Below are 72089 nucleotides of genomic sequence, written 5' to 3'. Positions count from 1 at the left end.
GCCTGCCAATAGTTGTCGATGTGGGAACAGCGGGAAGGACAATACTGAACCTGTGAAAGATGACTTCTTTTCCTCGAACTGTTACATTCGCTACTTTCGCCTGGGAGCTAAATGAAACTTACTAATTTGCGCCTTCCTATGCCAAGTCATCATGAAGAACCAGTTTGCCCTGGGAAACTTTGAAAACCTTTAAAGATAACCCCGAACTGACCAATCAGAACATTTGCTCTACCCCTAAAATGTTGCATGTTAATATGAACTAAGAGGGAAAAAGGGTATATAAATACCTCATCCGCCATTGGGGGGTGGTCATCGGGCTTGATCTTTCATTGTGTTGGGTCAGCATTGAGCTGGTGGCGATTTAATGGTTTGCCTTGGGTTTATTTGGCTCCTGGGAGAGGTTTGCGGTGCATCCAATATTTTATCTAACGGTTTGATCCTTGGTCGTGAATCAGACAGTCTGTCCTGGGAGTTGTACCTGAGAATGCGGATGACTCTCTCTTTGATCAGAACACATCATCGTTGACAAATTGGCAATTAATTGACTGGGTTTTCTAAATTCATGTTTATTTCCTAAATGTCTTATTTCTCTTTAAAATAAAACTACATTTATATTATGAGCTGTAGTGAGTAAATGCTAATGCAGAGAATTTATTATTAGATAAACAATTATTGGAATAATAAGAAATGAGTTTGTCGTTCTTTAATTAATTACAGAAAAATACCAAATGTTTCCTAGGCTGTAATTGTGTTTTAGTTGGTTCTAATTCACCATCAACCAGTCCAACTAATTGGTCCATCGACCAAGTGGTTGAGTGCCTTGATGTTAAGGTCAGGATTCTAAAGATGTATATGTATAAAATGTATATAATATAAAGCAAATTAATCCTGATAGGTAATAAGGTACCCACATGTCCAGCGCTTTTCTCCTGTGTGCAGATTCGAGTGAGATTTATCGAATGGCAAGTGCATGTTGGTGTTATGGGCCCCACCAATGAATGAGTGTATGAATGAGTTGTTGTGATTACGAATCTGAGACATAAGGAGAATATAAAAATGTTGCCCTTGCCCTGCATCAAAGCCAATGGTTAGAAAGCTGGTGAGAGGAAAACACCCTGACTGGGCCTATACAGATGTCGCTGTACCTAAGGGCCTTAAATGTACTTAAAGTCAATTCACTTGAGTGGCTCCTGTCATATTCCTGAAGAACTTTCCTTGGACTTTTTTTTCTAATTAGATTTTCCTGGTATACATAACAAATGCAACTTCAGTGTCATCATGTTACCAATACAATTTCCATATCATAAGCATCACGCAGTGCCACACCCAGTAAAATTAAACATACTGCTGATGTGTTACTTTGTTTTGAAGGGGTAATGTCCATAATATTTAAGAGCTCAGCTGATGTTGTATTGCATTGTATTGTAATTGCATTTATATAGCGCTTGCTACCACTTATGTGGTGTTGAAGCGCTTTTTCGGGGAGTAGCATGCTACTCCGGAACCCATAAAGGATTAGTGGTGAATTGGTAGAGTGAAATTATGAAAGTAATTTGAGCGGTTGATATGTTAGTCAGTTATTTGGATTGAGAAGGATAGTGGAGGGAAAGAAGAGGGAAAAAGGTTTACATTTATATAGCGTTTGCCAGTGCTTAATTTGAGCCGGTGCTTTCCGGTGCTCGGCACTTGCACTTAATTGCCTGCACCGGCACTTGGAACAGCTGCTCATTTAAAGATGACCAGGAAAACAGTTATTTGATAATTCAATACAAATCTAAAACAACTAATACCAGCCACCCAAACCATTTTTAAAGCTTGGGGTCCTTGAACAGTCTGAATTCTCACACTTGTAGCAGTGTGATGGTTAGTAGTTGTATAAGTTCTGTTATTGGCAGCTCTGGTACTGGCAATGTTTGGTGCAAACTGCGGTGGCCTCATCACGAAGGCCCCAGCACTTATTTGTTTACAAATTAAGCACTGGCATGCTACTCCGAAACCCATAAAGGATTAGTGGTGAATTAGTATAGTGAAATATAAAAGTAATTTGAGTGGTGGATATGTTAGTCAGTTATTTGGATTGAGAAGGCTAGCGAAGGGGTAGAGGAGGTAAAATGGTTTGCATTTATATAGCTCTTGCTACCCCTGATGAGGTGTTGAAGTGCTTTTTCGGTAAGTGGCACACTACTCCGGAACCCATAAAGGATTAGTGGTGAATTAGTATAGTGAAATATGAAAGTAATTTGAGTGGTGGATATGTTAGTCTGTTATTTGAATTGAGAAGGATAGCGAAGGGGTAGAGGAGGTAAAATGGTTTGCATTTATATAGCTCTTGCTACCCCTGATGAGGTGTTGAAGTGCTTTTTCGGTGAGTAGCACGCTACTCCGGAACCCATAAAGGATTAGTGATGAATTAGTATAGTGAAATATGAAAGTAATTTGAGTGGTGGATATGTTAGTCAGTTATTTGGATTGAGAAGGATAGCGAAGGGGTAGAGGAGGTAAAATGGTTTGCATTTATATAGCTCTTGCTACCCCTGATGAGGTGTTGAAATGCTTTTTCGGTGAGTAGCACACTACTCCGGAACCCATAAAGGATTAGTGGTGAATTAGTATAGTGAAATATGAAATTAATTTGAGTGGCGGACATGTCAGTCTGTTATTTGGATTGAAAAGGATAGTGAAGAGATAATAGGGAAGGATTTCGATTTTTTGTGTTTTTTTGTTTGTTTGTTTGATTGATTGTTTTAGAGCACATAGCTGTTGACAAAAGGTATGCTGTATATGGACTCTATATAAGCTTTGGTCTTGAGGGCTGTAGGAGTTCCTCAACGTAAAAGTCCAGCTGATCTCTACAGTAAGCCATGTCCATAATCCACGGATAAAAATCAGGAACTGCTCTCATCTCCCAGTGAATAGCCACCATCCTTTTTGCTAGTAATAAAGCTACTGCCACCAGCTTCCAATTTGCCGACTGCAGAGGCTTAACAAGGCCAAGGAGACACATGTGGGGGAAACATTCTAATTTCTCCATCACCATATTCGACAGTGCCTGGGTCACCTGTACCCAGAAATAATGAATCAGGCCACACGCCCAAGGGCAAGTAAATGAAGTCCACCTCCATTGCTCGGCAGTGAACGCATTGTGCATAGTGCATACTTGTGCAACTGTAGAGGAGTATAATACATTTTTTGCTGGTACTTAAAATGTATAATCTTTAAATTGCAATTAGACGTTAGTCTGCTTGCTATTGCATAGCAAAAGCCTCAGTTCTCTAAAGTGAGTGGGGTCTCCAGGAGGTTTTTCCAGTTTTCTAGTGTGGTGTTCGGGCCTATAGTTCTGTCTTTCTGGGAGGCATTGTATAATCTGGTAAAAATACTTTTTCATGTGCTACATGTAAGTAGTGTCTGCAGTGCCCACAATGTTGGCGGTTCATCTGGAAATTGTGGGTAAAGTGCCTTCATGGCCTAACAAAGTCGATGATACATAAAAATCCGCAGTGGGGCCCGACTCTGCATTTGCAATATGTCATTGAGTTCTATAAAACTCACTACCGCGTAGATATCTTCCATTGTCCTCAATGCTGCCTCCGCTAGTGTGGACAGCGCATTGGGTTCCTGAGTAAGTGAGACAGCCGGGTGGTGGAGCAACGGAAATGCAAATGCGTATAGAGGGAACTTGTTCGCCCGAATACTAAGTGCACGCTGTGAGAAAGTGCCCTCTTTCTGCACGGTTGCCCCCACTTTTTGCTAACCTGCTGATGTTCTTTGACTGAGTGTGCCCTGGGCTCCTGCTAAGCAGGTTCCCAGGGCCTATGTTCCTTCCCCCAAAACTGTACCCAAACCCAATTGGCATCTCTGGCCACAGGTCAGCCCCTGGTAAATGGTGCCGCAGGTACTCAGGGCCCTGTGACCACGGAAGGCCTCTAAGGGCTGCAGCAATTATTGTGCCACCCTTAGAGGCCCTGTACCTTTACACTCACACACTGCCTTTGCAGGCTGCGTGTTTTGGTGCAGAACAAAGTGAAGAGCCGCCATGGCACACATCTCTGTTTGCCATGCCTACAACACAATGCCGTGGCCTAGATCAGCCACCCCTCTTGCTGGGTGCCCTATACCAGTGGTGAGGGTATAGGTGCATGAGCCCTGTAACTCTACAGTGTCTAAGTCCATTCTTAGACATTGTAAGTGCAGTGCTGCCATTAAGAGTACATGGTGCTGGGAGTTTGTCATTACGAACTCCCTAGCACCTTAATGGCTACACTGAAAACTGAGAAGTTTGGTATAAAAATTCTCAGCACATTAAACCCACACTAATGCCAGTCTGGGATTTAATGAAAAGTGCACACAGAGGGCATCTTAAAGATGTCCCCTGAAAATGACCAACACTAGTGTGTGGGCTGAGTGGCTGCTCCCAGCTGCCACCACCAGACATGTTTCTGGACCCCTGGGTCGAGAGCCTGCCTCTCTCGGGGGCCTAAAATAATGCACATCCTAGGACGAGGTGCCAAGCCTCCTCCCCCAGTTTAGGCAGGGTCCACGAAGGGGAAGCTTCAAAGGCTTGCTGCCTTTGTGAGCTTCCCCAGGCCACTTACTGCTTTCATCAACTGATCCCCACTGGTTCTGACCCCCACTTTGGGCAGGAGAACCAGCGGGAAAAACAAGTTAGGAAGAGAGGTGTGCCCACCTTTGCTAACACCACCCCTCAGGTGGGGAGGCGAAGTGAAGCACAACTCTCAGTCCCCGCCATCTTGCAGATGGAGGACCCAGCCAACCAGAGTGAAGCAAATGCAACCCTCCCACTGGAGGTTGGCATAATAGGGGGTGTACCCATCCCAACCTTTTACTTACCTGTAACGCCCCTAGATCTAGTATTTAGAGGCACCCCCGAACCTTGCTTCCTCAGACAAGAAACTACAACAAGAAAAGAAGAAGGACCAAACAGCCGTGCCAAAGCTAACAAGAGGAGGACGCCCACTGACTTGGCCCCAGCCCTACTGGCCTGTCCCCACCTCGAACTTTGCAGAGGCGAAACCCTGGTGTGTCCTGCAGCCAGCAGCCTCAAGAACTCTGAGGACCTGCCCTGCCTTCCAAAGTCAAGACCAGCTCCGGCAGGATCCACGAGTCTGCACCACTCTGCACCAGATGCCCATGGCCCGTGTTCAAGTGGCCCAACACCAAGAGGAGGTCTGCCCGGCGATCGTGATCCAAGATCCAGTGATCCCTGACCTGCCTCAAACCTCCAGCCGACGCCTTCAGCCTCAAACCGGAAGGTCCCCCCATCTGCGACCAGGAGCTGGTAAGAAGATCTGACCCTAAAAAACACCCCTGCAACCGACACCGCATGGCCTTGGGTGGCCCAACCAATGGTGCCTAGCCAAGCCCCAGCATCTCAACTTTCCTCTCTAAGTGGTGGACGCACCCAGAAGACCTTCGTCCCCAAGCCTGCAGTGTGTTTGCAAACCAGAGAATCCCCATTCAAAGCTACAAGGCACCCGACGCCAAAACAGAACTCTGCACCCGGCCACCCCATGACCGCTGAGGGTGCACGTTTTGTGCTGGCTTGAACACCCATTTGCCCTGAGCTTAAGGCCAGGAGCTTTGCTCCCACAACTCAGTGGCCTGCTCGTCAGCAGCCACCAACCGGAGGCCCCTTTCCCCCATTGGATAACATTGAGCCTCAGCACTCTGCACCCGGCTGCCCTAGTGCAGCTGAGGGTGTAACAAGAGTGCATCCTTGTCCCTGGGGGACCCCTGAGACTAACGCCGGAATACCGACTCCCACAACCGAATACTTACCTGTGAACCAATAACCCTATATTTCTCTGTAGGCTAACATTGACTGTTCTTCCATGAAAAGTTTCTTAGTGTGGAGTTGGAAAATCTAAGAAATCCTTTACAATTGTAAGTAATTAAGCAAAACGCTTTTACTTACTTGTTTACAGGAAATGTCCCAGTGCAGTATCCAGGTATACTACACTGTGTAAGAAAAGTAATCTGCAAAGAAATGTATTCAACATTCTAGTCAAAAGCCACCACAAAGTATATGTACAGTATATCAAAAGCATTGCATTACTAGTAGCTCTACTGTAATCAAAACAAAGTGCATATACAATTGGAATTCAGACTGTTTTCAAACTGCATTACTACTGTAAAGTATGTATTGCTTACCTGTGCTAGGCTTGCTTGGTTCTAGAAAATAAAATAACTAAAAGAATATTTTTCTACAAGACCAATTGCTCTGAAGTTCAGTCTTTGAGTGGGTGAATTCATTTGCTGATTGAGTGTGTACAACAAATGCTTAACAATGCCCTCTGATAATTCCTTACTGCTCGACCACAGTACCACAAATAGAGAGAAAGGTGCTATCTAACTTTACCTCTGCCTACCGTTGGGATTCCACTAGACTCTGTGCACACTATACCTCACTTTGGTATAGTATATACAGAGCCAGCTTCCTACGCATGCCAAGCCCTCATGGTGCTATGTATGGTGTTGATTTCCACCTGTGTAATGTCTGTGCACGCATGTGGAAGAATGGCCATGAGAGGTATGGGGTGTGCATCATCACTTTCTAGAGCTAGACCAGTAGTGGGCAAATTGCACCTCAGTGCATAAGTAATTGAGGTGCAATTCTGAGGCTACAAAGCCATCTTGTTTATATGGATGAGTGAGTGTGCTCCAGCTAATTCTTGGCTGTTTACCTGCCAGGCTAAGGTTATCATGTAGGATCTGAGGTTCTTAAAGCAGGACTGTGTCAAAGTGAGGGTGATATTGATGAAAATTTGTAAAAATGTAGGCAACACTAATTTTCACGACCGCCACTCTGTCAGCAAGTGATAAGGGCAGTTGTGACCACTGGGTCACCTGATCTTCTAATTTCAAGACCGCACTGCCATAGATCTGTCTAATGACTAATTCCATGTCTCTATGTACCCATATACCTAAATATTTGATAGGCTCCGTACCCAGTCTAGAGAGAAGTCCAATGTATGGGGCTCAGTTCTCAGAGTCAATCTAGAATATAGCTCATATCTAACATACTCATGGATATCCGGTGCAAGATGCTTAGCTGGGTTGCGTACACATAGCACCATGTCATCGGCATGTAAGTATATGGCCAGAGGTCGTTGGTGGAATCGTAGGGCTGCTTCCACATGTCTATGTTGTATGAAAAACGTTAAGAGCTCCAGCGTCAAAGCAAATCAGATTGATGACAGTGGGCACCCTTGTCGTGTTCCCCCGGATAATTCTATTGTGTCTGATGTGTTGCCATTGACACAAACTCTCACTGTCTGTGCACAGCAAGCGGATCCATTGCACGAAAGCCTGTGGCACTCCTACATGGTGGAAAGCCGTGAACATGTAGGACCATTGTGTAGAGTGAACGTTGTGGAGGCATCCAGTAGAACCACCGCCGCCCGGATCCATAGGTCTAGTTGGTGTAGGACCGCGACGAGTGTGTGTAGGTTTTGCGCAGTGGAGCGGGTGGGGATAAAACCTGACTGGTCAGGTAAGACCATCATGATGAATAGTGGCTGAAGCCCAGCGGCTAGAATTTTTGCCAAAATCTGAACATACGTTTTAATTTAAGATAGCAGCTGATAGGATTTGCGCCATTAAGGTGGTTTGTCAGAGCTTCTCTTTGGGACGGTGGCTGTATTTTTGATCATAGTCCTCTGTGTACACTCCATGTAGGTGGGGTACCAGTATGTCTGCAAATTCTGTGTAAAACTCACTTAGGAGCCCATCGCTGCCTGAGGCTTTTCCATTAGGGAGCATCAGTATAGCTTCGCTTATCTTGCCTATTTGCCCTGGTGAGAGCCATTCTAGGGCCACATCATCTACATTTGTTGCTGTCTCTACCCCTGTCTCAGAATCGTGGGCCCCATATAGCGATGCATAGAAGTCTACAAATAGCACCAGGATAGTTGGCGTTTAATGATATAAGTCTCCGTCTTGGGATTCTATTGCTACAGCATGTGTATGTGCCCATGGTTTTTATTTTTGATGCTGCAACCCTTCGACGGTACAAGTGTCATTGTAGTCAATGATCTGCTCTCTAATTTCTGCCAAGGTTCTGGGGTTTGGTTGGGTCTCATATTCATGTTCCAAGTTCCTCAGAGTATTCTGTATGGACTGTAAGTGAGATTGAATGGACTATAAAACTCCTGCCTGTAACCCAAGACATACTCCCCTGATAGTGATTTTGAATGCTTCCCACAGTGTATCTGCCCCTCCTGCAAAGCCCTTATTTTCTTCAAAATATTGAGTGATCACCGTACATATTCCTTCTCGAAATGCTAGATCTTGCAGGGCTGTGACCAGATGCCTCCACTGACACTGCATGGGTGTGTGTGGGGATTGCAATCTCCAATATCACCGAGGCATGATCTGAGAGTTTCTCAGCATGTGGCGTACTTCTCTTGTCCATGTCCTCCCTCGTCACCAACCAGTAGTTTAGTCTGAACCATGTTCTATGTATCGAAGATGTGAAAGTGCCTTCTTGTCCCCTGGGTGCCATAATCTCCATTTATCAATCAGCCCGTAAGCTTCCACACCCTCACACAATACCCGGGCGGACTGTTTGCCCTTCCAGTCTGCTGTAACAGACCTGTCCAGTGCTGGATCTAGATAGGTATTGAGGTCCCCACCCCATATGGCAGAAGTTTTCAGAGTGTGCAATCAGAACCAGATCCGAAACTCAGGCTCGTCTATATTGGGGCCATACAAGTTTATAATAGTTACTGCACTGCCACGTAGACTTCCTTGCGCAATAACATAATGTCTCTGATCATCCATCTCGGAATGTTTGATCGTGAATGGAACTCCCTTCTTAATCAATAGGAGGACCCCCTTGAATATGATGAGTAGGATAAAGCTACCCGGACTGCAGACCATCTTGCCCTTATACCCTGTTCCGTGTAATGTGTGAGATGCGTTTTGTGAAAGAGTGCGACTTGCACATGATGACGGTCCAGATAAGGGAGTGCCCTTCCAACCAACTCGGTCAGGTTATATTCCATCTGACCGATTACAATGTTCGCGGTCGGATCATAAACTGCGCAATCATTCCGAATCGGTTCCGACCGGCTCTCAGAGAATCAGTGTTGGTCGCAACAGCATCGTACACCGCTATGGACAGCATTTCCGTCCTCGGGATTATGATGTTGATTTCCAACAGCCTTTCCATGTCGGCCTGTCTGACATGGAAATTCTGTCGGTAAGTGACTTTGGAGGCCCCTGGCAGGGCCTCTAGCCCCCGCAGTCTACTGTTGTTGGCAGAGGAGGTACCTAAGGGACCCCCCTGTAAAGCCCTGCACTGTGTGGCAGGCATCACGGGGTGCCTGCGACAGGGTGCATGGTTTTCCGCACTCACCCCATTTCCCCATGGGAGCCTGTGTTAAGGCCGGTTGTCGGGCGGAACATGAGCTCTCATAGGGAACAATGGGACTTAGAACAAACAGTGTTCGGTCGCATCGTAATCAGTCGGTCCTGATTCCAAGTCGGTGTCGGGCAGAGGCTTTCCACTCTACATCTTAATAAGCCCCATAGCTGCGACTGACTGTATGTCATCTTCAGCGGCTGATATTCGCTGTTCTGCAGTTGTGATTCATGTCGCTTGTTTGTCAAGTTTCATTGTCATGTGATCCATTCTCAGATTCAATGGGTTCATTTTTCCATCGATTGACTGTAGGCTTTGCTGCATAGCAAGGGGTGTGGTCTCTAATGACGTAACACCCTGAGCTTGTAGCTCCTGTTCGGAGTCTGATGGAGCATGTTTTTGGGGTCTGAATAGGTGCCTGGTTTCAAAGGTGAGCCGGGATCGCTGCTTGCCCGCTTTCACCATGTTGGCTTACGTAGGAGAGCCCAGCCTCCTCGAGGAGTCTCCCCAGTATCTAGGAAGCTCATTCTCAGTCTCCCGCAGCACTAGGTTACTGTGCGGTGCAAAGATTGCTAGTCTCTCATTTGTCTGATGTGCAGCAGGCACTTAGCACAGTAAATAGTTAGTCCCAATCCACATGGGGAGCTTTGGGGGCCAGCAACAATCACTCATAGCGCGCCACAAACGCAACTGCTCACCTCCAAAGTTGTGGCTTATAATGAGGTACAGAATGTTTTAGTCTCTAGATTTCTGGTATTTATGATGCCAGTGTTCATTGCAGTCATCAAATTGTGGGCCCCGGCTCTTCTAGCCCATGCGGGTATAATGCAGGCCCCCGGGCCACCCGTGCACACTGCATTAGATTTTCAGTGACCAAGGTTGGACCTACATAACTGGTACAGTCCCCACAGACCCCACTTTATTGTCTAGTGCTCTACTCCCAATGCACTGATTAGGGCAGCACTTCACACAACGCTCTGGCCCCGGCAGCTTACAGAGAGAGTCACTTACTGCGTGGCAACCAAGGGCCCCCCGCTAGGCGCTTCATCAAAGTACCGCTGAACAGGGATACAGACACATTGTAGGTGCGGCTCCGTACTGCCCGCTCATTGTTCCTAGCACTCTGCCTTAAATGTGCCTATCTCTGCGGCATCGCACTCACTGCTGGCAGCCTGGGCGATGCACCTGAACAAGTCACTCGGAGGGCTCTAGCTGATCCTAACAGGCCACCGCGGCCCTCACGACCCAGTGCCGCATGAGAGGGTCCCCCAGAGCTGCACAGCTATACTATGCACTGTCGGCAGTAGAGGTCCACAGCGTCCACACCTAACTGCCCACTGCAGCCCGCTGAAGGTTCAGGCGGAGCCTCGAAGCTACAGTATGTACCTCCGGCAGCCATCAATGCGCTCAGGGATTATGCGTTGTTTCTCCGTCTCATTCGACTCCTCAGCACTGGGTACTACAACGTGTAATAGCTGGCACCTCTCAGTACCAGGGGCCGCGCGCATACGCCTCACCGCCCTGCACTCTGCTCCATAGCCAGCTGGCCAAAGCCATTTTTTAGCCGGTTAGGCCCACACAGTGGCACAGACCTCGTGCAGTATCTCGGCCTTATATCTGTCGTGGGTGCTGATTTTAGATCATTGTGCCGCCACCAAAAGCATGGTAGATAGTATGCCCCTTGTTTAGAGGACAGTTGGCAGTCAAATGGACGGATTTTTGGCGGATTAGAATTCCTGGCCGGCAGAGCTACACTCGCCATTTTGCAAAGGGCTCTCTAGTGCCCCCCACCTTTGTTGGACTTAATACCTGGACACCAGGTTCCTGCAAAAATGTAAACCGCAAAGTAAGCACCCATTCTTCATTACTAAATTAAATCACTAAATAAAATAAAAAATCCTCATCCAAATGCATGCTTGTTCTCCTGTACTGATGTGGGTGGGATCAGTTCTTAATTTTAAAAAGATTAAGCACTGTGGCCGAAGTTTTGGTCAGAAGCCCGCGGGCATTGCCATTACATGTCACCTTGCCGAATACCAGGGCTAAGTAATCTTGATTCCACCTCAATCAATAAATCAGGATTTGTATAGCGCAGCTAATCCCCCAATAGGGTATCCAGGCACTTTTAGGTACCGGAAGGCTCCAACAGCCAGGTGTTCTGGACCCTTTGGAATTCCGGAAGAGATGTGGTGGTCTGGAGCTGTGTGGGGGGCTGTTTGAGGTTTTTGCTGCAATGTAGGAGAAAGGGTGTCCTCCACTTCTGTTCCGGTAGATACGGGGAATGTGGGAAAGTGATAGAGTGGCAGAGCATAGTCTTCCAGACGGTTGGTAGAAGTTCAGGAGGTGGTTGCTGTAGGTGGGTCCTTGGTTGTGTAGAGCCTTGTGTGCGTGAGTCAGTAGCTTGAATTGGCATCTCTTCTATACGGGAAGCCAGTGGAATTGCATTAGGTTAGGGGTGACGTGGGTTCATCGGGGGAGGTCAAGAATGAGCCAGGGTGCAGAGTTTTGTATGGTTTGAGGTCTCTGGAGGAGGTGTGCGGCAATTACCACATAGAGAGTGTTGCCATAGTCCAGTCTGCTGTTGATTAGGGCCTGTGTCACGTGGATCTTGTGTGTAGGGATAGCCACTTAAAGGTCTTATGTAGTATGCACTGGGTGAGGAAGCAGGGGGAGATGACAGAGTTTATCTTTGATTTTATTGGAAGCTTGTAATTGAGGATGAATCTGAGATTCCTGGAATGGTCGGCTGGTGTGGGTGTAGATTCTGGGTTAGATGGCCACCAGGAGTCGTTTCACATGCAGTTGTTGTTGCTGAAGATCTGGACTTCCGTCTTGTCTATGGTCAGCTTGTCATGCTCCTGTGGAAGTTGGCCCTGGTGGTGGTGGGGTCATCAGTGAACCAGAAAATTATTTAGGTGTCGTCTGCATAGAATATTATATTGAGACTGTAAGCTAGCGCTGGGACACCTCAGGGTAGCCATCGCGCTTTATAAAAACTCTTTTCATTTCATTTCATTTCAGCTCTTATGATGTTGGACAGCGGGGTCATAATCATAAATATGTTGAAGAGTGTGGGGCTTAGGGATGACCTGTGGGGGACACCACAGAAGATATGCTTTGGTTTAGAGGTGAAAGTTGGTAGGCAGACCCTCTGTGGAAGGAAGGAAGGGAGGAAGAAAGTGAACCATCTGTGTGCGTCTCCTTGGATGCAGATGTGGTAGAGTCTTTTAATCAGCATTTATTGAGATATGGTGTTGAAGGCTGCCGAAAGGTCGAGGAGGATCAGGGCTGCTTCTCTGCCTTTTTTTTCACTTTGTGTGTTTTTCACTTTCTTGCTCGGAGTCAAATTCTCATGACGAAAAATAAGGGCCACTCTCCAAAAACGAGGTCAACTGAGCCTTTCACCACTTGTCCCCCCCCCCCCCCCCAGTGCCTCTGAGTCTCGACCCATTTCTCCCCCACACATACTGTTAGGGGGACCTCTTGTCCATTATATACATGGACTATCCATTATTGCAGGAGAATGTCCATTGTCCATAATTGAGTGCATTATGGACGACTTTACAACATGATTTCAGAGCAGCTCCTTGACAGCCAATAATGTGGCTATATACATCATCCAATGGCAGCCCAGTGTGAGTGAGAGCTGACCTACGATTGCGTTATAAATTGCCCAGCCAGTCACAGCAATTTCCACACAGCTAGCTCTGTGCTCATTGTTTGTGCTTGGGGTACCTCAGGGCATCGAAAGCTGCCTTTGGCCTCCCTTTAGTTTTTTTGGCAATGGACTGACAAGGCGATGACCACTGGACCCAGGCCTCGCAATCAAATAAGTAAAGCACGACGCACCCTACCTGGCCTCTGTCAGGTAGTAAATAGGTGTAATCAAGACTTATGTGATTTCCTAGGAGTACATGCAAAGCCAGACACAGGAGTATGCTTCTCCCTTACCATACCCACCCATAATCTATTCTCCTTAATTCCTCTTGTTCTCTTCCCGTCCCTCATGTTGGGATCTAATCCCAAACTGCCTTTGTGGTGCATAAGGGAGTACTACTCACATACTACAAAATGCTATTCACAAACTTATATGCAGGGACTGCTGCTTCTCCTCCTCAGATGTGTCTGTGAAATTGGTCTTTTGTCCTGAATTATTGCCTGAATTCTGACCTCATTTCCGGAACTTTTTAGTCACTGCCCAGATTTTATCTCCATGCCAGCTGGTCACTCGAACCCAAGTCTGCTATGACATCTTCCAGAAAGGTTGAACGATGGGAAGCGGTCACCGGTGCACTGGCCCAGGGTCTGACCTCTCGCCCAGTTCTTTATAAGGTTTCTGCCCAGCAGCTGGCATCTCGCGTGCCTTTCGTGAGCGAGGGGATACTGCACATTCAGTTTCCACGCAGAGGACCATTTAAGTAAACTTCACAGTGATACACCAAATTCTAGCATGAATTGCAAGCGCTAGGCGTGAAAAAATGCAACCCACCCTATTAGGGCACTAGGGCAAAGGGGCATTGTGGAAAGGGGTAGATTTTTCAGTACCTCTTGAACGTCAGAATAGAGATGTAGTGATAGAGCTCTCAGGACAGACAGCAGTGCATGGTGCAGGTCAGAATAGAGGTACATTATGAGAGCCATTAGAGGGTTTTAGGATTTTTCATCACCATCTCTCTCCCTTTTACCTGCCCCTCTCCTGCTGCATTTAACCTGCCCTTTTAATCGCCACTCCTATGGCACTTGACCTCACAAACCCACCTCCACCTCTGTGCACAGCTCCTGTTTATTTCATCCCTTTCTCTCCCTTCTCTACCTTTCTCGGGCAGTGCACGTTTCTCCTCTCCTCTCACTTACACCCGTTTTCCCCCCAGCAATTTTTCCCTCCATATTGGTGCTTTTCTTTGTCATGACCTTCCCACACCGCCCCCACCCCTGCATTTCCCCGTATTTCAACAGCCTAACACTCTCTCCGTTGTTGGCACTTTCTCTGAAACCCGCAGCATCCTCTTCCCGGTACTTTGAGTGCCCGGCCCCGCCCCCTGGCGTGCCGGCTTCCTCCTAGCTGCGGGCAGTGGCGTAACGGAAGTTGAAGGGGCCAGAGCTCTCTGGTGTGAGTACAGTGCTGAGGGGGCCCCCTGCAGCTCGTGGGCCCACCCCCGCACTGCGGGGGATGCGGGGGCCTGTGTTCGCCCCTGGCTGCGGGGTTCCCCCTATGAGACATCACAGCTTCCGAGAGGGATGGTTGCCTATAAAGCGCAGAGGCGGCGGAGGCCAGAACCCAGCCGGCACCAGGCGCTACGTGTAGACACTCGCACTAACCACCATGGAGCCTGGCCCCGAGCACGCCGTTACGGGCTCAGAGCAGGGGCGGCTCCGCGTGCAGCCCAGGGCGCAGGACCGCTGCTGGCAGCTCATCAGCCTCATGTGCATCTTGGCGCTAGGCACTGCCACCACGCTTCTGGTCCTCGCGCACCGCAACACCAAGGTAGGAGTCGAGAAGCAAACTTCATGGCACTGCACACGAAGCAATGATAGAATCACAGGTGCTGATGTAATGATTGCAGTAGGTGCAGTGGCACCGGACTCTCGACGGCCCATATGGCGCCCTTTTACTGCCCAGCCAAGGAGGGGTTTCATTTCCCTTGCTTTCATAGGATCCATTGGGCGCTTGATGCACAGCGGGAAGGGGAGAGTCACCGCTGGTTCGTTTGTGAACACTCCCAACTTCCGTACAGTGTTGAGCCACCCAGGGCACCTAGCGCCTCTATTCACACAAGATGCCCATTCTGACGGAGGGGCTTCCCCTGCTGTTCACGCCTCCTCCTAGCCCCGCGTCACTCTTCACACAATGTATTGGAACCCTCTCCTGTTTTTCTAGGGGATGTGTGGAGGATCTCAGAGTGCAGGAGGCTGGCTCCCTCATCAGCAGGATGGCAGGCATTCCTGCAGGATCTCAGTGCAGGAGGAATTCCAGCAGGATCTCAAAGTGAAGGAGGAGTTCCGGCAGGATCTCAGAATGCAGGATCGCAGAGTGCAAGAGGAGTTCCTGTAAGATCGCAGAGTGCAGGAGAATTTTGTGCAGGTTAGCGGAGTGTAGGATGAGTTCCTGCAGGATAAAAGAGTGCAGGAGGAGTTCCTGCAGGATCGCAGAGTGCAGGAGAAGTTTGTGCAGGATCCTGCAGGATCACAGAGTGCAGGAGGAGTTCCAGCAGGATCTCAGAGTGCGGGATCGCAGAGTGCAGGAGGAGTTCCTGCAGGATCTCAGAGTGCTGGAAGGCAGGCTCCCTCCCCAGCAGAATGGAATGCATTCCTGCAGGATCTCTGGTATGAAGGCAGGCTCCATCCCCAGCAGGAAGGCTGGACTTCCTGTAGGGTCTCAGAGTGCAGGAGGCGTTCCTGCAGGATCGCAGAGTGTAGGAGGTAGACTCCCTCCCCAGCAGGAAGGTGGGATTCCTGCAGGATCTCAGAGTGCAGGAGGAGTTCCTGCGGGATCTCAGAGTGCAGAAAGCAGCCTCCCTCACCAGCAGGATGGAATGCAATCCTGAAGGATCTCAGTTGAGAAGACAGGCTCCATCCCCAGCAGGAAGGCTGGGCATCCTGCAGATTCCCAGAGTGAAGGAAGAGTCCCCTCAGAGTTCAGAAGACAGGCTACCTCCCAAGCTGGAATGCTGGACTTCCTGTAGGGTCTCAGAGTGCTGATGGCAGGGCCGCTCTCCTGCTTCTGCTACAAAAAGAATGAATTCCTGCAGGATTTTAGAGTTCAGGAGGCATGCTTTCTTGCAGGATCACACAGTTGATATTTGTTATGACTTTTATTGAGGCAGATGTGCCTTTGGCAGGTGTCTCCTCCTGCCAAAAGGTGTGCGAGCTATATATACATATATTTATATATTTGCATTGACTCGGCACCTACCTTTATTTTTCAGCTAATGTTTACAACAGCTGCAGTTGAAATGCAAGAAAACACTACATGTAAACAACATTCTGCAGCTAAAGTTGGCATCACCACTAGTTTACACTACATATTTGAATGTTTTGCATGCATCTTGTTGGCTAATTTACTGGTGTAGTGTTCCTTTAATGCCCGTACTTAACATTTGCATTCTTTTAATTTCTTTCAGAAAGAATCCAGCAACAAAGATCTACGTGCCCACGCCCACTCGGAAGGTAGGTTGACTCACCAAACTACATTTCCTTGATGCTCACTTCATGATACATATCAAAACTTGTGGAACTGAGAATTTCCCTCACCCTCTGATACTCCCATTTAGGCAACATTTGAAGACTAAGACCTATTCTTGAGGTCACCATCAATGAAAAGAAGGGTATTCATGGAACTTTGAGCCAGCCCGTCAGTCCCCCACCCTGAGGTGCTGACGCCATTTCTGTTTCTGTAATGCCTTACTTTGCTTGCTCTCCTGTGTGGCAGATCCCATAGACATTAGAGGCTTCCGGCCCCATATGGCAATTCTGACCTGAGTTTCTCATTCAGGGTACACCATGTTCTGGCATTTTAATGGAGCTCTGATTATGAAAAGGATGGCCTTAGAGGTCCCCTGGCCATTCTCCCAGATGTGTATCGATGCTGTAGATCAAGCGCATCTTCAGGGCTGGACGTTGGCCAGGCTTTCAGGATAATCAGTGGCTCATTTAAGGGATTCCCATTTAAACCCTTATTGCACGTTTGCTGTTCATTTCTGATATGTGCGGTAATTCCTGTAAATTTACATATCAGAATTATTAGTATTGCAATAAAAATCGCATGCATCGGATAAATCTTGGCAGGTCAACCCCCCCCCAACATTGATCGGAAGCACAATGACTGGCAAATACCAGAACCTGCACATTCTGGTACAGTAAGCACTAAAACTAGCATGTTGTTCCTCATTATCAGGGGAAACAACTCTTAATTGGGTGGTAATTACTGTCCCAGCAAAGGCAAATTTTATCAGGTGCAATAAATATCACAGCAGTTACATAACGAGGCCTTTTTATTCATTGTTTCCTAAATATGTGGATATCATGAAAATCTGGCGTGTACTAAGTTCTTCTGGCTCAACGCTCTGGCCTTACAATGCCTTGTCTACACTTCACAAAGCACATAAATTGAAATAAAGATACATTTGGAGGTCCCTAATGAGACACCTACCTCCCCAAGCACTGACTTCCCAGGTAGACACAGACACGATCATGGATCAGGATTTGGGTCACATCTTGGGTTTCAGGGGTGGCCATGATGGAATCCCACCACTCCTAAATGCGTTTTGTTCTATGTGTTCAAAGTCGACCTTAGAGGTGCTCCAATTGTCGGTCAGTGACACTTTGTCGCTCGCTTGGGTACTAGCCACCTGAAGAGCCACAGGCAGAAGGCGCCAGATTGAGGCTAGAAGTAACTAAAATGAGTACCGTGGTCGGAGAAGACGGAGGCAAGGGTCCTTGCACACAGTGTGTCACCACATGACAATACTGATCTGCTATATCTACGCATGAGTAGGACATGGCCAGAAATCACAAGGCAGGTGGGAGGATATTCACTATGGACACACAGGTTCAGTGCCTCAGATAAGACTCACTTTGTATTCCTGGGGCAGTTACTCTGATCTCTTGGCTCCGGAGTCAACAACTTCATCCCTCCATCAACCCTCAGATTTAGCACAAGGTGATACTATATGTAGTTACAGGACACACGGGGAGAACTGGACAGCGCAGACACTACACCCCTCCTGACTGTTGCGGATGAATTTCCACAACTCATAAAAAATACGCTCTTCAGGAAGCCAACAACATCATTAGGCCAGCAACATCACAAAGCCAGAGCTATGGCAGAAGAGTGCTACAGCTGTTTGCACTGACTTGTTCTGTGCTTTACTTGTATGATGAATGCACTACCGCTGTAAGTGGGGTATTTATTAGGGATGCTTGTGCTGATGCTGCCTGTGTTGAACTTGTTTGAGGAATGCGTGCAGTGCTGCTATTTTGTGTGGTACCTAATATTTCTGTAAAGGTTTGTGCAGCTTTTGCCCCTATTTTATTATTTTGTCCCTATTGTATATTTTCAAAGTCTGAGGGTTGTTGTACTGCTGCTAATGTATGTTGTACCCCATTCTGTGTGAGGGAAGCTTACACTGCTTCTTTCTATGTTGCAGGTGTGTGCGTGTGAGCTGCTTGCAATCTACTTCCTGTTACGTGAGTGTGAGGGACACTTGCACTGTTTCTCCCTATACTGCAGGTGTGTGTTAATGTGTACTTTGCACATCTACTTCCTGTTATGTGAGTGTGAGGGACGCTTGCACTGCCTCTTCCTATGATGCAGGTGTGTGCATTTGTGTGCACCTTGCACATCTACTTCCTGTTATGTGTGTGTGAGGGAAGCTTGCACTGCTTCTTCCTATGCTGCAGGTGTGTGTGCACCTTGTTCATCTACTTCCTGTTATGTGTATGTGAGGGAAGCTTGCACTGCTTCTCCCTATGCTGCAGGTGTGTGTGTGTTTGTGGGCACCTTGTACATCTACTTCCTGTTATGTGTGTGTGAGGGAAGCTTGCACTACTTCTTCCCATGCTGCAGGTGCATGTGCACCTTGTACTCCTGCTTCCTGTTATGTGAATAACTTGCAACGCTCTGTGTGCAGGTGTGTGCTGGGTGGCGCTAGTCTAGCTAAAAGTAACTAATAAATATAGTCAAATCATGTTTTTGGCAAACCCATCATTTGTTTTTATGTTTTTTTTAATTTTATTTTTTTATTCGAATTTGGTGACTAACTTAAACTGGTGCCCTATGTGTGTGTGTGAGTGTGTGTGTGCGCGTGTATATTGCTGCTGCTTGTGCTGATTATGTGGCTTTAGCCTGTTCAGTGCTCACATTTGTCACTTGCTCCGAGCAGGTGGTACATACGAGCTAAGGGTGGGTATAGGAATGTGTTGTAACGAAACGATGATCCAACTCCAGCTTAAGTTATATTTATTAAGATTGTAGTATAAATAGAGTGAAAGTACAGAGAGCGCCACCAGAAGCAGCCTTCCTGCTGCTCAGCCAATACACTAACTGACTCTCTCACTCACCAACATTCCACAGCACACTCACACTGGCTGAGCAGCAAGTATAACAGAATGGCACTTGAGGGGACCCCCTGCAAAATACATAGAGGGGCCCCCATACATCAGACCCAGTCAGGAGCTTTCAGTTCAGGGGCCCGCTGCCCATGCACAGTGCCGGAGGGGGCCCCTTGGAGTGCACGACCCCCACCCCACAAGAGCCACAGGGGCTATTGTCACGCCACTGACCAGGGGCCCAAGGCCAGGGTCTGGCGGCTACAACATAAGCAATTTGACCAGCCAGATTTTTCAGTCTGTAAAATCGGGTCCAATGTTCCCGCTCCCAGATAATCCAGGAATGGGAATTCTATGGACTCCAGAATAATGGGCGATCAAAATATCATGAACAAAACATTCAGGACCACCTAACTGTAGCTTGAGGATACATGTTTCTTCAAGGTATGTGTATGTAAAGAATTAGTAAATCTATACTTACCTATATGCACTTACTTCCTTGATAGTTTGGTTCTCGATATCTCGGCCATGATATTCTGGCAGCAGCATGTTTCTTTGGTCTACATTTTGACATGAAACCTCTCCAGACTATTTATTAATGAACAGAGTGATATCCCTCACAGATACCACTCCATTTATTTAGTAACTGGGCCTATGTGTGTCCATGGATATCGGCAAACAAGGAACCCTAGATTAAGCTGGCATCAAATTTGAAGGGAAAAAACAATTTGAATAATTGAAGAGAATAAAATTAAATTGAATTGTAGGGGCAGTGATTAGATGGGTGCTCAGGGTGCTGGTTTGTGGCGGCCAGCGCTAGGAGCAAATGCTGCACTGTTGATAAGATGATGCCTGTGAATCTGTAAGGGACAGACACCTGCCGCGCTGCACCCCATGTTTAACATCATGTCGTTTTGTTCCGCAGCCTCCTACCTCCTGGCAAGGAGACACGAAGCCAGCAGTCCAGAGAAGCCGGCAGCTCACCTACAAGGTAGGTCTCAACATAAGTGACCTCTGCTTCCCCCTAAACAGTTTCCAGCACTGGATCAGACTGGGAAGTGGAGATGTTTTATTTGTATAGAGTTATTTATGCTGACCAAAAATTGATTCCAGTGCTGTAAGCAAGTGTGAATAATGCTCTGCTAACAGTTTGAGAAATGCACATTTTATGGTAAATCCTCAGAATGTTTTCTTCTCCACAGAGCGAGACTTCGATTTTTCATGGTGCTTACTTATGGTTTTTGGAGTGATGCATTAAAACACAGAGGGCCCGATTCAGAGAACTAACTTAAGACAAAATCCTAAACTTACTACCATTTTGGTATTCACAGAAGGCACTTACTCATTTTGGTATTCACAGAAGGCACTTACTCATTTCGGTATTCACAGAAGTTAGGACTCCTAACTTTAGGACTCCTAAATGCCTTCTGTGAATACCGAAAGTCTTAAAATTAGGATTTTTCTCAATTTAGTAGTCCTAAATTTAGGACTCCTAACTTTAGGACTCCTAAATGCCTTCTGTGAATACCGAAAGTCTTAAAATTAGGATTTTTCTCAGTTTAGTAGTAGTATAGTTAGGACTCCTAACTTTAGGACTCCTAAATGCCTTCTGTGAATACCAAAAATCTTAAAATTAGGATTTTTCTCAATTTAGTAGTCCTAAATTTAGGACTCCTAAATGCCTTCTGTGAATACCGAAAGCCTTAAAATTAGGATTTTTCTCAGTTTAGTAGTTGTAAAGTTAGGAGTCCTAACCTTAGGACTCCTAAACTGAGAAAAATCCTAATTTTAAGGCTTTCGGTATTCACAGAAGGCATTTAGGAGTCCTAAAGTTAGGAGTCCTAAATTTAGGACTACTAAATTGAGAAAAATCCTAATTTTAAGACTTTCGGTATTCACAGAAGGCATTTGGGAGTCCTAAAGTTAGGAGTGCTAACTATACTACTACTAAACTGAGAAAAATCCTGATTTTAAGACTTTCGGTATTCACAGAAGGCATTTAGGAGTCCTAAAGTTAGGACTCCTAACTTCTGTGAATACCGAAATGAGTAAGTGCCTTCTGTGAATACCAAAATGAGTAAGTGCCTTCTGTGAATACCAAAATGGTAGTAAGTTTAGGATTTAGTCTTAAGTTAGTTCTGTGAATCGGGCCCAACGTGTTCAAAGCAGGCCGGTCGCCTGAATACTTCAGCTAGGAATAATGGAATAGGACTCCGGTTCTATTTTGTTGGTTTTCGGAACTGGGGCCATGATTAAGAGGGACGGCCGGGGGCATTAGTATTGTGCCTTCTAGAGGTGAAATTCTTGGACCAGCGCTAGACGAACCAGAGCGAAAGCATTTGCCAAGAATGTTTTCATTAATCAAGAACGAAAGTCGGAGGTTCAAAGACGATCAGATACCGTCGTAGTTCCGACCATAAACTATGCCGACTAGCGATCCGGCGGCCTTATTCCCATGACCCGCTGAGCAGCTTCCGAGAAACCAGTCTTTGGGTTCCGGGGGGAGTATGATTGCAAAGCTGAAACTTAAAGGAATTGACTGAAGGGCACCACCAGAAGTGGGGCGTGCGGCTTAATTTGACTCAACATGGGAAACCTCACCCGTCCCGAACAGGGAAAGGATTGACAGATTGATAGCTCTTTCTCGATTCTGTGGGTGGTGGTGCATGGCCGTTCTTAGTTGGTAGAGCGATTTGTCTGGTTAATTCTGATAACGAACGAGACTCCTCCATGCTAACTAGTTATGCGACCCCCAGCGGTCGGCATCCAACTTCTTAGCTTCCCCCATCCTGGGGGAGGAGACCTAGTACCTCGCCCAAGATGTGCATTGTTGCAGGCCCAGGAGAGTGGGGGCTCTCCACCCAGGGGTCCAGCAGCATGTCTGCTGTGTGGCAGCCTAGGCAGCCTCCCAGACCAGATGTGGATTGTAGGTTAGGTTTCAGGGGGCATCTCTAAGATGCCCTCTGAAGTGCTTTGTACATTAAATCCCACACTGGCATCAGTGCGGGTTTAAGGTGCTGAGAAGTTTGATACCAAACTTCTCAGTCTCCAGTGTTGCCATTATGGTGCTGTGGAGTTCGTGTTTGACGAGCTCTCAGCACCATATACTCTTAAATGGCAGCACTGCACTTAAAGTGCCCAGGAATGGACCTGGGTACTGTAGGGGCACAGGGCTCATGCTCCTGTGCCCACACCACTGGCATAGGGCACCCAGCTAGAGGGGTGACTGATGTATGCCAGGGCAATGTAGGTTGTGGGCATGGCACACAGGGATGTGTGCCATGTCGACTCTTGGTTTTGCCTTGTACCCAGACACTCAGCCTGCAAGGGCAGTGTGGTTGTGTTAGGGTACAGGGCCTCTAAGGGTGGCACAATAAGTGCTGCAGCTCTTAGAGGCCTTCCCTGGTCACAAGGCCCTGGGTACCTAGGGTACCATTTACCAGGGGCGGACATGTGGCCAGTGTTTGCCAATTTGGGGTTTTAGGTTTTAGGGAAGGAACATAGGCCCTGGGCACCTGATTGGCAGGAGTCCAGGGCACACTCAGTCAAAGTACATTCAGCAATTCAGCAAAAAGTGGGGGCATACCATGCAAGAAAGATGGCACTTTCTCACACAACCCCCCCCCCCCCCAAACGAAAGATGATGAGACTAACCTTGCCCTAGGGAGTCTTCATTGTCTAAGTGGAAGAACCTGAAAAGGCCATCTGCGTTGGCATGGGCAGTTCTTGGTCTGTGTTCCACTTCAAAGTCCATTCCCTGGAGGGAGATGGACCACCTTAGTAGTTTTAGATTTTCCCCTTTCATCTGCATTAGCCATCTGAGAGGTCTGTGGTCAGTTTGAACCAGGAAGTGAGTACCAAACACGTATGGCCTCAACTTATTCAGGGACCAAACCACAGCAAAGGCCTCCCTCTCAATGGCACTCCAACGCTGCTCTCTGGGGAGTAGCCTCCTGCTTCTAAAAGCAACAGGTTGGTCTTGGCCTTCATCATTGGTCTGGGATAGGACCGCTCCTACCCCTAGCTCAGAGGCATCAGTCTGCACTATAAACTGCTTGGCATAATCTAGAGCTTTTAAAATTGGTGCTGAGCACATTGCTTCTGTCAGGGTGTCAAAAGCCTTTTGACAACTAACTGTCCAGTTTACCTTCTTGGGCATCTTCTTGGAGGTGAGTTCTGTGAGGGGAGTCACAATGGACCCATATCCCTTCACAAACCTCCTGTAGTACCAGTCAAGCCAAGGAATGCCCTGACTTGGGTCTGGGTTGTTGGAGCTACCCAGTCCAGGATGGCCTGGATCTTGGGTTGTAAGGGTTATACCTGGCCTCCACCTACAAGGTGGCCCAAGTATACCACAGTGCCCTGCCCTATCTGGCATTTTGCAGAGCCTCTAAAGCCTTCCCAAGGTGGATCAGGTGATCCTGCCAGGTGGAGCTAAAGTCAGCAATATCATCAAGATAAGCTGCACTAAAGGACTCCAGCCCAGCCAGGACATGGTTCACCAACCTCTGGAAGGTGGCAGGGGCATTCTTTAACCCAAAAGGCATCACAGTAAACTGGTAATTCCCATCAGGTGTGGAGAATGCTGTTTTTTCTTTTGCTCCTGGGGCCATGCCAATCTGCCAGTACCCTGCAGTTAAGTCAAAGGTACTGAGGAATTTGGCTGCCCCCAATTTATCTAACAGTTCATCTGCTCTTGGAATAGGATGAGCATCTGTCTTGGTGACAGAGTTGAGCCCTCTATAGTCCAACCAGAAACTCATCTCTCTCTTTCCACCCTGTTGATGAGGTTTGGGGACAGAACCACTGGGCTAGACCAGGGGCTCTCAGAGGGTTCAATGACCCCTAACTTCAGCATCTTGCTGACTTCAGCTTTGATGCTTTCTTTGACTTGGTCTGACTGGCGATAGATATTGTTTTTGACAGGTGCACTGTCACCAGTGTCCACATCATGGGTACACCAGTTTGTCAGACCAGGGGTCAGGGAAAAGAGGCTAGCATACTGTTGCAAGACTTGCTTGCAGTCAGTCTGCTGTTGGGCAGAGAGGGTGTCTGAAGAGACAACACCATCCACTGACCCATCTTGTGGGCTGTAGGAGAGGAGATCAGGGAGAGGTTCACTCTCTGCTTCCTGTTCCCCATCAGTCACCATCAGCATGGTGATGTCAGCCCTGTCATTGTAGAGCTTAAGGCGGTTCACATGGATAACCCTTTTGGGTGTCCTGCTAGTGCCCAGGTCAACTAAATAGGTGACCTCACTCCTTCTCTCTAGGATAGGGTAAGGGCCACTCCATCTATCTTGGAGGGCCCTTGGTGCCACTGGCTCCAAACCCCACACCTGTTGCCCAGGTTGAAATTCAACCAGTGCAGCTTTTTGGTCATACCAGTGCTTCTGAAGCTCCTGGCTGGCCTCAAGGTTTTTGGATGCTTTTTCCATGTCTGGACCTTAGGCCAAGCACATAGTCCACTATGTCTTGTTTGGGCTCTTGAAGAGGCCTCTCCCAGCCCTCTTTTACAAGACAAAGTGGTCCCCTCACAGGATAACCAAACAGAAGTTCAAAGGGTGAGAAACCTACTCCCGTCTGTGGTACTTCTCTGTAAACAAAAAGCAGGCATGGCAACAGGACAGCCCATCTCCTTTTGAGTTTCTCAGGGAGTCCCATGATCATGTCTTTCAATGTCTTGTTGAATCTCTCAACAAGGCCATTGGTTTGTGGATGGTAGGGTGTAGTAAACGTGTACTGCACGCCACACTCCTTCCACATGTGTGTCAGGTAAGCAAACATGAAGTTGGAACCTCTGTCTGAAACCACCTCCTTAGGAAACCCTACCCTGGTGAAGACACCCAGGAGAGCCTTGGCTACTGCAGGAGCTGTAGTAGTCCTAAGTGGAATTGCTTCAGGGTACCTAGTAGCATGATCCACTACTACTAGAATGAATTTGTTCCCTGAGTCTGTGGGAGGTTCAGGTGGACCCACAATGTCCACTTCTACCCTTTCAAGGGGTACCCCCACCACTGGTAGTGGGATCAGGGGGGCCTTTAGGTGGCCACCTGTCTCGACATGTAACACAGGAGCTGACAAACTCCTTCACCTTTTGGTGCATCTGGGGCCATTAAAAGTGACTAACTAGCCTTTCCCAAGTTTTGGATTGCCCCAGATGTCCAGCTAGGGGGATGTCATAAGCCAAAGTTAGGAGGAACTCCCTGTACTTCTGTGGCACTACCACCCTCCTGGTGGTTCCAGGAGTGGGGTCTCTTGCCTCAGCATACAATAAATCCTCTTCCCAATAAGCTCTGTGGGTACCACTGACAACTCCCTTTGCTTCTGAAGCAGCTTGCTGCCTCAGGCTTTCGAGAGTGGGACAGTCTCGCTGACCCTGGCACAGCTCTTCCCTAGAGGGTCCCCCTGGGCCCAAGAGTTCAACCTGGTAAGGGTCAAGCTCCATGGGCTCAGTTCCCTCAGGGGTTTCCAAGTCCTCTCCCTGTGGAGAGGGGTCCTGAGTGTTCTGCTGTACAGAAGCTGGTTCCCCACTCTTCTTTCCTTTTCTCTTGGTTGGCTGGGCCATTATTTCAGGCTCCAGACCTACTTTTTCACCCTTCCTCTTGCTCTGTGCTCTGGTTTGCACACACACCAATTCAGGGATGCCCAGCATGGCTGCATGGGCCTTCAGCTCAACCTCAGCTCAGCTCAGGGTGCAGTCCAATCTGCTGCCTCCGATGGGGTACCAAAGAAGTGGACTTTGTCTGCGTACTGCACCCAGAGCCTAGCTGGGAACATCAGGCTATATTTAATATTAGGGCTTCGCATCCGTCTTTTAACACTCAGGAAGTCGTTCCCAGGTCTTGCACTTTTTTAGTATAGTCGGGGTAAATGTGAATGTCTTGGCCTTCAAACCGAGGTGGGCCTTTGGCACGAATATGCTGCAAAATCATGTCCCGATCCCTAAAGTTGAACAGCCGGGCAATCAAGGATCTTGGCGGGGAGTCTGGTTTTGGTGGTGGCCCCAGCGATCTATGTGCCCTTTCCACCGCAAACATCTTGGATAGCCTCAGCTGGGGGAACGCTCTGCCAATCCAGTCTTCCAAAAAGAGGTCAGCTGCTGGCACCTCCACCTTTTCAGGAAATCCCATAAAGCGGAGATTGTTCCGCCGAGAGCGTCCTTCAGTTCTTCCGCCCTGTCCTCCAGTCGGGCCGTATGACCCTGGAGAGCCGTGACCGTCTCCCGCAGCTGTCTGACCTCTGACTGTAGAGTACTCAGGTCTCCCTCCGTAGTGGTGACCCTGTCTGCCACCTTCCTGAGATCCAGGCGTAGGTGATTAATGTCAATGGCCATCCCATCCATTTTTGTTTCCAATGCCACCCTGGAGTCTCGAATCGCTGCCAATATATCTTCTTTATCTCGGGCGGCCGAGTCTTGGTGGGCCCCTTGCTCCATATCCGCACGAAGGCGATCCGTCGTTGTCGGCCCCGGGACCGTGTATTGCGCAATTTTATTCGTCTGGGCGCCTCTCAGGGGACGGTCCATCCCCATCGTCCGCGAGGCCGTCGCAAGGGATGACGCAGTGGCCCCTCCGTCTAAACGAACCAGGGAAGGGGTTTCCCTCCGACAATCCACCTCCCCACTGGGGATTCAGTGTCGTCCACGCCAAGCAGGCCACCCGTCCGCCGCTCGGAGCTGTTACCAGGCCTTCCGCTTCTGTTCCCCAGCCACAGCAGGCTGGTCTAGTGGAGCACCCCGAGTCCGAACCCCATACACGCCACTCGAATGGGGACCCCTCACCTCACCTCCTGGGGTACAACCCCCAGCCTTCAGCACTGTGCACCACTGCTCAGCCCTCACGACGTCGTCAAATCTTGCTTCCAATTCCCCCGCTGGAGTGAAGGTAGGCCTCACCTCACCTTTTTTCTTCTATCCGGGCCTATCTCTGGCCTCGGTTCAGTACTGCCAGGCTTCCGGGTGGCAAGTCGTTCACTGGGCACGCGACCCCCACAGACTGGCTCGAGATGCAGCCCCCAGACATCCAAGGCTCACAGCCAGGCCCCCAGGCAGTCCCCACGCGGCCTCCAGGCCAACCACTAGGCAGGCCGCAGAGCTGCGGCCTCACGTAGATGTCCACGCCGGCCCACGAGGCCCCGCCTCCTCCTTCTTGCGTTGTTTTTCCTCCTTCACCGGGGGCTGCACTGTAGGCACCGCCGCGCAGCCAGACCTGCCGAGGCCCGGGGGGCATCTCCGCTCTCTACCGGCTCCCGGCTCCCGACACTCAACGCCACCCGGATATGCCAAATTAAGGTTCCGCAGGATATCGGGTGGGCCAGTCTCGGCACACCCTCAGCACCGGGCTCGCGCGCCCGTCCGGGTCTCAAGGCTTCAAGGGGCCTGGGGATCCGCCACCGTTACCCACCTCCGGGTTCACCTCCACCAGGCCCCCACTCACTGCGGCGAGGATCGTGGTTCCATCCGGGACCCCGGCGCGGGTCTCCACCCCGGAGCCTGTGAGAGATGGCTTACGGAGAGGTCCGCGATCCCCTGACATGGGCCAGCGCCGCCATCTTACAATCAGGTAAGCCGGCGCGTCTCCAGGATTTTAGAGGCGATTTCTCCCACTGTGAACTGCCTCCTCACCCCGATCAGGGACCCTCAGGGCAGGGGGGGGCCAGATATCCACTTCATCGGAAAATATGGTAATTTCGCCAGGATTACTGTAGGAGTTTTCCATACGGGGCAGGAGCTCCGCAGAGAAGCGACTAGCTGGCCATGCCGTCCAGCCACGCCCCTCGACTGGCAGAGTTAAGTTTCTGGGCACAGACTCAGGGGTCTCCCAGGGTCAGGTTGGTACAGTTGTTAGACCCTCAGCGGCACTGGGGCAGCCAGGTGCAGAGTGAGTTAGGCCCAATGTTATCCTATGGGAGGTAGGGGGGCCTTGATTGGTGGCTGCTGACTAGCAGGCCACACGTCTGTGGGAGCTGGGCTCCTGGTCACTTGCTCAGGGCAAATGGGGAAGTAGGTAGGAGTAGAAGTTACACTGCCAGGACCACTCGGGCGGCTGGGTGCAGGGTGCTTTTGAGCCTTCGGGCACTCAATGGATTTCAATGGGAAAGCTCCAGGATGAACAAAGGTTGCAAGCTCGGAGACGAAGATTCTTCAGGTGCCACCACCACTTTGAGAGGAAAGTTGGGTAGTTGGAGGATAGGTAGGTACCCAGGAGTCGGGCAGAGGGGGCAGCAGTGCGCCGGGTGCAGGTGTGCCTTTTGGTGTCGGGAAATCTTACCCTCTGTTGATCGCGGTTGGGGGGGTCCCTGGTTCTGAGGCTGCAGGCGTCTTCAGGAGTGTCGAGGTGAGTCCTTGGGTGCCGGATTTGGGGTCACAGTCGCCGGGGGGACGTCCTCGGGGTTTTTGTCCACTCCTGCACAGGCCAGGCTTGGCGGGTGCAGAGTGTGCAGGGTTCGCGGTTCCGGGCTGATGCCAGGGGTTAGAAACTTGCTTTGAGCAGAGCCACTGCTCATGGGAGTCCCAGATGCTCAGAGTCACAAGGTAGCCAGGTCCTCCGGGGTTTGTGAGGTTGCTGGCGACAAGAGGTGCCGGGATTTAGCAGGAGCAGGTTCGAGGGTCGACAGGCCGGTAGGGCTGGGGCCAAAGCAGTTGGTGTCTTCCTCTTCTTAGCAACTGCACGGCAGGTCTTCTTTCTTCTTTCTCTTCTTTACTTTTTCAGAATCTGGAATCTGAAGAAGGAAGGTTCAGGGTGCCTCTAAATCCTAGATTTAGGGGTGTTACAGGTAGGTAAAGGGCAGGGACCAATGGGTCGCTGCCCTGGGGTGGGTACACCCCCTATCCTGCCACTCTCCTGTGGGAGGGGGGCAGTAGCCTAGTCCTGATTGGGCAGGGCTTCCCATCTTCAAGATGGCGAGTGCCCAAAGATGTGCTTCACCTCGCCTCCCACACCTGAGGGGTGGGGTTGGCAGGCTGGCACATTCCCTGTCCTTACTTGGAGTTTCCGGTCAGTCTTCCCCCCAGAGTGGGGGTCAGAACCGGTGGGGGCCAGTTTGCTGGGTACAGCAAGTGGCCTGGAGAAGCTCACAAAGGCGGCATGCCTTTGAAGCTTCCCCCTGCCCATCCTGGGGAAGGAGACCTAGCACCTCGCCCAGGATGTGCATTGTTGCAGGCCCAGGAGAGCGGGGGCTCTCCACCCAGGGGTCCAGCAACATGTCTGCTGTGTGGCAGCCTACGCAGCCTCCCAGACCAGATGTGGATTGTAGGTTAGGTTTCAGGGGGCATCTCTAAGATGCCCTTTGTAGTGCTTTGTACATTAAATCCCACACTGGCATCAGTGCGGGTTTAATGTGCTGAGAAGTTTAATACCAAACTTCTCAGTCTTCAGTGTTGCCATTATGGTGCTGTGGAGTTTGTGTTTGAATATACTCTTAAATGGCAGCACTGCACTTACAGTGCCCAAGAATGGACCTGGGTACTGTAAGGGTACAGGGATCATACTCCTGTGCCCACACCACTGGCATAGGGCACCCAGCTAGAGGGGTGGCTGATGTATGCCAGGGCAGTGTAGGTTGTGGGCATGGCACACAGGGATGTGTGCCATGTCGACTCTTGGTTTTGCCTTGTACCCAGACACAAAGCTTGCAAGGACAGTGTGATTGTGTTAGGGTACAGGGCCTCTAAGGGTGGCACAATAAGGGCTACAGCCCTTCGAGGCCTTCCATGGGCACAAGGCCCTGGGTACCTAGGGTACCATTTATCAGGGGTGGACATATTGGCCAGGGTTTGCCAATTTAGGGTTTTAGGTTTTAGGGAAGGAACATAGACCCTGGGTACCTGATTGGCAGGAGTCCAGGGCACACTCAGGCAAAGTACATTCAGCAATTCAGCAAATAGTGGGGGCATACCATGCAAGAAAGATGGCACTTTCTCACATCAAGCATTGATGGATTGGTAGAGTCCAGCATGTATCTGGGTATCAAACATTGATGGATTGGTAGTACAGTACAGCAGGTATCTGGGCATCCTGCATTGATGGATTGTACAGTACAGCAGGTATATGGGCATCATGCATTGATGGAGTGGTGGTACAGTACAGCAGGTATCTGGGTATCAAGCATTGATGGATTGGTGGTACAGTACAACAGGTATCTGGACATCAAGCATTGATGGATTGGTGGTACAGTACAGCAGGTATCTGGGCATCCTGCATTGATGGATAGTACATTACAGCAGGTATCTGGGCATCAACCTTTGATGGATTGGTAGAGTCCAGCAGGTATATGGGTATCAAGCATTGATGGATTTGTGGTACAGTACAGCAGATATCTTGGCAGCCTGCATTAATGGATTGTACAGTACAGCAGGTATCTGGGCATCATGCATTGATGGATTGGTGGTAGAGTACAGCAGGTATCTGGGCATCAAGCATTGATGAATTGGTGGGCCCGAGGGTATCTGGGCATCATGCATTGATGGATTGGTGGTACAGTGCAGTGAGTATCTGGGATTCAATCATTGATGGATTGGTACAGTACAGCAAGTATCTGGGCACCAAGCATTGATGGATTGGTGGCAGAGTAAAGCAGGTGTATGAGCATCAACCATTGATGGAATGTTACAGTACAGCAAGTATCTGGGCACCAAGCATTGATGGATTGGTGGCAGAGTACAGCAGGTATCTGGGCATCATGCTCTGATGGATTGGTACAGTACTGCAGGTATCTGTGCATCAAGCATTGATGGATTGGTTGTACCGAGGGTAACTGGGCATCATGCATTGATGGATCGGTGGTACAGTGCAGCAAGTATATGGGCTTCAATCATTGACGGATTGGTACAGTACAGCAAGTATCTGGGCACCAAGCATTGATGGATTGGTGGCAGAGTACAGCAGGCATCTGGTCATCCAGCATTGATGGATTTTACAGTACAGCAGGTATCTGGGTATCAATCATTGATGGATTAGTACAGTACAGCAGGTATCTGGGCATCAAACATTGAGGAATTGGTGGTACAGAGGGTATCTGGGCATCATGCATTGATGGATCGGTGGTAGAGTGCAGCGAGTATCTGGGCTTCAATCATTGACGGATTGGTACAGTACAGCAAGTATCTGGGCACCAAGCATTGAGAGATTGGTGGCAGAGTACAGCAGGTATCTGGGCACCAAGCATTGATGGATTGGTGGCAGAGTACAGCAGGTATCTGGGAATCAAGCATTGAAGGATTTTACAGTAAGGCAGGTATCTGGGCATCAATCATTGATGGATTGTACAGTACAGCAGGTATCTGGGCATCATGCATTGATGGAGTGGTGGTACAGTACAGCAGGTATCTGGGTATCAAGTATTGATGGACTGGTGGTACAGTACAACAGGTATCTGGGCATCAAGCATTGATGGATTGGTGGTACAGTACAGCAGGTATCTGGGCATCCTGCATTGATGGATAGTACATTACAGCAGGTATCTGGGCATCAACCTTTGATGGATTGGTAGAGTCCAGCAGGTATATGGGTATCAAGCATTGATGGATTTGTGGTACAGTACAGCAGATATCTTGGCAGCCTGCATTAATGGATTGTACAGTACAGCAGGTATCTGGGCATCATGCATTGATGGATTGGTGGTAGAGTACAGCAGGTATCTGGGCATCAAGCATTGATGAATTGGTGGGCCCGAGGGTATCTGGGCATCATGCATTGATGGATTGGTGGTACAGTGCAGTGAGTATCTGGGCTTCAATCATTGATGGATTGGTACAGTACAGCAAGTATCTGGGCACCAAGCATTGATGGATTGGTGGCAGAGTAAAGCAGGTGTATGAGCATCAACCATTGATGGAATAGTACAGTACAGCAAGTATCTGGGCACCAAGCATTGATGGATTGGTGGCAGAGTACAGCAGGTATCTAGGCATCATGCTCTGATGGATTGGTACAGTACAGCAGGTATCTGTGCATCAAGCATTGATGGATTGGTTGTACCGAGGGTAACTGGGCATCATGCATTGATGGATCGGTGGTACAGTGCAGCAAGTATATGGGCTTCAATCATTGACGGATTGGTACAGTACAGCAAGTATCTGGGCACCAAGCATTGATGGATTGGTGGCAGAGTACAGCAGGCATCTGGTCATCCAGCATTGATGGATTTTACAGTACAGCAGGTATCTGGGCATCAATCATTGATGGATTAGTACAGTACAGCAGGTATCTGGGCATCAAGCATTGAGGGATTGGTGGTACAGAGGGTATCTGGGCATCATGCATTGATGGATCGGTGGTAGAGTGCAGCGAGTATCTGGGCTTCAATCATTGACGGATTGGTACAGTACAGCAAGTATCTGGGCACCAAGCATTGAGAGATTGGTGGCAGAGTACAGCAGGTATCTGGGCACCAAGCATTGATGGATTGGTGGCAGAGTACAGCAGGTATCTGGGAATCAAGCATTGAAGGATTTTACAGTAAGGCAGGTATCTGGGCATCAATCATTGATGGATTGGTACAGTACAGCAGGTATCTGGGCATCAAGCATTGATGGATTGGTGGTACAGAGAGTATCTGGGCATCATGCATTGATGGATCAGTGGTACAGTACAGCAAGTATCTGGGCACCAAGCATTGATGGATTGGTGTCAGAGTACAGCAGGTATCTGGGTTCCAAGAATTGATGGATTGGTGGTACAGTACAGCAGGTATCTGGGCATCAAGCATTGATTGATTGTACAGTACAGCAGGTTTCAGGGCATCAAGCATTGATGGATTGGTGGTAGAGTACAGCAGGTATCTGGGCATCAAGCATTGATGGATGGTGGTAGAGTACCGCAGGTATCTGGGCATCAAACATTGATGGATTGGTGGTACAGTAAAGCAGGTATCTGAGCATCATGCATTGATGGATTGGTACAGTAGAGCAGGTATCTGGGCATCAAGTATTGATGGATTGGTGGTACAGTCCAGCATGTATCTGGGTATCAAACATTGATGGATTGGTAGTACAGTACAGCAGGTATCTGGGCATCCTGCATTGATGGATTGTACAGTACAGCAGGTATCTGGGCATCATGCATTGATGGAGTGGTGGTACAGTACAGCAGGTATCTGGGTATCAAGCATTGATGGATTGGTGGTACAGTACAACAGGTATCTGGGTATCAAGCATTGATGGATTGGTGGTACAGTACAGCAGGTATCTGGGCATCCTGCATTGATGGATAGTACATTACAGCAGGTATCTGGGCATCATGCATTGATGGATTGGTGGTAGAGTACAGCAGGTATCTGGGCATCAAGCATTGATGAATTGGTGGGCCCGAGGGTATCTGGGCATCATGCATTGATGGATTGGTGGTACAGTGCAATGAGTATCTGGGCTTCAATCATTGATGGATTGGTACAGTACAGCAAGTATCTGGGCACCAAGCATTGATGGATTGGTGGCAGAGTAAAGCAGGTGTATGAGCATCAACCATTGATGGAATAGTACAGTACACCAAGTATCTGGGCACCAAGCATTGATGGATTGGTGGCAGAGTACAACAGGTATCTGGGCATCATGCTCTGATGGAATGGTACAGTACAGCAGGTATCTGTGCATCAAGCATTGATGGATTGGTTGTACCGAGGGTAACTGGGCATCATGCATTGATGGATCGGTGGTACAGTGCAGCAAGTATATGGGCTTCAATCATTGACGGATTGGTACAGTACAGCAAGTATCTGGGCACCAAGCATTGATGGATTGGTGGCAGAGTACAGCAGGCATCTGGTCATCCAGCATTGATGGATTTTACAGTACAGCAGGTATCTGGGCATCAATCATTGATGGATTAGTACAGTACAGCAGGTATCTGGGCATCAAGCATTGAGGGATTGGTGGTACAGAGGGTATCTGGGCATCATGCATTGATGGATCGGTGGTAGAGTGCAGCGAGTATCTGGGCTTCAATCATTGACGGATTGGTACAGTACAGCAAGTATCTGGGCACCAAGCATTGAGAGATTGGTGGCAGAGTACAACAGGTATCTGGGCACCAAGCATTGATGGATTGGTGGCAGAGTAAAGCAGGTATCTGGGAATCAAGCATTGAAGGATTTTACAGTAAGGCAGGTATCTGGGCATCAATCATTGATGAATTGGTACAGTACAGCAGGTATCTGGGCATCAAGCATTGATAGATTGGTGGTACAGAGAGTATCTGGGCATCATGCATTGATGGATCAGTGGTAGAGTGCAGCGAGTATCTGGGCTTCAATCATTGATTGATTGGTACAGTACAGCAAGTATCTGGGCACCAAGCATTGATGGATTGGTGTCATAGTACAGCAGGTATCTGGGTTCCAAGAATTGATGGATTGGTGGTACAGTACAGCAGGTATCTGGGCATCAAGCATTGATTGATTGTACAGTACAGCAGGTTTCAGGGCATCAAGCATTGATGGATTGGTGGTAGAGTACAGCCGGTATCTGGGCATCAAGCATTGATGGATGGTGATAGAGTACCGCAGGTATCTGGGCATCAAACATTGATGGATTGGTGGTACAGTAAAGCAGGTATCTGGGCATCATGCATTGATGGATTGGTACAGTACAGCAGGTATCTGGGCATCAAGTATTGATGGATTGGTGGTACAGTACAGCAGGTATCTGGGCATCAAGTATTGATGGATTGGTGGTGCAGTACAGCCAGTATCTGGGCATCAAGCATTGATGGATTGGTGGTACAGTACAGCAGGTATCGGGGCATCAAGCGATGATAGATTGGTGGTACAGTACTGCAGGTATCTGGGCATTAAGCAGTGATGGATTGGTACAGTACAGCAGGTATCTGGGCATCATGCATTGATGGATTGGTGGTACAGTACAGCAGGTATCTGGGCATCAAGCATTGATGGATTGGTGGTACAGCATAGCAGGTATCTGTGCATCAAGCATTGATGGATTGGTGGTACTGTACAGCAGGTATCTGGGCATCAAGCAATGATGGATTGGTAAAGGGCAGCCGGTATCTGGGCGTCAAGATTTGATGGATTGTACAGTACAGCGAGTATCTGGGCATCAAGTATTGATGGATTGGTACAGGACAGCCGGTATCTGGGCATCAAGCATTGATGGATTGTACAGTACAGCGAGTATCTGGGCATGAAGCATTGATGGATTGGTGGTACAGTACAGCAGGTATCTGGGCATCAAACATTGATGGATTGGTGGTACAGTACAGCAGGTATCTGGGCATCCTGCATTGATGGACTGTACAGTCCAGCAGGTATCTGGGCATCAAGCATTGATGGGTTGGTGGTACAGTACAGCAGGTTTTTGGGCATCCTGCATTGATGGATTGTACGGTACAGCAGGTATCTGGGCATCAGGCATTGATGAATTGGTGGTGCAGTACAGGAGGTATCTGGGCATCATGCATTGATGGATTGGTGGTACAGTACAGCAGGTATCTGGGCATCAAGCATTGATGGATTGATACAGTACATGAGGTATCTGGGCATCAAGCATTGATGGATTGTACAGTACAGCGAGTATCTGGGCATCAAATATTCATTGATTGTACAGTGCAGCGAGTATCTGGGCACCAAGCATTGATGGATTGGTGGTACAGTACAACAGGTATCTGGGTATCATGCATTGATGGACTGGTGGTACAGTACAGCAGGTATCTGGGCATCATGCATTGATGGAGTGGTGGTATAGTACAGCAGGTATCTGGGCATGAAGCATTGATGGATTGGTGGTACAGTACAGCAGGTATCTGGGCATCCTGCATTGATGGACTGTACAGTCCAGCAGGTATCTGGGCATCAAGCATTGATGGGTTGGTGGTACAGTACAGCAGGTTTTTGGGCATCCTGCATTGATGGATTGTACGGTACAGCAGGTATCTGGGCATCAGGCATTGATGGATTGGTGGTGCAGTACAGGAGGTATCTGGGCATCATGCATTGATGGATTGGTGGTACAGTACAGCAGGTATCTGGGCATCAAGCATTGATGGATTGATACAGTACATGAGGTATCTGGGCATCAAGCATTGATGGATTGTACAGTACAGCGAGTATCTGGGCATCAAATATTCATTGATTGTACAGTGCAGCGAGTATCTGGGCACCAAGCATTGATGGATTGGTCTTACAGTACAGCAGGTATCTGGGTATCATGCATTGATGGACTGGTGGTACAGTACAGCAGGTATCTGGGCATCATGCATTGATGGAGTGGTGGTATAGTACAGCAGGTATCTGGGCATGAAGCATTGATGGATTGGTGGTACAGTACAGCAGGTATCTGGGCATCCTGCATTGATGGATTGGACAGTCCATCAAGTATCTGGGGATCAAGCATTGATGGATTGGTGGTACAGTACAGCAGGTATCTTGGCAAACTGCATTGATGGCTTGTACAGTAGAACAGGTATCTGGGCATCATGCATTGATGGTTTGGTGGTACAGTACAGCAGGTATCTGGGCTTCATGCATTGATGGATTGGTACTACAGTACAGCAGTTATCTGGGCATCAAGCATTGATGGATAGTGATAGAGTACAGCAAGGTATCTGGGCATCCTGCATTGATGGATTGTACAGTTCAGCAGGTATCTGGGCATCATGCATTGATGGATTGGTGGTACAGTACAGCAGGTATCTGGACATCAAGCAATGATGGATTGTTACAGTACATTGATGAATTGGTGGTACAGAGGGTATCTGGGCTTCAATCATTGATGGATTGGTACAGTACGGTAAACAATATTTACCACGAATGTTTATCCTGCAGGGAATCACAACGCGGTCGTTACAACGACCGCATTGTGATTCCACATACCATTACTGAGCAAGTCCGAACAACGACTTGTGGGGGGGGGGGGGGGGTGTTGGATTTAAAATCCAACACCTTCCCTATTGTCCGCACAGACTGGAGTTGGAATAGTAAATGATACTATTCCAACATCCAGCGCCCCCCCTCCGCAAGTCGTTGTTCCGACTTGCGGCGTAATGGTATGCAAAACACAACGCGGCCTTTGTAATGACCGGGCATCAAGCATTGATGGAGTGGTGGTACAGTACAGCAAGTATCTGGGTTCCAAGTATTGATGGATTGGTGGCAGAATACAGCAGGTATCTGGGCATCATGCATTGATGGATTGGTGGTACAGTACAGCAGGTATCTGCGCATCAAGCATTGATGGATTGGTGGTAGAGTACCGCAGGTATCTGGGCATCAAACATTGATGGATTGGTGGTACAGTAAAGCAGGTATCTGGGCATCATGCATTGATGGATTGGTACAGTACAGCAGGTATCTGGGCATCAAGAATTGATGGAGTGGTGGTACAGTACAGCAGGTATCTGGGTATCAAGCATTGATGGATTGGTGGTACAGTACAACAGGTATCTGGGCATCAAGCATTGATGGATTGGTGGTACAGTACAGCATGGTGGTACAGTACAGCATCTGGGCATCCTGCATTGATGGATAGTACATTACAGCAGGTATCTGGGCATCAACCTTTGATGGATTGGTAGAGTCCAGCAGGTATATGGGTATCAAGCATTGATGGATTTGTGGTACAGTACAGCAGATATCTTGGCAGCCTGCATTAATGGATTGTACAGTACAGCAGGTATCTGGGCATCATGCATTGATGGATTGGTGGTAGAGTACAGCAGGCATCTGGGCATCAAGCATTGATGAATTGGTGGGCCCGAGGGTATCTGGGCATCATGCATTGATGGATTGGTCGTACAGTGCAGTGAGTATCTGGGCTTCAATCATTGATGGATTGGTACAGTACAGCAAGTATCTGGGCACCAAGCATTGATGGATTGGTGGCAGAGTAAAGCAGGTGTATGAGCATTAACCATTGATGGAATAGTACAGTACAGAAAGTATCTGGGCACCAAGCATTGATGTATTGGTGGCAGAGTACAGCAGGTATCTGGGCATCATGCTCTGATGGATTGGTACAGTACAGCAGGTATCTGTGCATCAAGCATTGATGGATTGGTTGTACCGAGGGTAACTGGGCATCATGCATTGATGGATCAGTGGTACAGTGCAGCAAGTATATGGGCTTCAATCATTGACGGATTGTTACAGTACAGCAAGTATCTGGGCACCAAGCATTGATGGATTGGTGGCAGAGTACAGCAGGCATCTGGTCATCCAGCATTGATGGATTGTACAGTACAGCAGGTATCTGGGCATCAATCATTGATGGATTAGTACAGTACAGCAGGTATCTGGGCATCAAGCATTGAGGGATTGGTGGTACAGAGGGTATCTGGGCATCATGCATTGATGGATCAGTGGTACAGTACAGCAGGTATCTGCGCATCAAGCATTGATGGATTGGTGGTAGAGTACCGCAGGTATCTGGGCATCAAACATTGATGGATTGGTGGTACAGTAAAGCAGGTATCTGGGCATCATGCATTGATGGATTGGTACAGTACAGCAGGTATCTGGGCATCAAGTATTGATGGATTGGTGGTACAGTAAAGCGAGTATCTGGGCATCAAGCATTGATGGATTGGTGGTACAGTACAGCAGGAATCTGGGCATCAAGCATTGATGGATTGATTGTACAGTACAGCAGGTATCTGGGCATCAAGCATTTAATGGATTGATTATACAGTACAGCAGGTATCTGGGCATCAAGCATTGATGGAGTGGTAAAGTACAGCGAGGATCTGGGCATCAAGCATTGATGGATTGGTGGTACAGTACAGCAGGTATCTGGGCATTAAGCATTGATGGATTGGTGGTAGAGTACAGCAGGTATCTGGGCATCAAGCATTGATGGATTGATTTTACAGTACAGCAGGTATCTGGGCATCAAGCATTGATGAAGTGGGGGTACAGAACGGCAGGTATCTGGGCATCAAGCAATGATGGATTGGTGGTACAGTATAGCAGGTATCTGGCCATCAAGAATTGATGGATTGGTGGTACAGTACAGCAGGTATCTAGGCATCATGCATTGATGGACTGGTGGTAGAGTACAGCAGATATCTGGGCACCAAGCATTGATGGATTGGTGGGACAGTGCAGCGGGTAAAGTGCAGCAGGTATCTGGCCATAAGGCAATGATGGGTTGGCGGTACAGTACAGCAGGTATCAGCGCATCAGGCATTGATGGATTGGTGGTAGAGTACAGCAGGTATCTGGGCATCAGGCATTGATGTATTGGTGGTACGGTACAACAGGTATCTGGGCATCAAGCATTGATGGATTGTACAGTACTGCAGGTATCTGGGCATCAAGCATTGATGGATTGGTACAGTATTGCGAGTATCTGGGCATCAAGCATTGATGGGTGGTGGTACAATACAGCAGGTATCTGGGCATCAAGCATTGATGGATTGTACAGTACAGCGAGTATCTGGGCATCAAGCATTGATGGATTGGTGGTACAGTACAGTAGGTATCTGGGCATCAATCATTGATGGATTGGTACAGTACAGCAGGTATCTGGGCATTAAGCTTTGATGGATTGATAGAGTCCAGCAGGTATCTGAGTATCAAGCATTGATGGATTTTACAGTACCGCAGGTATCTGGGCATCAAGCATTGATGGATTGGTGGTACAGTACAGCGAGTATCTGGGCATCAAGCATTGATGGATTGGTGGTACAGTACAGCAGGTATCTGGGCATCAAGCATTGATGGATTGGTTGTACAGTGCAGCAGGTATCTGGGCATCAAGCTTTGGTGGAGTGGTGGTAGAGTACAGCAGGTGTCTGGGCACCAGGCATTGATGGATTGTACAGTACAGCAGGTATCTGGGCATCAGGCATTGATGGATTGGTGGTACAGTGCAGCAGGTATCTGGGCATAAAGTATTGATGGATTGTACAGTACAGCAGGCATCTATTCTTCGGGCATTGATGGATTGGTGGTACAGTGCAGCAAGTATCTGGGCATCAAGCATTGATGGATTGGTGGCACAGTGCAGCAGGTATCTGCGCATCAAGCACTGATGGATTGGTGGTAGATTACAGCAGGTATCTGGGCATCTAGCATTGATGGATTGATTGTACACTTCAGCAGGTATTTGGGCATCAAACATCGATGGATTGGTGGTACAGAACAGCAGGTATCTAGGCATAAAGCATTGATGGATTGATGGTACAGTACAGCAGGTGTCTGGGCATCAGGCATTGATAGTACAGTACAGCAGGTATCTGGGCACCAGGCATTGATGGATTGGTGGTACAGTGCAACAGGTATCTGGGCATCAAGCACTGATGGATCGGTGGTACAGTGCAGCAAGTATATGGGCTTCAATCATTGACGGATTGGTACAGTACAGCAAGTATCTGGGCACCAAGCATTGATGGATTGGTGGCAGAGTACAGCAGGCATCTGGTCATCCAGCATTGATGGATTTTACAGTACAGCAGGTATCTGGGCATCAATCATTGATGGATTAGTACAGTACAGCAGGTATCTGGGCATCAAGCATTGAGGGATTGGTGGTACAGAGGGTATCTGGGCATCATGCATTGATGGATCGGTGGTAGAGTGCAGCGAGTATCTGGGCTTCAATCATTGACGGATTGGTACAGTACAGCAAGTATCTGGGCACCAAGCATTGAGAGATTGGTGGCAGAGTACAACAGGTATCTGGGCACCAAGCATTGATGGATTGGTGGCAGAGTAAAGCAGGTATCTGGGAATCAAGCATTGAAGGATTTTACAGTAAGGCAGGTATCTGGGCATCAATCATTGATGGATTGGTACAGTACAGCAGGTATCTGGGCATCAAGCATTGATAGATTGGTGGTACAGAGAGTATCTGGGCATCATGCATTGATGGATCAGTGGTAGAGTGCAGCGAGTATCTGGGCTTCAATCATTGATTGATTGGTACAGTACAGCAAGTATCTGGGCACCAAGCATTGATGGATTGGTGTCAGAGTACAGCAGGTATCTGGGTTCCAAGAATTGATGGATTGGTGGTACAGTACAGCAGGTATCTGGGCATCAAGCATTGATTGATTGTACAGTACAGCAGGTTTCAGGGCATCAAGCATTGATGGATTGGTGGTAGAGTACAGCCGGTATCTGGGCATCAAGCATTGATGGATGGTGATAGAGTACCGCAGGTATCTGGGCATCAAACATTGATGGATTGGTGGTACAGTAAAGCAGGTATCTGGGCATCATGCATTGATGGATTGGTACAGTACAGCAGGTATCTGGGCATCAAGTATTGATGGATTGGTGGTACAGTACAGCAGGTATCTGGGCATCAAGTATTGATGGATTGGTGGTGCAGTACAGCCAGTATCTGGGCATCAAGCATTGATGGATTGGTGGTACAGTACAGCAGGTATCGGGGCATCAAGCGATGATAGATTGGTGGTACAGTACTGCAGGTATCTGGGCATTAAGCAGTGATGGATTGGTACAGTACAGCAGGTATCTGGGCATCATGCATTGATGGATTGGTGGTACAGTACAGCAGGTATCTGGGCATCAAGCATTGATGGATTGGTGGTACAGCATAGCAGGTATCTGTGCATCAAGCATTGATGGATTGGTGGTACTGTACAGCAGGTATCTGGGCATCAAGCAATGATGGATTGGTAAAGGGCAGCCGGTATCTGGGCGTCAAGATTTGATGGATTGTACAGTACAGCGAGTATCTGGGCATCAAGTATTGATGGATTGGTACAGGACAGCCGGTATCTGGGCATCAAGCATTGATGGATTGTACAGTACAGCGAGTATCTGGGCATGAAGCATTGATGGATTGGTGGTACAGTACAGCAGGTATCTGGGCATCAAACATTGATGGATTGGTGGTACAGTACAGCAGGTATCTGGGCATCCTGCATTGATGGACTGTACAGTCCAGCAGGTATCTGGGCATCAAGCATTGATGGGTTGGTGGTACAGTACAGCAGGTTTTTGGGCATCCTGCATTGATGGATTGTACGGTACAGCAGGTATCTGGGCATCAGGCATTGATGAATTGGTGGTGCAGTACAGGAGGTATCTGGGCATCATGCATTGATGGATTGGTGGTACAGTACAGCAGGTATCTGGGCATCAAGCATTGATGGATTGATACAGTACATGAGGTATCTGGGCATCAAGCATTGATGGATTGTACAGTACAGCGAGTATCTGGGCATCAAATATTCATTGATTGTACAGTGCAGCGAGTATCTGGGCACCAAGCATTGATGGATTGGTGGTACAGTACAACAGGTATCTGGGTATCATGCATTGATGGACTGGTGGTACAGTACAGCAGGTATCTGGGCATCATGCATTGATGGAGTGGTGGTATAGTACAGCAGGTATCTGGGCATGAAGCATTGATGGATTGGTGGTACAGTACAGCAGGTATCTGGGCATCCTGCATTGATGGACTGTACAGTCCAGCAGGTATCTGGGCATCAAGCATTGATGGGTTGGTGGTACAGTACAGCAGGTTTTTGGGCATCCTGCATTGATGGATTGTACGGTACAGCAGGTATCTGGGCATCAGGCATTGATGGATTGGTGGTGCAGTACAGGAGGTATCTGGGCATCATGCATTGATGGATTGGTGGTACAGTACAGCAGGTATCTGGGCATCAAGCATTGATGGATTGATACAGTACATGAGGTATCTGGGCATCAAGCATTGATGGATTGTACAGTACAGCGAGTATCTGGGCATCAAATATTCATTGATTGTACAGTGCAGCGAGTATCTGGGCACCAAGCATTGATGGATTGGTCTTACAGTACAGCAGGTATCTGGGTATCATGCATTGATGGACTGGTGGTACAGTACAGCAGGTATCTGGGCATCATGCATTGATGGAGTGGTGGTATAGTACAGCAGGTATCTGGGCATGAAGCATTGATGGATTGGTGGTACAGTACAGCAGGTATCTGGGCATCCTGCATTGATGGATTGGACAGTCCATCAAGTATCTGGGGATCAAGCATTGATGGATTGGTGGTACAGTACAGCAGGTATCTTGGCAAACTGCATTGATGGCTTGTACAGTAGAACAGGTATCTGGGCATCATGCATTGATGGTTTGGTGGTACAGTACAGCAGGTATCTGGGCTTCATGCATTGATGGATTGGTACTACAGTACAGCAGTTATCTGGGCATCAAGCATTGATGGATAGTGATAGAGTACAGCAAGGTATCTGGGCATCCTGCATTGATGGATTGTACAGTTCAGCAGGTATCTGGGCATCATGCATTGATGGATTGGTGGTACAGTACAGCAGGTATCTGGACATCAAGCAATGATGGATTGTTACAGTACATTGATGAATTGGTGGTACAGAGGGTATCTGGGCTTCAATCATTGATGGATTGGTACAGTACGGTAAACAATATTTACCACGAATGTTTATCCTGCAGGGAATCACAACGCGGTCGTTACAACGACCGCATTGTGATTCCACATACCATTACTGAGCAAGTCCGAACAACGACTTGTGGGGGGGGGGGGGGGTGTTGGATTTAAAATCCAACACCTTCCCTATTGTCCGCACAGACTGGAGTTGGAATAGTAAATGATACTATTCCAACATCCAGCGCCCCCCCTCCGCAAGTCGTTGTTCCGACTTGCGGCGTAATGGTATGCAAAACACAACGCGGCCTTTGTAATGACCGGGCATCAAGCATTGATGGAGTGGTGGTACAGTACAGCAAGTATCTGGGTTCCAAGTATTGATGGATTGGTGGCAGAATACAGCAGGTATCTGGGCATCATGCATTGATGGATTGGTGGTACAGTACAGCAGGTATCTGCGCATCAAGCATTGATGGATTGGTGGTAGAGTACCGCAGGTATCTGGGCATCAAACATTGATGGATTGGTGGTACAGTAAAGCAGGTATCTGGGCATCATGCATTGATGGATTGGTACAGTACAGCAGGTATCTGGGCATCAAGAATTGATGGAGTGGTGGTACAGTACAGCAGGTATCTGGGTATCAAGCATTGATGGATTGGTGGTACAGTACAACAGGTATCTGGGCATCAAGCATTGATGGATTGGTGGTACAGTACAGCATGGTGGTACAGTACAGCATCTGGGCATCCTGCATTGATGGATAGTACATTACAGCAGGTATCTGGGCATCAACCTTTGATGGATTGGTAGAGTCCAGCAGGTATATGGGTATCAAGCATTGATGGATTTGTGGTACAGTACAGCAGATATCTTGGCAGCCTGCATTAATGGATTGTACAGTACAGCAGGTATCTGGGCATCATGCATTGATGGATTGGTGGTAGAGTACAGCAGGCATCTGGGCATCAAGCATTGATGAATTGGTGGGCCCGAGGGTATCTGGGCATCATGCATTGATGGATTGGTCGTACAGTGCAGTGAGTATCTGGGCTTCAATCATTGATGGATTGGTACAGTACAGCAAGTATCTGGGCACCAAGCATTGATGGATTGGTGGCAGAGTAAAGCAGGTGTATGAGCATTAACCATTGATGGAATAGTACAGTACAGAAAGTATCTGGGCACCAAGCATTGATGTATTGGTGGCAGAGTACAGCAGGTATCTGGGCATCATGCTCTGATGGATTGGTACAGTACAGCAGGTATCTGTGCATCAAGCATTGATGGATTGGTTGTACCGAGGGTAACTGGGCATCATGCATTGATGGATCAGTGGTACAGTGCAGCAAGTATATGGGCTTCAATCATTGACGGATTGTTACAGTACAGCAAGTATCTGGGCACCAAGCATTGATGGATTGGTGGCAGAGTACAGCAGGCATCTGGTCATCCAGCATTGATGGATTGTACAGTACAGCAGGTATCTGGGCATCAATCATTGATGGATTAGTACAGTACAGCAGGTATCTGGGCATCAAGCATTGAGGGATTGGTGGTACAGAGGGTATCTGGGCATCATGCATTGATGGATCAGTGGTACAGTACAGCAGGTATCTGCGCATCAAGCATTGATGGATTGGTGGTAGAGTACCGCAGGTATCTGGGCATCAAACATTGATGGATTGGTGGTACAGTAAAGCAGGTATCTGGGCATCATGCATTGATGGATTGGTACAGTACAGCAGGTATCTGGGCATCAAGTATTGATGGATTGGTGGTACAGTAAAGCGAGTATCTGGGCATCAAGCATTGATGGATTGGTGGTACAGTACAGCAGGAATCTGGGCATCAAGCATTGATGGATTGATTGTACAGTACAGCAGGTATCTGGGCATCAAGCATTTAATGGATTGATTATACAGTACAGCAGGTATCTGGGCATCAAGCATTGATGGAGTGGTAAAGTACAGCGAGGATCTGGGCATCAAGCATTGATGGATTGGTGGTACAGTACAGCAGGTATCTGGGCATTAAGCATTGATGGATTGGTGGTAGAGTACAGCAGGTATCTGGGCATCAAGCATTGATGGATTGATTTTACAGTACAGCAGGTATCTGGGCATCAAGCATTGATGAAGTGGGGGTACAGAACGGCAGGTATCTGGGCATCAAGCAATGATGGATTGGTGGTACAGTATAGCAGGTATCTGGCCATCAAGAATTGATGGATTGGTGGTACAGTACAGCAGGTATCTAGGCATCATGCATTGATGGACTGGTGGTAGAGTACAGCAGATATCTGGGCACCAAGCATTGATGGATTGGTGGGACAGTGCAGCGGGTAAAGTGCAGCAGGTATCTGGCCATAAGGCAATGATGGGTTGGCGGTACAGTACAGCAGGTATCAGCGCATCAGGCATTGATGGATTGGTGGTAGAGTACAGCAGGTATCTGGGCATCAGGCATTGATGTATTGGTGGTACGGTACAACAGGTATCTGGGCATCAAGCATTGATGGATTGTACAGTACTGCAGGTATCTGGGCATCAAGCATTGATGGATTGGTACAGTATTGCGAGTATCTGGGCATCAAGCATTGATGGGTGGTGGTACAATACAGCAGGTATCTGGGCATCAAGCATTGATGGATTGTACAGTACAGCGAGTATCTGGGCATCAAGCATTGATGGATTGGTGGTACAGTACAGTAGGTATCTGGGCATCAATCATTGATGGATTGGTACAGTACAGCAGGTATCTGGGCATTAAGCTTTGATGGATTGATAGAGTCCAGCAGGTATCTGAGTATCAAGCATTGATGGATTTTACAGTACCGCAGGTATCTGGGCATCAAGCATTGATGGATTGGTGGTACAGTACAGCGAGTATCTGGGCATCAAGCATTGATGGATTGGTGGTACAGTACAGCAGGTATCTGGGCATCAAGCATTGATGGATTGGTTGTACAGTGCAGCAGGTATCTGGGCATCAAGCTTTGGTGGAGTGGTGGTAGAGTACAGCAGGTGTCTGGGCACCATGCATTGATGGATTGTACAGTACAGCAGGTATCTGGGCATCAGGCATTGATGGATTGGTGGTACAGTGCAGCAGGTATCTGGGCATAAAGTATTGATGGATTGTACAGTACAGCAGGCATCTATTCTTCGGGCATTGATGGATTGGTGGTACAGTGCAGCAAGTATCTGGGCATCAAGCATTGATGGATTGGTGGCACAGTGCAGCAGGTATCTGCGCATCAAGCACTGATGGATTGGTGGTAGATTACAGCAGGTATCTGGGCATCTAGCATTGCTGGATTGATTGTACACTTCAGCAGGTATTTGGGCATCAAACATCGATGGATTGGTGGTACAGAACAGCAGGTATCTAGGCATAAAGCATTGATGGATTGATGGTACAGTACAGCAGGTGTCTGGGCATCAGGCATTGATAGTACAGTACAGCAGGTATCTGGGCACCAGGCATTGATGGATTGGTGGTACAGTGCAACAGGTATCTGGGCATCAAGCACTGATGGATTGGTGGTAGAGTACAGCAGGTATCTGGGCATCAAGCATTGATGGATTGGTGGTACAGTACATCAGGTATCTGGGCATCTAGCATTGATAGATTGTACAGTACAGCAGGTATCTGGGCATCAAGCATTGATGGATTGGTGGTACAGAACAGCAAGTATCTGGGCATAAAACATTGATGAATTGGTGGTACAGTACAGCAGGTAACTGGACACCATGCATTGATGGATTGGTGGTACAGTGCAGCAGGTATCTGGGCATCAAGAATTGATGGATTGGTGGTACAGTACAGCAGGTATCTGGGCATCTAGCATTATTGAATTGATTGTACAGTACAGCAGGTATCTGGGCATCAAACATTGATGGATTGGTGGTACAGAACAGCAAGTATCTGGGCATACAGCATTGATGCATTGGTGGTACAGTACAGCAGGTATCTGGGCACCATGCATTGATGGATTGGTGGTACAGTACAGCAGGTATATGGGCATCACACATTGATGGTTTGGTGGTAGAGTGCAGCAGGTATCTGGGCATCAAGCATTGATGGATTAGTGGTACTGTACAGCAGGTATCTGGGCATCAAGCATCGATGGATTGGTGGTGCAGAACAGCAGGTATCTGGGCATAAAGCTTTGATGGATTGGTGGTACAGTACAGCGAGTTTCTAGGCATCAATCATTGACGGATTGGTGGTACAGTGCAGCAGGTATCTGGGCATCATACACTGATGGATTGGTACAGTACAACAGGTATCTGGGCATCAATTATTGATGGATTGGTACAGTACAGTGAGCATCTGGGCATCAACCATTGATGGATTGGTGGTAGAGTACAGCAGGTATCTGGGCATCAAGCATTTATGATTTGATTGTACAGTACAGCAGCTATCTGGGCATCAAACATTGGTGGATTGGTGGTATAGTACAGCAGGTATCTGGGCAACTAGCATTGATGGATTGATTGTACAGTTCAGCAGGTATCTGGGCATCAAGCATCGATGGATTGGTGGTGCAGAACAGCAGGTATCTGGGCATAAAGCTTTGATGGATTGGTGGTACAGTACAGCAGGTGTCTGGGCAGCAAGCATGGATGCATTGGTGGTACAGTACAGCAGGTATCTGGGCACCAGGCATTGATGGATTGGTGGTACAGTGCAGCAGGTATCTGGGCATCAAACATTGATGGATTGGTGGTACAGTACAGCGAGTATCTGGGCATCAATCATTGATGGATTGGTGGTACAGTGCAGCAGGTATCTGGGCATCATACACTGATGGATTGGTACAGTAAAACAGGTATCTGGACATCAATTATTGATGGATTGGTACAGTACAGTGAGTATCTGGGCATCAACCATTGATGGATTGGTGGTAGAGTACAGCAGGTATCTGGGCATCAAGCATTGATGGATTGGTGGTACAGTACATCAGGTATCTGGGCATCTAGCATTGATAGATTGATTGTACAGTACAGCAGGTATCTGGGCATCAAGCATTGATGGATTGGTGGTACAGTACAGCAGGTAACTGGGCACCATGCATTGATGGATTGGTGGTACAGTGCAGCAGGTATCTGGGCATCAAGCATTGATGGATTGGTGGTACAGTACAGCAGGTATCTGGGCATCTAGCATTGATGGATTGATTGTACAGTACAGCAGGTATCTGGGCATCAAGCATTGATGGATTGGTGGTACAGAACAGCAAGTATCTGGGCATAAAGCATTGATGCATTGGTGGTACAGTACAGCAGGTATCTGGGCACTATGCATTGATGGATTGGTGGTACAGTACAGCAGGTATCTGGGCATCACACATTGATGGATTGGTGGTAGAGTGCAGCAGGTATCTGGGCATCAATCACTGATGGATTGGTGGTACTGTACAGCAGGTATCTGGGCATAAAGCTTTGATGGATTGGTGGTACAGTACAGCGAGTATCTAGGCATCAATCATTGATGGATTGGTGGTACAGTGCAGCAGGTGTCTGGGCAGCAAACATTGATGCATTGGTGGTACAGTACAGCAGGTATCTGGGCACCAGGCATTGATGGATTGGTGGTACAGTGCAGCAGGTATCTGGGCATCAAGCATTGATGGATTGGTGGTACAGTACAGCGAGTATCTAGGCACCAGGCATTGATGGATTGGTGGTACAGTGCAGCAGGTATCTGGGCATCATACACTGATGGATTGGTACAGTACAACAGGTATCTGGGCATCAATTAATGATGGATTGGTACAGTACAGTGAGCATCTGGGCATCAACCATTGATGGATTGGTGGTAGAGTACAGCAGGTATCTGGGCATCAAGCATTTATGGATTGATTGTACAGTACAGCAGCTATCTGGGCATCAAGCATTGGTGGATTGGTGGTACAGTACAGCAGGTATCTGGGCAACTGGCATTGATGGATTGATTGTACTGTACAGCAGGTATCTGGGCATCAAGCATTGATGGATTGGTGGTGCAGAACAGCAGGTGTCTGGCCAGCAAGCATTGATGCATTGGTGGTACAGTACAGCAGGTATCTGGGCACCAGGCATTGATGGATTGGTGGTAGAGTACAGCAGGTGTCTGGGCATCAAGCATTGATGGATTGGTACAGTACAACAGGTATCTGGGCATCAATTATTGATGGATTGGTACAGTACAGTGAGCATCTGGGAAACAACCATTGATGGATTGGTGGTAGAGTAGAGCAGGTATCTGGGCATCAAGCATTTATGGATTGATTGTACAGTACAGCAGGTATCTGGGCATCAAACATTGATGGATTGGTGGTACAGAACAGCAAGTATCTGGGCATAAAGCATTGATGCATTGGTGGTACAGTACAGCAGGTATCTGGGCACCATGCATTGATGGATTGGTGGTACAGTACAGCAGGTATCTGGGCATCACACATTGATGGATTGGTGGTAGAGTGCAGCAGGTATCTGGGCATCAAGCATTGATGGATTGGTGGTACTGTACAGCAGGTATCTGGGCATCAAGCATCGATAGATTGGTGGTGCAGAACAGCAGGTATCTGGGCATAAAGCTTTGATGGATTGGTGGTACAGTACAGCGAGTATCTAGGCATCAATCATTGACGGATTGGTGGTACAGTGCAGCAGGTATCTGGGCATCATACACTGATGGATTGGTACAGTACAACAGGTATCTGGGCATCAATTATTGATGGATTGGTACAGTACAGTGAGCATCTGGGCATCAACCATTGATGGATTGGTGGTAGAGTACAGCAGGTATCTGGGCATCAAGCATTTATGGATTGATTGTACAGTACAGCAGCTATCTGGGCATCAAACATTGGTGGATTGGTGGTAAAGTACAGCAGGTATCTGGGCAACTAGCATTGATGGATTGATTGTACAGTACAGCAGGTATCTGGGCATCAAGCATCGATGGATTGGTGGTGCAGAACAGCAGGTATCTGGGCATAAAGCTTTGATGGATTGGTGGTACAGTACAGCAGGTGTCTGGGCAGCAAGCATGGATGCATTGGTGGTACAGTACAGCAGGTATCTGGGCACCAGGCATTGATGGATTGGTGGTACAGTGCAGCAGGTATCTGGGCATCAAACATTGATGGATTAGTGGTACAGTACAGCGAGTATCTGGGCATCAATCATTGATGGATTGGTGGTACAGTGCAGCAGGTATCTGGGCATCATACACTGATGGATTGGTACAGTACAACAGGTATCTGGACATCAATTATTGATGGATTGGTACAGTACAGTGAGTATCTGGGCATCAACCATTGATGGATTGGTGGTAGAGTACAGCAGGTATCTGGGCATCAAGCATTGATGGATTGGTGGTACAGTACATCAGGTATCTGGGCATCTAGCATTGATAGATTGATTCTACAGTACAGCAGGTATCTGGGCATCAAGCATTGATGGATTGGTGGTACAGAACAGCAAGTATCTGGGCATAAAACATTGATGAATTGGTGGTACAGTACAGCAGGTAACTGGGCACCATGCATTGATGGATTGGTGGTACAGTGCAGCAGGTATCTGGGCATCAAGCATTGATGGATTGGTGGTACAGTACAGCAGGTATCTGGGCATCAAGCATTGATGGATTGGTGGTACAGAACAGCATGTATCTGGGCATAAAGCATTGATGCATTGGTGGTACAGTACAGCAGGTATCTGGGCACTATGCATTGATGGATTGGTGGTACAGTACAGCAGGTATCTGGGCATCACACATTGATGGATTGGTGGTAGAGTGCAGCAGGTATCTGGGCATCAAGCACTGATGGATTGGTGGTACTGTACAGCAGGTATCTGGGCATAAAGCTTTGATGGATTGGTGGTACAGTACAGCGAGTATCTAGGCATCAATCATTGATGGATTGGTGGTACAGTGCAGCAGGTGTCTGGGCAGCAAACATTGATGCATTGGTGGTACAGTACAGCAGGTATCTGGGCACCAGGCATTGATGGATTGGTGGTACAGTGCAGCAGGTATCCGGGCATCAAGCATTGATGGATTGGTGGTACAGTACAGTGAGTATCTAGGCACCAGGCATTGATGGATTGGTGGTACAGTGCAGCAGGTATCTGGGCATCATACACTGATGGATTAGTACAGTACAACAGGTATCTGGGCATCAATTAATGATGGATTGGTACAGTACAGTGAGCATCTGGGCATCAACCATTGATGGATTGGTGGTAGAGTACAGCAGGTATCTGGGCATCAAGCATTTATAGATTGATTGTACAGTACAGCAGCTATCTGGGCATCAAGCATTGGTGGATTGGTGGTACAGTACAGCAGGTATCTGGGCAACTGGCATTGATGGATTGATTGTACTGTACAGCAGGTATCTGGGCATCAAGCATTGATGGATTGGTGGTGCAGAACAGCAGGTATCTGGGCATAAAGCTTTGATGGATTGGTTATACAGTACAGCAGGTGTCTGGGCAGCAAGCATTGATGCATTGGTGGTACAGTACAGCAGGTATCTGGGCACCAGGCATTGATGGATTGGTGGTAGAGTACAGCAGGTATCTGGGCATCAAGCATTGATGGATTGGTACAGTACAACAGGTATCTGGGCATCAATTATTGATGGATTGGTACAGTACAGTGAGCATCTGGGCATCAACCATTGATGGATTGGTGGTAGAGTACAGCAGGTATCTGGGCATCAAGCATTTATGGATTGATTGTACAGTACAGCAGCTATCTGGGCATCAAGCATTGGTGGATTGGTGGTACAGTACAGCAGGTATCTGGGCAACTAGCATTGATGGAATGATTGTACAGTACAGCAGGTATCTGGGCATCAAGCATCGATGGATTGGTGGTGCAGAACAGCAGGTATCTGGGCATAAAGCTTTGATGGATTGGTTGTACAGTACAGCAGGTGTCTGGGCAGCAAGCATTGATGCATTGGTGGTACAGTACAGCAGGTATCTGGGCACCAGGCATTGATGGATTGGTGGTAGAGTACAGCAGGTATCTGGGCATCAAGCATTGATGGATTGTTGTACAGGACAGCAGGTACCTAGGCATCAAGCATTGATGGATTGTTGTACAGTACAGCAGTTATCTGGGCTTCAATCATTAATGGATTGGTGGTAGAGTACAGCAGGTATTTGGGCATCAAGCATTGATAGATTGTACAGTACAGCAGGTATCCGGGCATCAAGCATTGATGGTTTGGTACAGAATATTGATTATCTGGGCGTCAATCATTGATGGATTGGTGGTAGAGTACAGCAGGTATCTGGGCATTAAGGATTGATGGATTGTTGTGCACGACAGCAGGTATCTGGGCATCATACACTGATGGATTGATACAGTACAACAGGTATCTGGACATCAATTATTGATGGATTGGTACAGTACAGTGAGTATCTGGGCATCAACCATTGATGGATTGGTGGTAGAGTACAGCAGGTATCTGGGCATCAAGCATTGATGGATTGTTGTACAGGACAGCAGGTACCTGGGCATCAAGCATTGATGGATTGTTGTACAGTACAGCAGGTATCTGGGCATCAATCATTAATGGATTGGTGGTAGAGTACAGCAGGTATCTGGGCATCAAGCATTGATGGATTGTACAGTACAGCAGGTATCTGGGCATCAAGCATTGATGGTTTGGTACAGTATATTGATTATCTGGGCGTCAATCATTGATGGATTGGTGGTAGAGTACAGCAGGTATCTGGGCATCAAGCATTGATGGATTGTTGTACACGACAGCAGGTATCTGGGCATCAAGCATTGATGGATTGGTACAGTACAGTGAGTATCTGGGCATCAAGTATTGATGAATTGGTGGTAGAGTACAGCAGGTATCTGGGCATCAAGCATTGATAGATTGTTGTACAGGACAGCAGGTATCTGAGCATCAAGCATTGATGGATTGGTACAGTATATTGAGTATCTGGGCGTCAATCATTGATGGATTGTTGGTAGCATATAGCAGGTATCTGGGCATCAATCATTGATGGATTGGTACAGTACAGCGAGTATCTGGGCATCAAGCATTGATGGATTGGTACAGTACAGTGAGTACCTGGGCATCAAGCATTGATGGATTGGTGGTACAGTACAGCCGGTATCTGGGCATCAATCATTGATGGATTGGTACAGTGAGCATCTGAGTATCAAGCATTGATGGATTGGCACAGTACAGCGAGTATCTGGGCAACAAGCATTGATGGATTGGTACAGTACAGTTAGTATCTGGCATCAAGCATTGATGGATTGGTGGTACAGGACAGCAGGTATCTAGGCTTTAAGTATTGATGGATTGGTAGAGTCCAGCAGGTATCTGGGCATGAAGCATTGATGGATTGGGGGTACAGGACAGAATATATCTGGGCATCAAGCATTGATGGATTGGGGTACAGGACAGAATATATCTGGGCATCAGTCATTGATGGGTTGGTGGTAGAATCCAGCAGGTATCTTGGCATCAAGCATTGATGGATTGGTGGTGCAGGACAGAATGTATCTGGGCAACAGGCATTGATGGGTTGTTGGTACAGTACAGCAGATATATGGCATCAAACATTGATGGATTGGTGGAACACTAGAGCAGGTATGTCTGTGACATGAAGAGATGCAGAATAACTGGGCATCTGTGCTTCACACATGTATTGGCTTGTTGGTACAGTAGAGCAAATATTTCTGCATCAAGCATTGTTGGATTAGTGGGCATTATATAGTGTATCTATGCATAAAGCACTACAGTGGGGTATCTCTGTGTCAAGCACTGATGGAACTCAGGAGCTGGTATCTCCTCGTCATCCAATGATGGACTGGTGGGGCACTAGAGTGAGTTTCTTCAAGGGAAGTATTGATGGTTTAGTGTGAATTTTGGGCAGGTACCTCCAAATCAAGCATTGATGGTTTGATGGAACCCAAGAGCAGGTATCTCTGCGTTTAACAAATGCTCTCCAGTTTCTTTGCTATGTAGATGTTGGGTTAAAGGCTACTGTTAATCATGGTGCTGATGTTGAGCTGAAGACCACTTATAACTGTGATTTGCTTATGCCTGTCTTGGCTTTTTATGCTCAAAATAACCAAAATTCACTATTGAACCCTGTACTCACCTCTGTTTTATGATTGGTTGCAGGTATAACTGAGAAGAATGGGAGATCAGTGAAGTGGTCAGACAGCACCTCGCATGCATTCACACGTGGCCACGTTCAACTTCAGAACAACTCCCTGGTGATCCCATCTACAGGGATGTACTTCGTCTACGCCCAGGTGGTCTTCAGTGGCAGCAGCAGCCCCGAAGCAGGGGCTCTCTACGTCTCACACATCATCATGCGTTTCTCCAAGTCCTACCCTGAGCCCTCTCCCCTGATGAGCGCCCAGAAGACAACATTTGTTGAAGCAACACCAGCACACGGCAAGAGGCCAACCAGCCGCTGGTTTCGCACCATATACCAGGGCGCGGTGTTCCACTTGGATAATCGGGATCAGCTGTTCACGCAGATGGAGCACCATCTTTCTCACTTAGTGGTCTCTTATGACTCAACTTACTTTGGGTTGTTTGCAGTGTAGAAAGCCAGCTTAGGGTAGAGGCAGAGGAAATGCCACCAGCCACGTTTGAGCGCATATTTATGTTACATGACTTAATTTATTTATTTATTTTGACAAAAACTGAGAACAAAATGGAAGGACAATCCGACCTGGGCTTGGCTTCAGCTAACGTGCCACGTGCAGGGGTGCTCGGCATCACGTGAGATAAGCTACCATTGTGGAAGGGTTGTATGACGGTACAACGCATGTAAATACATCGTGTGCCTTTGACACGCATTTTTTTTGCATGCATGTTTTTACAGAGAAAATGCATTTACAATGCATGCCAGTACTACGCATTGTTTTTAGATTTAAAAACAATGTATTTGTGGGGGGAGATTCGCTGTAAAACTATGCATCCTAAAAAATGCGTGGGAAAGGCACAAAAGGCAGTAAAAACCTCGTTGTAAAGGCTGTTTCCCCTGTGGAAGAGTTACACATTACACAAGTATTCTGAATGTACTGAAAAACGAAATTAAGCTAATATGTCATTATCATTCCTCAAGCAAGGAGCATGACAGTAATATTTGCGAAATACTATTGGGTTTCCAAGATGTGTTGATCTTCCTCAACGGTGCTCAGTCCTCCAGCCAAAGCACTGGAGGCTGTTTGGAAGGTCCTCAGCCAATCAGATTTCTTCTTATCAGCAACAGGGGCAATAACATGAAAGCTGTCTCTATAAAATGCCACAAAAAAATAATGAGAGGGGAACGAGCTGAGTACAATGCACATTGAAAGTTGTTATTACAAAATGAAGATTACATTGATGTTTATTTATATTTTATGACTTATTTATTATTCGATAATAAAAAATATTTTTGAACAGTGACCTTCCTTATCTGTTTATTATTATTATTATTTTTTTACCAAGGTAAAGTCAAACAAATGCATATCTCCAATCTATTCATAAATGACACAAAGGGGGCACAACTAACACTCACAGTGTCTGAGCATAGGGCTATCAGTCGAGAGGTGACATCAATGGATCAAGGCAGTAGACTGAAATGGTCGAAAGTGATCCCAAAAATTTTTGTAGGGGAAGTTCTGTCCAATACAGAGAAGGAAGTTAATATCTGTTTGGACATTGACGCGTCAAACACACTGATTATAGAGGCTTATGAAATTATTTGTAAACAAATCAGTAGTAAGTTGACGAAGCAAATGCACCCCGAATCAACTATCAGAGGGAAAAGATGGTTTGATAAAGACTGTACTAGGGCACATTTTGCCCTCCTAAAAGCATTAAAGCAGTGCCCCAGAAATAGGGAGCAAATTAGGGGTTTAAGGAAATCCTATAAACAAGCCATTCGGACAAGAAAAAATCAGATCAAAGACGAGGCATGGGACAAACTTTTGTCCCTGGAGGTCCTGAGGGACAGTGGAAAATTCTGGCAAACTATTAATGATCCTTACTTCTCCAGTGAGGATAATTCATGTCTTGATTGTAATATCCAAGATGAACAATGGACTGCCCACTTTGAGAAAATATATGGCAGTCAGGGGGCTGAGAGACCACAAGAATATATCTTTAACTTGGAATCACGGTCAGTAGTGGTCTTCCAGGAGAGTGAAGTATTTAAAGCTATAACAGAGACCATGGTTAATAAGGCGCCAGGCCCAGATGGGGTCCCGGCGGACCTCTATAAAAGTTATCCAAGATTCTGGGCAAGGATACTGACTAATATTTTTAATGCCTCAGGCTCAAATATACTGCCCGCCTCTTGGTCAAAATCCATTATTATCCCGGTATTTAAAAAAGGCCAAAGAGATGATCCAGCCTGTTACAGACCCATCTCCTTGATAGACTCTGCTGTGAAGATTTTAGGCAGAGTTATATTAGCTAGATTGACAGATCATTTTGAGGGAAGGGGGATCCTTTCTAATGCTCAATATGGATTTAGAGCTAAAAGGAGCACATTAAATCAATGTCTTAATTTACAGCTCCTTATCAGTAAGTATACTGTTGCTAAAAAGGGTTCCCTCTTCCTGGGATTCATGGACCTATCAACAGCTTTTCATCTAGTCAACAGGACAAAGCTGTGGCAAATTTTAATTGATATGGGGATCGACCGTGCTTTAGTTAAATTTCTCGCCGACCTCCACTGTGGCTTGATCATCTCTATACGAGTCACCCAAGATGGAAGATGCACAAGGTACTTTAAATCAGAAAGAGGAGTTAGGCAGGGGTGCATTTTGGCCCCCCTGGTTTTCACATTATACATTAATGCATTAGAACCTGCCCTGAAGGGAGCCTCACTAGATGTCCCGAGAGTAGGAGACACAACCATTCCAGTTCTCCTTTATGCCGATGACGCAGTTTTATTGGCCCGCACAGGAATTGGGCTAAATAAATTGTTAATGAAGTTTGACACATTTATGGAATCACTTGATCTAAAATTAAACGCAAAGAAATCTCACGTAATGATAGTAGGGGAACAAAGAAAAAAGAAAAATACAATGACATTTTTTTGTGGCAAAGATGAGGTTAGTAGGGTCCCTGTTTTTACATATCTAGGTCTCTTATTTGATGAGAAGGGGTCCTGGGGTCCGCAAATGAACCTTAAAAGAAATGTATTTGCAAGATCCACATCAGCCCTTATGGGTTTCTCAAAACGTATAGGAGCCAGACCCATGGAAGCTATTTTAAAGGTTTACAAGCAAAATGCCTTGCAATAGCTACTTATGGTTCTGAGATCTGGGGGTATGTTACTGAAAACCAGCAGATCCAAGTGGTGGAAAATGCATTTCTAAGAACCTTATTATCCGTGCCGCAGTCAACCCCTACTTTTTCGATACATGTGGAGACGGGGCTGGATTATGTTTTAGACACAGTGAAAATGGCCCCGATAATATGTTGGCTCAAGACCTGGCTCAATGAAGAGATATCTTTGAACCACATGATTTTAAAAGATTGTCTGGCTCTAGATATGGCCAGTAAAATCCCGTGGTTAGCATATATTGAATCAACTCTTAAAAAACTCTATTAAGAAAGCAGACTTGGATTTGATAAAAACTGCCATGGTAAATTTTCAACTTGCAGAAAGAGAAGAATTAGAGTTGAAAAAACCTTTAGTTAGATTACACTTTGGGTTAGTGAGTTTACCTGGTCTGGAACCCTACCTGAAGCTAGTAACACGCCCCTTCCATCGTTTTCTGTTAATCAGATTTCGATTTAACTTAATTCATTTCTCTTTGGGAGATTTTCCCAAATGGGGTGTTCCGGATAAAGCTGAGCCCTGCAAGTGCGATAATTCATCGTCACAAGATACTTTACATTTTGTCATGTTTGCAGGTTTTACTCAGACATTAGGAAAAGGTATTTAGTACCGTTGCTTAAGGAAATAGGGTTTGCTCAGGTTAGACCAGCACTTGTACATTTACAATTACTGAGTAATGTCCGGACAATTTTCCATTTTCCATGTCGCTAATTTCTTAGTTGCTGCTGTTCGTATTAATAACACGAAGAAAGAAAAAGTTGGCTCAGGGCACGCTTTACTCTGATCTGGTATGACGCTGTGGTTTTTATTCTGATTTTATTAGATGGTTATGACTTTTAATCTGATTTTAAGTCTATATTAATTAATGATTTTAACTGTATGGAATTTTTATTGTATACCCCTGTATGAATTTGAGGGGAACGTGTCTTAGGTTCCGGTCTCTTGCCCTATATAATGTTAATTAACAGAATTTATGGTGCTATATCTGTTTCCACTTTTAACTTGTCTACTGATGTAATTTTCTGTAATTGTCTCTTTTTGTGATATTAATTTTATCGAATAAAAGTATATGACTGACTGACTGACTGACTGACACAAAGGGATCATTTTGACACCACCCGAGGATAAAATATTCTGACATAAATATTGTGTCCTGAATATCGTTTACAGTTAATCATCGAAAATTTATACCCAATGGAGAGATATTTTTGTAAACAATATTTTGGCCACAATATTTATTTCACACAATATTTTTGTTCTTGATACTTTGATATACAATAACATAAAACATAACATAACAGGTGTATTTGTAAAGCGCACGATTACCCGTAGGTGTCCTGGCGCTGAATAACAGATGTTTATTGTTACCCAACTCAATGGTACTCATTTTATCGACCTCAGATGGATGAAAGGCTGAGTGGACCCGCCGGGCTTTGAACCTGTGACCATGGGGTCAAACACAGGCCCCAGCAGTGGCTGCTTTAGTCCACTGTGCCACCAGACCCGGACCAGACCAGAGACTAACTCCTGTTCACAGCCCCAGTAAGTATAAAATTAGAGATATATTACATGATAAGAGACAGCCATCTGCATATACTGATTGGTAATGCGGAAAATTTAATTTCTCACACCAGCAGGGACTGCCTCCTTGGCATCTCTTCACTTATAACTGCAGCAGTGACATCTCTGACACCAGCCGAGACTGCCTCCTTGGCATCTCTTCACTTATAACTGCTGCAGTGACATCTCTGACACCAGCCGAGACTGCCTCTTTGGCATCTCTTCACTTATAACAGGTGCAGTGGCATCTATGACACCAGCAGAGACTGCCTCCTTGCCGTCTCTTTACTTATGACCGGTGCAGTGACATCTCCGACACCAGCAGAGACTGCCTCCTTGGCATCTCTTCACTTATAACAGGCACAGTGACATCTCCTACACCGGCAGAGACTGCCTCCTTTGCACAGTGACTTCTCTCACACCAGCAGAGACTGCCTCCTTGGCCTCTATTCACTTATAACCAGCGCAGTGACATTTCTGACAGTGGCAGAGACTGCCTCCTTGGCGTCTCTTCTCTTATTCCGCGTGCAGTGGCATCTCTGACACCAGCAGAGACTGCCTCCATTGCGTATATTCACTTATAACCGGTGCAGTGGCATCACTCACACCACCAGAGACTGCCTCCTTGGTGTCTCTTCACTTATAACTGGCGCAGTGACATCACTGACACCAGCAGAGACTGCCTCCTTGGTGTCTCTTCACTTATAACTGGCGCAGTAACATCTCTCACACCAGCAGAGACTGCCTTCTTGGTCCTCTTCACTTATAACAGTTGCAGTGACATGCCTGGCACCAGCAGAGACTGCTTCCTTGGTGTCTCTTCATTTATAACTGGTGCAGTGGCATCACTGACACCAGCAGAGACTGCCTCCTTGGAGTCTCTTCACTTAAGACCGGTGCAGTGACATCTTCTGCACTGACAGAGACTGCCTCCTTGGCATCTCTTCATTCATACCGATACAGTGACATCTCTGGCACCAGCAAAGACTGCCTCCTTGACATCTCATCTCTGACACCAGCAGAGACAGCCTCTTTGGCGTCTCTTCACTTATACCCGGTGCAGTGACATTTCTGACACCAGCATAAACGGAATCCTTGACTTATCTTCACTTATAACCGGTGCAGTGACATCTCTGGCTCCAGCCGAGACTGCCTCCATGGCATCTCTTCTCTTATCTCTGGAGCAGTGACATCTCTATCACCAGCCGAGACTGCCTCCTTTGCATCTATTCACTTATAACTGGTGCAGTGACATCTCCGGCACCCCCAGAGACTGCTTCCACAGTGTCTCTTCAGTTATAACTGTCGCAGTGACATCTCTGACACCAGCGGAGACTGCCTCCTTGTCGTCTCTTTAATTATAACGGGCACAGTGACATCTTCTGCACCGGCAGAGATTGCTTCCTTGGCACAGTGACTTCTCTCACTCCAGCAGAGACTGCCGTCTTGGTGTCTCTTCACTTATAACAGACGCAGTGACATCTATGACACCTGCCGAGACTGCCTCCTTGGCGTCTCTTCACCTATGACCGGCGCAGTGACATCTCTCACACCAGCAGAGACTGCTTTCTTCGTGTCTCTTCACTTATAACAGGTGCAGGGGCATCTATGACACCAGCCGAGACTGCCTCCTTGGCATCTCTTCACTTATGACCAGTGCAGTGACATCTGTGACACCCGCAGAGACTGCCTTATTGGCATCTCTTCCCTTATAATGGGCATAGTGACATCTTCTACACCGGCAGAGACTGCCTCTTTTGCACAGTGACTTCTCTCACACCAGCAGATACTGCCTTCTTGATGTCTCTTTACTTATAACAGGCGCAGTGACATCTATGGCACAGCCAAGACTGCCTCCTTGGTGTCTCCTCACTTTTAATGGCTGCAATGATATCTTTGATAACAGCAGACACTGCCTCCTTGGCGTCTCTTTACTTGTGACTGGCGCAGTGACATCTCTTACCCAAGCAGAGACTGCCTTATTGGCGTCTCTTCCCTTATAACAGGCACAGTGATATCTTTGACACCAGCAGAGACTGCCTTCTTGGCATCTCTTCACTTATAATGGGCATAGTGACATCTTCTACACCGGCAGAGACTGCCTCTTTTGCACAGTGACTTCTCCCACACCAGCAGAAACTGCCTTCTTGATGTCTCTTTACTTATAACAGGCACAGTGACATCTATGGCACCAGCCGAGACTGCCTCCTTGGTGTCTCCTCACTTTTAACGGCTGCAATGATATCTTTGATAACAGCAGACACTGCCTCCTTGGCGTCTCTTTACTTGTGACTGGCGCAGTGACATCTCTTACACAAGCAGAGACTGCCTTATTGGCGTCTCTTCCCTTATAACAGGCACTGTGATATCTTTGACACCAGCGGAGACTGCCTTTTTGGCATCTCTTCACTTATAATGGGCATAGTGACATCTTCTACACCGGCAGAGACTGCCTCTTTTGCACAGTGACTTCTCTCACACCAGCAGATACTGCCTTCTTGATGTCTCTTTACTTATAACAGGCGCAGTGACATCTATGGCACAGCCAAGACTGCCTCCTTGGTGTCTCCTCAGCTTTAACGGCTGCAATGATATCTTTGATAACAGCAGACACTGCCTCCTTGGCGTCTCTTTACTTGTGACTGGCGCAGTGACATCTCTTACACAAGCAGAGACTGCCTTATTGGCGTCTCTTCCCTTATAACAGGCACAGTGATATCTTTGACACCAGCGGAGACTGCCTTCTTGGCATCTCTTCACTTATAATGGGCATAGTGACATCTTCTACACCGGCAGAGACTGCCTCTTTTGCACAGTGACTTCTCTCACACCAGCAGATACTGCCTTCTTGATGTCTCTTTACTTATAACAGGCGCAGTGACATCTATGGCACAGCCAAGACTGCCTCCTTGGTGTCTCCTCAGTTTTAACGGCTGCAATGATATCTTTGATAACAGCAGACACTGCCTCCTTGGCGTCTCTTTACTTGTGACTGGCGCAGTGACATCTCTTACACAAGCAGAGACTGCCTTATTGGCGTCTCTTCCCTTATAACAGGCACAGTGATATCTTTGACACCAGCAGAGACTGCCTTCTTGGCATCTCTTCACTTATAATGGGCATAGTGACATCTTCTACACCGGCAGAGACTGCCTCTTTTGAACAGTGACCTCTCTCACACCAGTAGATACTGCCTTCTTGATGTCTCTTTACTTATAACACTGGAAGTGAAACAATACTCTATTAATGGAGTTAAAATAGACCTACAAAGTTTGACTAACTGTAAAACAACCAACATGATATATGCAGTCCTGTGTCCCTGCAACAAAACCTATGTAGGTGAGACATCTAGGTCGATGACAACACGACTAACAGAACACAGGTCGGCGATCAGGACGAAGAAACTGCAGGCGCCACGAGTGCAACACTTCGTTGATTTTAACCATACCACAGAGGATATTCGATGGCTGATTCTGGAGAAGATCAATACCAATGGACCTCAAGGGACTGAAATCCGTAAAAGGAGAGAGGTCTATCGGATATTTTCTCTAGATACGTATAAAAGAGAGCTTAACAATGAGATCCCGTGGAGTCAAGCCATTCGATATAACAACTAACGGGCCTTTTCCACACACAATCTAGAAAAAGTACAGTTATCATGTCGATGGACGCTTCACATATAGATCATGTCTATTGCCATATATAACCTTTGGTGATATATTTGAGGATGTAAGATACATGAAGGGACTCTATATACTCATTATCTATATTCCTTTAAGTTGGTTGGGGCTAGGGCTTTGTTATTCCTTCATCCCTAGTTTCTCAATACCCATGAATATATCGGTGGGTGTTACGTCATTGCTTCGAAGTTATGTTTTTACTCCCCGTAGTGGAATTGGAGGGATCACGGCATAAGATGTCGCTGGCGTGTGTATTCCTTTGAGACAGCAAACGGCATGTATCTCTTGATACATGCCATTGGATGATTTAAAATGACGCCGATAGAAATTGACCAATCACCAATGAGTTTAGGGAGTATATAGGATTCCCTGTGCCTTAGTCCTGTTTCTACCTCGATCGCTCATTTCGAAGTATTTGACATCAGTTTGATGGAGGATTAACGGTACCGGGTAAGTGAAGTAGGACCGCTAGTCTGAACAGTTCGTAATCTTTAAAAGAATCATAGGGCAGGTATTTTCATGTACCACGCCGCTTAAGAGCAGCACCAATTGTATGCGCCTTCCTTTAGATGGTGCGGCCAAACCGGAAAAAACGAGTTGGTCACTAAACGCTACAAACCTCGTGGGAGTGGTTAGACGACATATACTTGGACGGTACCAACGACCATCAGTAAGTGTAAAAATATTGGATTGGTTTGTGCCTTTTGATGGGTCCCATCATATTGAAGGGCCCGCGTATTCATTGGTTCCCGTTGTTTTCGCCGTTCTAGATATGTCTGGGTCACCGGCACCACATTTGCCCAATCCAATCAGTCACGTCAGAACCTAAGCGATCATAGATACATCTGCTAAAAAGACGGAAGAATACGATTTCCGAGGAAATATTAGTTTTGCGACTGAAACCTCGACAGGCATATATCCAAGGATCCGAGGTAACAATTGTAGCATTCCAAAGTAGTCCTAGCTACTAATGTATCTAAAGGATAGGAAGAAATTTCAGCCCAAGTGTAGATGGAGTTACTATGTTTAAGGAGGGCTAGGAACACTAAGCATGGTTTGTTGGTTTTTCTGTTCACAGATACGCTGTGTGACATTGTGGCCATATGACAGTATAGAAAGGATTACGCTGTACATCTTGAGCCTGACTATAGGAATCTAAATCGTTAACACAAGATCGACACAAAGAAGGTAGGCAGTTTCTGTGTTCACGATTACTAAATAGGGTAATCCCTGCCATAGATAATTTTACGGTTTCTTGGGTACCCTCACCATAGATTCAGCAGTTCACTCACTATATATATATTCTCGATGCTTTAGCTGGGTTCATTAGGTCTGTGATTTTTTTATGTACAATCCCTAGAATTTCAGAAAAGCATAAAGACCCATAGGCGGTTATAGGGCCATAGAGGCATTTATTATATGTCATATATTATGACTGATAAAAACACTATGGATTTGTTAACAAAATTGGAGATAGATTGTTTTTTATGTGTAAATAATGTGTAAATAATGTACATATGAATAGGTTTTGTGTAGTTTTTTGATAAATTGTGCACTTGAGTGATTTGGTATATACAAACAATTATAGTTGGTTTCCTTTTTTCATTATGTTATAGGAGCTAAGAAACCATGGCTACCTGAGGAAGGCTGAACGCCGAAACGCGCGTAGACATAATAGAGCCATGTTCAATAATAATTTTTTTTTGTTTGATATGAATTGCAATGTAATTATTTGACCAAATATGCAATGACACAGTATTCATGATAGAAACTGTTTGCAAAAAAGACTTTTGAGTAAAAGTGAAGTAATTCATTGTGTAAATGCATAAAATAATAAGCAATAAATAAATAGAAAGAAACTATTTATTTTTCTTGGAGTCATACTTGGTCAATGTGACAATATAGTTTTATATTTGTTTATTATTCTTGATACTATTTGTATATCACCTCACCTTACTAGTAATAGTTTCCTATTTATTGATTCACAAACATAGTGACATCTTCTACACCGGCAGAGACTGCCTCTTTTGAACAGTGACTTCTCTCAAACCAGCAGATACTGCCTTCTTGATGTCTCTTTACTTATAACAGGCGCAGTGCCATCTATGGCACCAGCCGAGACTGCCGCCTTGGTGTCTCCTCACTTTTAACGGCTGCAATGATATCTTTGATAACAGCAGACACTGCCTCCTTGGCGTCTCTTTACTTGTAACGGGCACAGTGATATCTTTGACATCAGCAGAGACTGCCTCCTTGGCGTCTCTTCACTTATATTGGGCACAGCGACTTCTTCTACACTGGCAGAGACTGCCTCCGTTGCATCGATCCACTCATAACCGACGCAGTGACATCTCTCCCACCAGCAGAGACTGCCTTCTTGGTGTCTCTTTACTTATAACGTGTGCAGTGATATCTTTGACAACAGCAGACACTGCCTCCTTGGTGTCTCTTCACTTATGACCAGCACTGTGACATCTCTCACACCAGAAGAGACTGCTTTCTTGGTGTCTCTTCACTTATGACCAGCGCAGTGACATCTCTGACACCAACAGAGACTGCCTTATTGGCATTTCTTCCCTTATAACGGGCACAATGATATCTTTGACACCAGCAGAGAGTGCCTCCTTGGCGTCTCATCACTTATAATGGGTACAGTGACATCGCTGACACCGGCAGACACTGTCTCATTGGCACCCCTTCACTTGTGACCGGCGCAGTGACATGTCTCACACCAGCAGTGCCTGCCTCCTAGACGTTTCTTCACTTATAACAGGCGCAGTGACATCTCTCACACCAGCAGAGACTGCCACCTAGACGTCTCTTCATTTATAACAGGGACACTGACATCTTCTTCACTGGCAGAGACTGCCTCCTAGACGTCCCTTCACTTATAACAGGCGCAGTGACATCTTTTGCACTGGCAGAGACTGCCTCCTTGACATCTCATCTCTGGCACCAGCAGAGACAGCTTTGTTGGCGTTTTTTCACTTATAACGGGAGCAATGACATTTATAACACCTGCCGAGACTGCCTCCTTGGCGTCTCTTCACATATAACGGGTGCAGTGATATCTTTGACACCTGCAGGCACTGCCTCCTTGGCATCTCCTCACTAATGACCTGCGCAGTGACACCTCTGACACCAGCAGAGACTGCCTCCATTGCGTATATTCACTTATAACCGGTGCAGTGGCATCGCTCACACCACCAGAGACTGCCTCCTTGTTGTCTTTTCACTTATAACTGGCGCAGTGACATGCCTGGCACCAGCAGAGACTGCTTCCTTGGTGTCTCTTCATTTATAACTGGTGCAGTAACATCTTTCACACCAGCAGAGACTGCCTTCTTGGTCCTCTTCACTTATAACAGTTGCAGTGACATGCCTGGCACCAGCAGAGACTGCTTCCTTGGCGTCTCTTCATTTATAACTGGTGCAGTGGCATCACTGACACCAGCAGACACTGCCTCCTTGGAGTCTCTTCACTTATGACCGGCGCAGTGACATCTTCCCCACTGGCAGAGACTGCCTCCTTGGCATCTCTTCATTCATACCGATACAGTGACATCTCTGGCACCAACAGACACTGCCTTATTGGCATTTCTTTCCTTATAACAGGCACAGTGATATCTTTGACACCTGCAGAGAGTGCCTCCTTGGTGTCTCGTCACTTATAATGGGCACAGTGACTTCTCTGACACCGGCAGACACTGCCTCATTGGCACCCCTTCACTTATGACCGGCGCAGTGACATGTCTCACACCAGCAGAGACTGCCTCCTAGACGTTTCTTCACTTATAACAGGTGCAGTGACATCTCTCATAAAAGCAGAGACTGCCACCTAGACGTCTCTTCATTTATAACAGGCGCACTGACATCTTCTGCACTGGCAGAGACTGCCTCCTAGACGTCTCTTCACTTATAACAGGCGCAGTGACATCTTTTGCACTGGCAGAGACTGCCTCCTTGACATCTCATCTCTGACACCAGCAGAGACAACTTTGTTGGCGTTTTTTCACTTATAACGGGAGCAATGACATTTATAACACCAGCCAAGACTGCTTCCTTGGCGTCTCTTCACATATAACGGGTGCAGTGATATCTTTGACACCTGCAGGCACTGCCTCCTTGGTATCTCCTCACTTATGACCTGCGCAGTGACACCTCTGACACCAGCAGAGACTGCCTCCTAGACGTCGATACTCTTATTCAGGGTGTAGTGACATCTCTCACACCAACAGAGACTTCCTCCTTGGCACAGTGACTTCTCTCACACCAGCAGAGACTGCCTTCTAGATGTCTCTTCACTTATGACCAGCGCAGTGACATCTCTGACACTAACAGAGACTGCCTTATTGGCATTTCTTCCCTTATAACGGGCACAGTGATATCTTTGACACCAGCAGAGACTGCCTCCATGGCGTCTCTTCACTTATAATGGCCACAGTGACATCTCTGACACCGGCAGACACTGCCTCATTGGCACCCCTTTAATTATGACCGGCGCAGTGACATGTCTCACACCAGCAGAGACTGCCTCCTAGACGTTTCTTCACTTATAACAGGCACAGTGACATCTCTCACACCAGCAGAGACTGCCACCTAGACGTCTCTTCATTTATAACAGGCGCACTGACATCTTTTGCACTGGCAGAGACTGCCTACTTGACATCTCATCTCTGACACCAGAAGAGACAGCTTTGTTGGTGTTTCTTCACTTATAACGGGAGCAGTGACATTTAAAACACCAGCCGAGACTGCCTCCTTGACATCTCTTCACTTATAACGGGTGCAGTGATATCTTTGACACCTGCAGACACTGCCTCCTTGGTGTCTCCTCACTTATAACCGGTGCAGTGACATCTCTCACACCAGCAGAGACTTCCTCCTTGGCACAGTGACTTCTCTCCCACCAGCAGAGACTGCTTTCTTGGTGTCTCTTTACTTATAACAGGTGCAGTGCCATCTATGGCACCAGCCGAGACTGCCTCCTTGGCGTCTCTTCACTTATAAAGGGTGTAGTGATATCTTTGACAACAGCAGACACTGCCTCCTTGGTGTCTCTTCACTTATGACCGGCGCAGTGACATCTCTTGCACCAGCAGAGACTGCCTTCTTGGTGTCTCTTCACTTATAACAGGCGCTGTGATATCTTTGACAAAAGCAGAGTCTGCCTCCTTGGCGTCGCCACACTTATAATGGGCGCAGGGACATCTCTGACACCAGCAGAGACTGCCTCCTTTTTATCCATTCACTTATAACTGGTTCAGTGACATCCCTCACTCCAGGAGAGACTGCTTCCTTGGCGTCTCTTCACTTATAGCAGACGCAGTGATATCTCTGACACCGGCAGAGATTGCTCCCTTGGCGTCTCTTCACTTATAGCAGACGCAGTGATATCTCTGACACCGGCAGAGACTGCTTCCTTGGCGTCTCTTCACTTATAGCAGACGCAGTGATATCTCTGACACCGGCAGAGATTGCTCCCTTGGCGTCTCTTCACTTATAGCAGACGCAGTGATATCTCTGACACCGGCAGAGATTGCTCCCTTGGCGTCTCTTCACTTATAGCAGACGCAGTGATATCTCTGACACCGGCAGAGACTGCTTCCTTGGCGTCTCTTCACTTATAACAGTTGCAGTGACATATCCGGCACGAGCAGAGACTGCTTCCTTGGCGTCTCTTCACTTATAACCGGTGCAGAGACATCTCTCACACCAGCAGAGACTGCCTCCTTAGCACAGTGACTTCTGTCACACCAGCAGAGACTGCCTCCTTCGCATCAATTTACTTATAACTGACGCAGTGACATCTCTCACCCCAGCAGAGATTGCTCCCTTGGCGTCTCTTCACTTATAACACACGCAGTGATATCTCTGACACCGGCGGAGACTGCCTCCTTGGTGCCTATTCACTTACAACGGGTGCAGTGACTTCACTCACACCACTAGAGACTGCCTCCTTCGCATCTCTTTATTTATAACTGGTGCATTGACATATCTCACACCAGCAGAGGCTGCCTCCTTGGTGTATCTTCATTTATAACTGGTGCAGTGACATCTCCAGCACCAGCAGAGAATGCTCTTTGGCGTCTCTTCAATTATAACTGGTGCAGTGACTTCTCTGACAACAGCAGAGACTGCCTCCTTGGTGTCTCTTCACATATGACCCGCGCAGTGACACCTCTCACACCAGCAGAGACTGCCTTCTTGGTGTCTCTTCACCTATGACCCGCGCAATGATATCTTTGACACCTGCAGACACTGCCTCCTTGGCGTTTCCTCAATTATGCCCGTCGCAGTGACATCTCTGACACCAGCAGAGACTGCCTCCTTGGTGTCCCTTCACATATGACCCGCGCAGTGACATCTCTGACACCAGCAGAGACTGCCTCCTTTGCATCTATTCACTTATAACCGACGCAGCTACTTCTCTCACTCCAGCAGAGATTATGTTCTTGGTGTCTCTTCACTTACAACCGACACAGTGACTTCCCTCACTCCAGCAGAGACTGCCTTCTTGGTGTCTCTTCACTTATAACAGATGCAGTGACATCTATGACACCAGCACAGACTGCCTCCTTGGCACAGTGACTTCTCTCCCACCAGCAGAGACTGCCTACTTGGTGTCTCTTCACTTATAACGGGTGCAGTGATATCTATGACACCAGCCGAGACTGCATCCTTGGCGTCTCTTCACTTACGACCAGCATGGGGGTGATGTTTCCTGAGGCTGAGGGGTTGGAGACTCTCTGACTGTGTTGAAGACTTGTGGTAATGGTTGGGGGCTGTCTCGAAGGTGGCTCTGTCTGAGGATTCCTTGCTGGTGTGCTATTTTTTTTTTATTACTTGCAGTTGCATTTTGTAGTTCTTAGCTTGCTGATGTACCATCCGGCCTGTTTGGTGAATCTTTTGCATTTGCTGGGCTTGATAGGGACAGCTCTGTTGGCGCAGTCGGTGATCCAGACGGTGAAGTTCTTGACAGTTTATTCTAAATTGGGTGCAGTGTCAGGGTGGGAAGTGTTTTGATAGCGTCCGTCCACTGGGTCTCTGACACTTTGCTTCAGCTGCAGTGGGGGGTGCTGTGTACCTCGGGAGCAGTGCCGGGCAGTCTGGTGATGACAAAGTGGATACAAAAAGATGGAGAAGGTCCAACTCTATCTATATTTAGGTAAAAGGTTTTCTAGAAATAGTGGAGACTATGGTCATATAAAACACTGTTCGAGTAAGGTGATGCCGCAAGCTAGCACCAGCAATAAACTATATAAAGTTTGTGGGGGGAAAAACTTTGCACATGTATTGTCAGTCTTTAGGGTGAAAATTCCTCCTTCCCTAAATTATATGTGTGAGGTAATGGGCATGAGGTATTGGAATTTCTTCAGTGTAATCAAAGGATGTATTTTGCATCAGATTTGTAATCTGTACTCCATGGCAGCTCTGTGTGTTTCACGTCTGGAGTTTGGACTTTTGGCAACTTTCTTTAGAGCCAAAGGGTCAGTTTTGAGGTGGGGAACTTGCCAGCTCAGCAGGGAGGTTGGGTCAGTCCGCGCCACTTTGGGTCATGACATTTTTACCTTAAGAAAATAATAAAGTGCATTCGGCCCTTTTTAAAAGCGAGGGAAATTTTGAGTTAGATCATATTAATAGTTTTCCCATGTCTAAAGCCTTGAAAAAAAAGTCATTTAAAACCATCTTCTTTTAAAGTAAGTTTGTATTGGAATATGCTACTATGTTAGCGCCATGAGAGAATTTTGGTCATACAAGAAAGCTGTCTATGGAATAAACTGCAACCTTATCTTGCGTGAAATACCCCACATGGGGTATGGAGAACTATTTTATTGTCGAGATTAAATTAAAAAATCTCAGAAGTTTTGCGTTGAATTGATTGAATTAAATTGAGTGAAGAATTTGTGGTGTTGGTCCTAGCACATGTGAACTGACCACCATTGGTGGCAGAGTTCCATATGAGGGAGCTTGTGCTCCAGCAAAGTTGCTGGATGGCTTGGCTGATGGATCTGGCTCCAGTGGTTCTAAGCACATTCTCCTGGTCATCTTGCCTGGTTTGACTCACGGAGATGGTGGCCTGCAAAATAAGGGATGTTTCTATCGGGATTCCGGGGGGCACGAAGTGGTTGAAGGAGCATTGGAGGGAGGCCCCATTTCACAAGTGCTGGCAAATTCATGGGCATTTGATGAGTTCATGGACATTGCCATGTTTTCATATTTTTGACACATTATATTGTATATAGCTCATTGGTTAGAGGACGGTAGTTGTAATCAAAAACAAATCAGACAGCTATTGCACGGCGATTGGCATTTTGACATGGCTTTGTAATATTACAACATTTATATGCCAGTACCGCAGGTGACCTGTCTGTGGAGAATCCCTGGGATTTGGAGATGTGCTCCACGGTGGGTCTATTCAGCTGTCCTGGTATGTACTTTGCAGCTGGAGGTGTAGGAGAAGACTAGAGCGATGCACATCACATAGCGCTTGACCTGAGGTGAAACAAACAGTATTGTGATGCTAAGAGGCAAGACACTCTTTGAAATTAATGTGATCCACATGCTGAACAATATGTACCTGTGTCGTACTGGTAGTGAGGAGAGAGGGAGGTAGAAAGAGAGAGGCAGGGAGACAGCGCTAGAAGAGAGGACGGGGAGAAAAGAGTGAAAGGCAATAAAAAGAAGCAAACAACGAGGTAGGGCAGGAAGGGAGGGGAGAGAAGAGGGAGACAGGTCCAAGGCGAAAGTGAGAGACAGTTCAATG

The 72089-nt window shown here is 47.2% G+C and overlaps 1 protein-coding gene and 1 long non-coding RNA gene across 2 annotated transcripts; both read left to right on the top strand.

The window, feature by feature from the left end:
• The first annotated feature begins 14445 nt into the window (after window positions 1-14445).
• Window positions 14446-56771, top strand: LOC146830576 (lymphotoxin-alpha-like). Its single transcript, XM_085604053.1, has 4 exons — window positions 14446-14867; window positions 16504-16549; window positions 20355-20420; window positions 54914-56771. The coding sequence occupies exons 1-4, from the start codon at window positions 14706-14708 to the stop codon at window positions 55345-55347; spliced, it is 708 nt and encodes a 235-aa protein (XP_085460179.1). The 5' UTR covers window positions 14446-14705; the 3' UTR covers window positions 55348-56771.
• A 7119-nt stretch (window positions 56772-63890) lies between these two features.
• On the top strand, window positions 63891-64511 carry LOC146830575 (uncharacterized). The gene is made up of 3 exons (XR_014961167.1): window positions 63891-63992; window positions 64093-64254; window positions 64401-64511. It is a non-coding gene; the product is annotated as an uncharacterized LOC146830575 (long non-coding RNA).
• The last annotated feature ends 7578 nt before the right edge of the window (window positions 64512-72089 follow it).

Source organism: Triturus cristatus, chromosome 5_1 (assembly GCF_964204655.1).
Source record: "Triturus cristatus chromosome 5_1, aTriCri1.1, whole genome shotgun sequence".
NCBI classification, from domain to species: domain Eukaryota; kingdom Metazoa; phylum Chordata; class Amphibia; order Caudata; family Salamandridae; genus Triturus; species Triturus cristatus.
Note: the sequence above shows the minus strand (reverse complement) of the source record. Positions and strands in the feature narration are given on the sequence as shown.

Excerpts from the sequence above, each read along its gene's own strand:
- LOC146830576 (XM_085604053.1), top strand. The coding sequence starts at position 14,706 with ATGGAGCCTGGCCCCGAGCACGCCGTTACGGGCTCAGAGCAGGGGCGG. Across the intron at positions 14,868-16,503 it reads TCGCGCACCGCAACACCAAG|AAAGAATCCAGCAACAAAGA; the intron begins GTAGGAGTCGAG and ends AATTTCTTTCAG. Across the intron at positions 20,421-54,913 it reads GCCGGCAGCTCACCTACAAG|GTATAACTGAGAAGAATGGG; the intron begins GTAGGTCTCAAC and ends GATTGGTTGCAG.